The 69,162-nt window shown below is 46.3% G+C and overlaps 7 protein-coding genes across 13 annotated transcripts; 2 read left to right on the forward strand and 5 right to left on the reverse strand.

Moving 5' to 3' along the window:
* Positions 1–2,492: 2,492 nt before the first annotated feature.
* Positions 2,493–6,428, reverse strand: LOC127341499 (F-box/LRR-repeat protein At4g29420). 4 transcript variants are annotated; one of them, XM_071827997.1, is made up of 4 exons: positions 5,896–6,428; positions 4,692–5,285; positions 3,588–3,909; positions 2,493–3,370 (listed from the first exon to the last, which is right to left on the reverse strand). In XM_071827997.1, exons 1-4 carry the CDS (start codon positions 6,389–6,391, stop codon positions 2,851–2,853), a joined length of 1,932 nt encoding a protein of 643 aa, XP_071684098.1. In that variant the 5' UTR covers positions 6,392–6,428; the 3' UTR covers positions 2,493–2,850. The 4 variants fall into 4 exon arrangements, with proteins under 4 accessions (XP_071684098.1, XP_051223321.1, XP_051223320.1 ...); XM_051367360.2 differs by lacking the exon at positions 2,493–3,370 and having other exon boundaries at positions 3,771–3,909; positions 4,692–4,781; positions 5,056–5,285; XM_051367358.2 differs by lacking the exon at positions 2,493–3,370 and having other exon boundaries at positions 3,771–3,909; positions 4,692–4,781; positions 4,894–5,285.
* A 3,306-nt stretch (positions 6,429–9,734) lies between these two features.
* LOC127341498 (uncharacterized) lies at positions 9,735–13,506 on the reverse strand. The gene is made up of 9 exons (XM_051367355.1): positions 12,876–13,506; positions 12,606–12,788; positions 12,058–12,167; positions 11,444–11,552; positions 11,187–11,342; positions 10,715–10,830; positions 10,435–10,601; positions 10,055–10,185; positions 9,735–9,968 (listed from the first exon to the last, which is right to left on the reverse strand). Exons 1-9 carry the CDS (start codon positions 13,452–13,454, stop codon positions 9,861–9,863), a joined length of 1,659 nt encoding a protein of 552 aa, XP_051223315.1. The 5' UTR covers positions 13,455–13,506; the 3' UTR covers positions 9,735–9,860.
* Positions 13,507–13,835: 329 nt separating this feature from the next.
* Positions 13,836–21,186, forward strand: LOC127341497 (protein ALWAYS EARLY 3). Of its 2 annotated transcripts, none has more exons than XM_051367353.2 (16): positions 13,836–14,046; positions 15,360–15,492; positions 15,616–15,726; positions 15,822–15,884; positions 16,156–16,233; positions 16,815–16,992; positions 17,075–17,503; positions 17,949–18,032; positions 18,131–18,279; positions 18,652–18,927; positions 19,015–19,196; positions 19,297–19,579; positions 19,667–19,864; positions 20,052–20,264; positions 20,360–20,494; positions 20,586–21,186. In XM_051367353.2, exons 2-16 carry the CDS (start codon positions 15,385–15,387, stop codon positions 20,781–20,783), a joined length of 2,685 nt encoding a protein of 894 aa, XP_051223313.1. In that variant the 5' UTR covers positions 13,836–14,046; positions 15,360–15,384; the 3' UTR covers positions 20,784–21,186. The 2 variants fall into 2 exon arrangements, with proteins under 2 accessions (XP_051223313.1, XP_051223314.1); XM_051367354.2 differs by having other exon boundaries at positions 13,915–14,046; positions 15,631–15,726.
* A 6,688-nt stretch (positions 21,187–27,874) lies between these two features.
* LOC127339338 (pentatricopeptide repeat-containing protein At5g52850, chloroplastic-like) lies at positions 27,875–34,955 on the forward strand. Of its 3 annotated transcripts, XM_071827998.1 has the most exons (5): positions 27,875–30,571; positions 30,799–30,899; positions 31,841–31,952; positions 32,048–32,674; positions 32,758–34,955. In XM_071827998.1, exon 1 carries the CDS (start codon positions 27,882–27,884, stop codon positions 30,030–30,032), a length of 2,151 nt encoding a protein of 716 aa, XP_071684099.1. In that variant the 5' UTR covers positions 27,875–27,881; the 3' UTR covers positions 30,033–30,571; positions 30,799–30,899; positions 31,841–31,952; positions 32,048–32,674; positions 32,758–34,955. The 3 variants fall into 3 exon arrangements, with proteins under 3 accessions (XP_071684099.1, XP_071684100.1, XP_051221161.1); XM_071827999.1 differs by having other exon boundaries at positions 27,875–30,630; positions 32,048–34,955; XM_051365201.2 differs by having other exon boundaries at positions 32,048–34,955.
* Positions 30,585–32,513, reverse strand: LOC127341496 (uncharacterized). Its single transcript, XM_051367352.2, has 6 exons — positions 32,103–32,513; positions 31,849–31,963; positions 31,687–31,768; positions 31,409–31,460; positions 31,234–31,288; positions 30,585–31,154 (listed from the first exon to the last, which is right to left on the reverse strand). Exons 1-6 carry the CDS (start codon positions 32,511–32,513, stop codon positions 30,979–30,981), a joined length of 891 nt encoding a protein of 296 aa, XP_051223312.1. The 3' UTR covers positions 30,585–30,978.
* On the reverse strand, positions 32,666–34,641 carry LOC127341495 (uncharacterized). The gene has a single exon (XM_051367351.2). The coding sequence runs from the start codon at positions 34,639–34,641 to the stop codon at positions 32,830–32,832; it is 1,812 nt and encodes a 603-aa protein (XP_051223311.1). The 3' UTR covers positions 32,666–32,829.
* Positions 34,956–36,178: 1,223 nt separating the features above from the next.
* On the reverse strand, positions 36,179–40,415 carry LOC127341493 (uncharacterized). The gene is made up of 3 exons (XM_051367350.2): positions 39,973–40,415; positions 38,060–38,257; positions 36,179–37,669 (listed from the first exon to the last, which is right to left on the reverse strand). The coding sequence occupies exons 1-3, from the start codon at positions 40,324–40,326 to the stop codon at positions 36,458–36,460; spliced, it is 1,764 nt and encodes a 587-aa protein (XP_051223310.1). The 5' UTR covers positions 40,327–40,415; the 3' UTR covers positions 36,179–36,457.
* Positions 40,416–69,162: the final 28,747 nt, after the last annotated feature.

The raw sequence follows: 69,162 nt of genomic DNA on the forward strand, positions 1-69,162 counted from the left end.
TTTTTTTTGTTACTACCTTCCGTTCTAGGATTCATATTACTTTTTTTTTCAATAAAGGCAATATATTAATATCAAAAAGATACCAATTGAACTCAGCCTCTGCAACAACGCACCACCCTAATGGCACTACGGATGCACATAGCCAAAAAACAGAAAAAAAAACTAAGAAACAAAGTCTCGCTACAGTATCTCGGGCCTAACAACAGCAATACATCCACCGCCAAGACAACACTTGAAATACAGACTCTCCAAAAATCGATGCCTCCAAGAAGGAAACAATGTTCTAACACCGTCGTCGCCCGATCAACGATCTTAGGTTTCACCCTGAAGATAGTCTCCGCTCTCAAAACAATGCATCCAACAAGGTCATTGCCAGGCACAACCAGTTAAGGCCAGACCTTGGGTTTCACCCTGAAAGGTAGGACTCTGAACTTCACTTGTGGTGTCGCCCCACTTTCATATCGCTGTTGTGAAGCCCGAAACACCAAGCAAGTCCCTCAACAACGCGGAGACTTGAACCTCCCTTAGCTAATCCGCCCCTCCGGCCTTCATGAACTTCTCTTCTTCCAACTTTCATCATGGATCCATAGTCACTTGATGTCAACACAGAAAAAGAGCTTCGCGCCGCTCCCTCCAGAACCAATCGGTCGGAATAAAAGCATGGGTGCGCACGCCCGAATACCTCCGATCCAGCAAACTCCAGGCAAAGCACTGTCACATTCGCCGGCGGAGCCTTCCGGAACTCAAACCCCCGGCTAGATCACGAGTCCAGGCCTCTGATAGGTCCTCCTCTTCACGCAAGAGTGACCCTAGGACTGTCGCATTTATTCAGGTCGGACCCCCACATCGGCGACCATCCCGGGATGGCCACTCCAACCCTCCACCGGCGACACCGTCGCCGGCTTCCTTAATGCTAATATATGTATCTGGATACATTTTAGTTGTAGATAGCATCGAGTAATATGGATTGGAGAGAGTAAGTTATTGTCTAGAAATACATACTAACACATGTCAAATACACCCATATTTTAGCAACTATTTTAAATCAGAGGTAGTATTGCAAATTTGTCTAGATATGATTATACAAATATATACCATGATGTATTTAAATGTGTAGATACCTTTCGTATTTAAATAAATTTTTGACACTTAATTTAAACGGAGGGAATATAAAGGTGTCTTCTTCCCATGAAGCCAAGGGGCTTGCCAAAAAGGTGTCTTCTTCCCATTCCCAAGGGTAATCGTGGTCACCGCGTAGAAAATATCCATGTCATAATCGGAGCAGGGGTTCCCGGAGCACACCCAAATCTTGGAAGGATCTTTTACTTCCATATTGATAGGTGTTATAACAATCCACTGCATTTTTGTGTTACCAGGCCTCTAGTGGAACCAGAACATGTAGAGGCCAACCTTGAAGATTATCTCGAGGTGCATCGGCAAATTCATGATAGGGGTGTTCATCACCAACTCTAGGATTATCTAGTTAAGCACAAGTTGATATATCCATGAAACTTGTAGCTTCATTGATATGGGCACGGAGGTCTATGTGGAGCCCAATTTCAGGACTCCACCAACCTAGGTGGTACGCCATCGAGGATTCAGGAGTGACACGCTAGGATGACCTACGCCATGTAATAATTAAGTCCAGGGTTGTGTCATTCATTCTATGTTAGGAAATAATGTAGCCAGGTCATGTGGTGGGCCAACTAGGGTTAAATTAGTGTTGTGTTTGGCTTTGGGCCTCTCCAAGCCAAACCAGGTCAGCCCATCAAGTGGGGCGCCCCAGCCTAGCAAGGCTGGCCGGCCACCTTCCCCTCATATAAGGAGGTGGGGTGGCTAGGGTTTAGGATAGAACAAGTTAGTCTAAATTTTAGGGTTTCCCTATAGCGTGAGATCACGTGTATCATCCCTCCGGGGGTACGGCGCTGCCGTTATCTATTATATCCGCTGCGAAGGTTCTTGTGTTCATCAAGGATTGTCTAGCTCTTGGTTTGAGGCGTATCGTTCATCGATCCGTTGCTTGCTGGATTCGTTCCCTCTTCTCCAGGCTGCGTTCATCGTGTTGTTGGGAGGATTCTCTACCCCAGGTTCTCGCTGTGAAAGATCGGGCATCAACTAAGGAGGATCAAGTGGGTCCCTCCCTTATCATTCATTTCCATGTGTTCCGGTGTACAATTTTTTTTAAGGATTCTGAAATTTGAATTTGAATTATAGCTTGGATTGTGATGTTTGAAAGTTCCAGTTTTTGTTGAATTAATCTGTGTGCTAATATTATTATTGGAAATCATATGTATCATCTTGTATGCTGTAGGAGAAGAAGTGAGAGAAATGGACAAAGTCGACAAATAGGGTGGACAAAGACTAATGGACATGTGTCCTCGACAATGGATATCCCTTGGAGTTGTTCTTAGGACAAATCATGCTTGCTGATCATTCGACGCTAACATACAGGTATTATACAACATGTAAAATTGCAAGTACATACGGCCAGATGCCTGACGGATCATTTTATTTCTGTTCCAAATGCTAGCACGCAGAAAATTATAGAGTACAATAGGTAATATACAACAGACAAGTACATAATCTCGTAAGGCAGACATGTAGACTAGTTCCTTTTCTTGGAACATATGCGCACAATACTACGGCAAAACATGCTTACATGCCCTACACAAAAGCATACACCAGGCCATTAAAAATTTGCCATGGCAAAACCAACCAGCTGAAAACACTATTCAGACGCTGCTGCGTTAACAAGTGTTCCAATTCAAGTTCAAATTCACAACGGATCTCCCAAGATGCTAGTTCTGTGATTCTTGATATTGTTCAAACGAAGCATCTATGCAGGATTACTTACTGCCAAGTACCGCATTGCCATGTGATATCTGGAAACCCCAGTGGCCAAACTGATGCTGCAGCTTGACGAGCATTACAGCTGGAATCGGCATGGAAAAGAACAGTCACCTCGCACGATGGTGCACAGTTGTTAAGCAAGGGTACAAATGGACAAGCAGTAAGGATCGATGGAGGCATATGGACAAGAAGTTTCTTCAAACAGCTTCTGCAGTCATAAGCGGTCATCGAGAACACGATGTGCCTCATCAGTTCATATGAAAACCTTGGCGACAACTTGACTTCAGTGGTTCTTGAGAACAGCTCTGGATTCACCGCTTCGTATAGTGCAAAGCCGTTTTTAGAAGAAGGTAGCTCAAGTTCTAGTGTCGTGATTTCTCTATTGTTTACGAACACTTTCAAGAGTGAATTTAGATTCGGTGATTCTATCCGAAGATTTGTCAAACTAGCAAAGCCATCAACTTGGACAGTTGGACCAAGTTTATCTATGGTGAGTTTCAAAGTAGAAACAGATGGAGTACTCCCTCCTTCACAGTTTATTAGGCGCGCGCGTACCCCTAGGTCACCAATTTAACCTATATAATTTAAATTATATAATATAAAAATTATATCATTAGAAAATAGAACATCTGAACTTTCCAATGATATAATTTTTATAACATATAACTAATGCTAACTTGATCAAATTTGCGACCTAGGGGTACGCGCGTGCCTTATAAACTGTGAGAGAGGGAGTATCTAAAATGAGGATTTCTGGTCGAACACACTTTAACTCAAGGTAAACCAAGTTGGGGGCATGGATAGCTAAAGACTCTGGAACATTCGATACTTCCCAGTGGCAAGTCTTCAGTTGAGAAAGGTGAATCTTGGGGTTCTTGAGGCCCCCAACTCCAACAAGATTGAGAGTAAGAAGGCAAGGGAAACACTTGTTCAATGTACCGAGGTTCTCGTCATCTAATAAAATGAACTCAAGTGCTAGATGAGTCAGATTTGGCATTATCTTGAGCCCATCAACAGATAGCCGTGCATTTTTCAGCCTCAATTTTAAAAGATTATGACCTGCACGGACACAACTTAATCTGAGATATAGACAGTAAAATATGTACAGTATAATAAAACAGAGTACAAAGTTGATTAAGGCAGATGTGGTCCTAAAGTCCTGAACTGTGCAAGTGGCACATATATCATCATTCACTAGATGTTGAACTAAGCACATTTGCTTAGCTTGTGGGTTTCTCAGACCATTATGAAACGAACAAGTTAAACTTCTGTGTGTTCGACTGTTCGTTTGAGTTAGAAAGGTCAATTTGCACTTATTGGTTGAAACTGCGAAGAGATGTGAATAGGTTCTAATTTTGTCGATGCTATCTACTTCAGTGTCACATTAGAATCAAACAATATCCATAACTGAAAACCAACAGCTACCACGACTCAAATCCATGAGAACATGCTTAACTGGTCCCCTGCATATTGCAGAACAGGGTGTGATATCATCAAATTTCCTTATTCCTAAACCGTTTGAAAATTATTTCTAATATGTGCTTACATGCGCACTATACAAGCATAAATTATCCTGTTTCCAGTGGTCCCATTTTCTCTACCAGCAAAAATAGCTAAGAACTTCAGCCTGAAACTCAGTTTATTATTAGAGTCTCTTATTGTTACACAAATCAATTCTAACTCAACTTCTTTATTACTCTAGAAAACACTCATTGTTCAAACGCAAATTTAGCTTCAATTTCAGTTTTTAGCGCATGATTCAACATATACAATAGTCAATTTAGCTCAAAGTTCAAATGTAGCTGAAATTTACTATCAATGTGAGAAAGAGAGATACTAACAGAAGTGGGAGATGACAGGGAGAGCCTCCGCCTTCAGCCAGCGTGGCGGCGGCGAGAAGTCGGCGACATCCACCTCTTGGAGAGTAGGACCTGCAGAAACTGGTAGCTCAAGATCTAGTGTCCTGATATTTCGACTGCTTGTAAACAGCTGCAGGAGGGAATCTAGATCAAGCGACTCGATCCGAAGATTTGTCAAACTCACAAGGCCATCAGCTTGGACAGTTGGGCCAAGCTTATGAATGGTGAGTTTCAAAGTAGACACTGATGGAATGTCTAAGATGAGGATTTCCGGGTGAACACACTTTAAATCGAGATAAACCAATTTAGGCGCGTGGATAGCTAGAGACCGCGGAATATTTGATACCTCCCAGCAGCAAGTCTTCAGTTGGGGAAGGTCAATTTTCGGGTCCTTAAGCCCTCCGACTCCAATAAGGTTGAGAGTCTCAAGGCAAGGGAAACATCTATTCAGTGCGCTGAGGTCCTCGTCATCTAATCTAATGAACTCAAGTGCCAGATGAGTCAGAGTTGGCATTATCTTGAGCCGAGCAACAGATAGCCATGCATTTTTCAGCTTCAGTTTAACGAGATTATGACCTGCATGAGAAAATTTAGTGTGAGATGCAAGAAGTGTTACCAAGTTAAACGGTTAAATATGTAGAATATAATAAAGTACAAAAACGGGTACCGCGGATGTGGCTTAACTGTGCAGAAGGTATATACTGTACATCTGAACACATCATCATCTACTAAATACTGAAACAGCTGTATTTGCTTAGTTACTGAGATTCCAAACCAATACCGCTGGTGAACCAAAGCATATTCAGCTGGCTTGTGTTTGTTCATCGGGTTAATGAAATGGGCAAATATCACGTTTGCATTCAAATTGGGCTGCTACAGAGACGTGAATACATTCTCTTGTTTTTAATAGCCCTGCTGTTGCTACCCAGAAAAACTAGCTATGCACTTCAGCACGAAACAGAGTTTATTTGGTGAAACAAATTCAGTAAACAAGCCATTCTCCAACATGTTCCCCAAGCAGATTTCTTATCTTCTTTACAAACCCTCAATGGCGAAACACAAATTCAGCTCGAGGTCCAGTTTTTAGAGCAACGCGGCGTATAATTTGACAGCAAGATTAGCTCAAAGTTCAATTCTGACCCGAAATGAAATGTACTCTCAGTTTTGGAGAGAGAAAGAGACTGACATAGGCGGGAGATGACGGGAAGCGCCTCCGCCTTCCGCCAGCACGACTGCGGCCAGAAGTCGGCGATGTCCACCTCCCGGAGGGCGGGACCAGCGGCAGTTGCCGCCCACGACGCCACGGACTCCCCGGTGGTGAGGTGCAGGTCGTCGCCCTCGTCGAACTCCCCTTCCTCCACCCACATCGCGTCGTCGGGGAAACCATGCCCCTCGGACGCGTCGAGCGCGAGGGAGCGAAGGTACGGCCCGATGAGCGCGGCGAAGTTCGCGGCGGCCGAGCGGAAGGCGGCTCCCCCGTCCCCAACCACGCCCTCGCGGCGGCGGCGGCGTGCGCGGGCGGCCGCGCTGAGGCTCACCCGCGGGCAGTGGTAGGAGGCGGCGAGGAGCGCGCGCGAGGCGAGGCGGCAAGCCGCGAGGTCCCCGGTGTCGGCGACGCGGCCGAGGACGTCGGCGAGGATCGCCGCCGGGAGGGGGTCGAGGGGATCGCCGGCCTCTGACATGTCTGAACCTCTGAGGTAGCTTCCGTCGTGCTGGCTCCTACTGAATGGTAGAAGCTGGAAACGTCAAAGCAGCTTCAGCTTCGTGTGATTTTTTTTTTTTTTTTTTTTTTTTTGAGCGGGGGAAACGGCCTTTATTAATCAGAGGTAATCGATACAAGGAATCCCTCTGGCGGCCTAACTAGCCACACCCAGCGGCCTGGTGCATCATAAACTGCACTCCTAGCTAAACAGTGTGCTTCTTTATTCGAAATCCTAGCTTCGTGGCGGAACTCAAGAGCATCAAAGTCGCCCTTAGACTCCCTAATTTCTCTCACAATGTGAGCATAACTGCCGAGAGTTCCCTCGGCCAAACTAGTGACAACATTCATGCAGTCCGTTGCCACCATAATCCTCCTGACGTGTATGTCCTTTGCCAGGGCGCAAGCCTCCCTGCAAGCCACAGCCTCCAGAATCTCAGCGCTGGATTTTCCGGGGAGCACGAGCGTCGATGCCCCCATAAACACTCCATTCTCCGTCCTGGCTATTGCCGCCACCGTGCCTCGACCGCCATTCTTGCCCACCGCAGCGTCAACATTGATTTTGATCATCCCCCTTGGTGGCGGGATCCATCCCGGTGTCCGCTGCTCCGGGGCGGTAGCTGGCTTTTTCTTCCTCAGATCCTCGCACTTTTTCAGGTCCGATACAAAACTCTCCACGAACAGGTGAACCGAAAGAGGGCTCTGAAAAATCTGCTCGTGTATCGCCTTTCTTCTTGCGTGCCATATAGCCCATAGCGTCACCAGCACCTTCGTAAGATCATCATGCTTCAATGTTTGGATCAAACCTGCGACCCATGCCCTTGCATCGCCATCGTCCGACCGGCTGACATGTTCCGTTACTTCTTCATCTAACAATGCCCACACACACCGGGACATAGAGCAGTCCAGTAGCGCGTGCCGCCAAGAATCACAGGCGCCGCACAACTGGCAGCGGTCGTCGTCTGCCATACCCCGTCTATGTCTCAACTCATTCGACAGCAAAGACTGCTTGGCTAGCCTCCAAAGAAAGACCCTAATCTTTGACGGAACTTGGGTCTTCCAAAGCGAGCTCCATTCCTTCGCTATTCCTGCCTCGTTCGAGCTTGTGGCCCTGCTATCCAGCCACGCCTCGCGCCTCTCCCGCGTGTCGACCAACATGCGGTATGCCGAACGCACGGAGAAAACACCCTTCCGCTCGTAATGCCAAGCCCAGAAGTCGTCGTGTCTCCTGCTGGGCAAAGGAATCTCCTTGATCACGTCAACATCCATTGGTAAAAAAACATTCCCTGAGTTTCTCCTCGTTCCAAGTTGCAGAACTCGAGTCGATAAGATCAGCCACTGCATGAGGCGGATTCCTGGCCAGGCACGCCATGGGCCGAAGCATCCCATCCCTCGGTAACCAATTGTCATTGCACGGGTCCGTGTGCTCCCCCCCGACCAATCCTTCTCACCAACCCTTGCTTAAGGACTTGTATACCTTCATGAATTCCACGCCAAACCTGAGAAGGCGAGGAGCCTATCTCAGCTTGCATCATGTCTTCAAAATCCTTGTGCTCAATGCCGCCGGATTCTGCAGCATGCGCCACCCCTGGCGCGCAAGGAGGGCCAAGTTAAACAGCTCCATGTCCTTAAACCCTAGGCCTCCCAAGCTTTTTGGTTTGCACATCTCTCTCCAGGAAACCCAGCAAGGCTTTCTCTCACCCTCGCGACTCCCCCACCGGAATTTCCGAATGAGGCCATTTATATGATCACACAACCCTTTAGGCAGAAGGAAACATGCCATAGAGAAAATCGGCACAGCCTGGGCCACCGACTTTATTAGTATGTATTTCCCTCCCGCCGATAGGAGTCGCTCCATCCACCCCTGGATTTTATTCCAGATTCTATCTTTGATATATTTGAAAGCTCTCCCTCTTGAAAGCCCCACGTCCTGGAGTGTCTCATTCTGAACTCCCAAAACAGTTTTCACAGCTTCCTTCATCACGCTCGGACATCCTTTGCTAAAGAAGATAGCAGATTTGTCCCGATTTATCCTCTGACCTAACGCCATATAATACCGATCAAGAATGTATTGGATCTTCCCCGCACTCTCCGTATCCGCTTTGAAAAGTAACAGGCTGTCATCCGCAAAAAGGAGGTGGCTGACCGCCGGAGCGGTTGGCGCCACCTTTAGTCCGTGTAGCTCCGATGATAAACTGTGGTGTTTTAAAAGGCACGAAAGGCCCTCTGCTGCCAACATGAACAGATATGGGGAGATAGGATCCCCCTGTCGCACCCCTCGCGAGGGAGTAAACGGCTGTAACTTCCCTCCATTGAAAAGGACTTGGAAAGAGACCGTTGTTACTAGTCGCATCACCATCCGAACCCAAAGCCGATGGAAACCCATCTTGATCATGACGGCCTCCAGGTAATTCCATTCCAGCATGTCGTACGCCTTGCGCATGTCCAGTTTGAGCGCACAAAACCGATTCTTCTTCGCCTTATTCCGCTTCATAAAATGCAGACATTCGTACGCGGATATAATATTGTCCGTAATCATCCTCCCAGGCACAAACGCCGACTGTTCCTCTGCGATTATATCTGGTAACACCACTTTCAATCTGTTAGCCATCACCTTGACCGCTATCTTATATAGTGTGATTTTGTTTTGTAGACGATATTTTGCCAGCGAATTGGCATAGCCTCGGGACAACGGCCTGGCCCATTTTTCCTATTTCTGGACCAAGGCCCAAAGCCAAGATATATTTTTAAAAAGATCACCTAACTTTCCTTTCTGTATTTTCAGTTATATACTGAGACTTCTGCAAAACCCACGCCAAATTTCAGTTAAAAAAACACGAACCACTGGAGCCAAGTTAAGCAAATTTAAATTCGTAACACCAACGGGAGATTAGACACATGCATCCAATGTATATTGTTTACAGAAAATATCGACCGCAACAATACACATGAACTCAATAATGGTCAAAATTTCCCCAGAGTCTTATTTAGGATGCGAGCGTAAAGGTTCAGCCACAATTAGCAGGGGAAGTCACGTAGTGGGTCACTCTGGCCTCTGGGTCTTCTGTTTGAGATATGTTATCTGAAGAATACATTCAACACGTCTGGTAAACTTCCAAATGGCCTCAGTAACAGACCAATACTCCCTCCGATCTCGCGATCAGAGGGAGTACATGATAGGCCAGGATGAAATATCACATAGAAGGAAATATGTTCCTCAGCTATGCATGCAGGTAGACCAGATAAAACAATATGAAAATGTTAGATCAAATACCTCACTATGCTCTACATAAAAAAAAAATCCCGTTTCACAATATAACAATCTCTGAATCATGAGCAAGAAGATGGTTATAACTTAGAAGAGCAGAAGAAACCATTATCAGGGAAACACTAGGCAAGCCCAGGAAGCAAACAAAAACCATCTTGTGGCTCTAGCTGAACAAAAGTGAAAATCAGCACAGCTCCAGTAAGCACACGCACTCAATATGAGGAGTGTGGGGAAACATATCTACAGGTATTACACGCTTCAGCTCGTAGCATCCGGTCAAACCTTTCTCCTCCTGCAGGTAAATTCAATGAAAAGGCAGCTTAGCATTGCAACAGACCTGAAATACTACAAAGCTACCAACAGTAGGACAGAGAATACCACGCCATGACACAGGTAGTCCAAATCGCGTGCACACGTAGCTGGATTACACGAGACATACACTATTCGAGGGGCTTTAACTTCTAGCAACCACTTGATTAACTTCATATGCATCCCTGGTCGATTAGGATCTGAAGAATTCATTGACACCAAATTAGGTCTTAACACCAAAGAAAAGCTCTATATATAAAGGTGATGTAAGCAGCTAGTGGATACTTTTAAGACAAAATTCAGAAACAATGTTTGTTTTTTAAAATCTAGATGCATCAGGAGATGAGTGAATTTAGGTGATGAAGAGTAATGGCAAATAGCCATCTGCTCCCTCCGTTCCACAATTCTTGTCATGGTTTTCGTTCAAGGGAGTACTAAGCAAGACAAACCTGATATGATTATGTCAGGCTTCGGAAATTCCTTCCCAAATGTTTCGTTGATTTTGTTGAGGTCTCCCTGGACAAATGTAGCATTACTGATACCATTCAACTTAGCATTCTTTTGAGCATCCGCAATGGCTTCAGGGACAACTTCATATCCATAAACATGCTTTGCCCTGGGCAAAAGAAGAATGTTTAGTAACTCTAGTTTTATATTAACCAGGTATAGAAGTTCCCCTCACTGGTACAGTTGCTCTCTCACAATAGCTACCGCTACAAGAAAACCCACCTTCTAGCAAGGGTCAGGCCAATGGTTCCAGTTCCACAAAATAAGTCAAGAACAATCTCAGAGCCATCTCCTTTAAGGTGAGCAGAATCTTCAATGAGCTTATAAAGAACATCAGCCTGCAAGGAAATCACACTACTTTCATACGCAGTCGTTCAGGAATTAGTCGCAAGTACTAAACACCCAGCTATTACACCACTAGAAAAGGACTTCATTTCAAAAATCATATTTCTGCCATTATTTACACCACTAGAAAAGGACTTCATTTCAAAAATCATATTTCTGCCATTTACTAGCATTTACTATTTTGTAGAGCTTGGTAAATATGCAGACTCCTCGTAAATGTTATTTCTTAAAGCTATGTGCATGCTTCTATTGAAAAATAAACAACATAAAAACTTAAGAAGCACATCATTTATATAATGGTGACTGGAAAATAATGCATTGATTCATCATTTATATAACATGAACAAACCTGTTTTGTATTAGTCTGGAAAAAGGAGTTGGCAGATATCTGGAATGTAAGTCCTCTCAACATCTCTGTAATGGTCGGTTTCCCATACAAGGTATATTCTTGTTCACCCACAGATGTATTTCCAACAGATGTGTTGACATTATTTACAACACTAACCTACATTAGCAGGACAATATCAATATGGGATAGCCAAGATAGTTACCACATAAAAGTGCTCTACTGGATATATGATTAGCCAAATAGATCCAATTATGTACCACTTCAGGTATTTTTGTGATTCTATCAACAAGAGGCATCAGTAGCTCAGGTGTATAACATGATGTCACAAAATTGACCATCACTTCTGGAGCTCCAGTGCCGACGTTTCTGGAAAAGAAATACAAACAAAATGGAATCTTTAAAAGTGGCAATCATACAAAAAGTTTGCTCAAAAGGTAACAAAAGGTTGAATGGCTCCTTTGTTTGGTGGGAAACAACATGACTTGTACGTTGTCCCAGCTTTATCAACCATACTTATTTGTAGATAGTGCCTTTTTAGATATCGATACAATGGTTAATGAACTAATGAGGGCAAATACACAAAAAGTAAAAGCACCGTTTACCAGTTTAATATTATGTTACACTGGTTTATCTGAATCCATGGCATCAGTTCCATTCCTAAGTTATGCTGTACTAGTAATAAACTAATAATATTAACATGTCTAGAATTATATACTGTGCATATAATTCACATGCAGTAAACGGACGATATGATATCACATTATCATACTACGAATCAAAATGTGCATTCCAGTCCATGACAAGCGAGATACAGCATCAGCTGCATTACTGTTGGAACAAGGGAAGAACACAATTAGATGGACCACCATACCTTCCAGTTCTTATCATAAGATGCTTGAGAAACCCAACATGCTTGTAGACATCATAAGGCGTGAGGCCAAGAGCCGGATCCGTCCAACTTTCTTGAACAACTGCAAGAACCTATGGAAATTAGCAACTAATCAATTCAACATTCCATCGCCTGTAATAAAAAAACACTAAGAACCAATTGGCTGTGTGCTCACAAACTGAATGATAGTACAATAACATAGTCATATTAAAAGGTGAGCAGGCAAACAAAAGAAGCCTCCACCACCACCAGTCAACACGATGAACCCAGAAATGGATCAGACTTATTAACTCCACACCGACATATGGCACACACAGTTCTATACTTCTGGTAAACAATGATGATCATAATATAAGCAAAACCATCCTAGCAATGCTATCAAGCAGACAACTTGGACCCTATATATACCTCTAATACCCCATGCCAACCAACCTAGAACTTCAATACTACAAAGTTATACTGACACACTGAATCCAAAAATCTCATTTTATGAAGCGAGTCCACTACATCATCATCAACCAGTCCATTACCTTATCTGCCGGCTCACTGTGCAGCAAACACGTCTCGACATGAAGCACCTTGTCGAAGAACCCAGGTGCATGCAGCCCAAGCGAATAACCATCAGTCTCCAACTCTTCCTCCTTGGCCACCTCCGGTTTCTCCTCCTTCCACTCCCTCTTCATCCACCTCTTGGTCCCAAACGAGAATTCCATCTGCAAAACACGAAAGCAAAACGGTGTCGGTCACATTCCTGACCCCAAACCAAACCCCTCCTAAACCCCAACACCCAGTAGCGTCACCTTGTTCCTGTACCGAAAAATCTCATCGCAGGGCACGATGGGCTTCAGGACGGCACCGGGATCCGTGCCCTCCAAGGTCGTGGGGTCAAATTTCCCGAAATTGACCAGCAGGTCGCGGACCTGGACGTGCTTGTGGCGGATCTGCGCGGCGTAGGCGAGGGACTGGCTCTTGCACCCGCCGCAGTCGGCGGCGAGCGGGCAGGGGGCCACGACGGCGTCGCGGTGGGGCGCGAGCGTTTTCAGCTTGGCGGCCTCGGCGAAGGCGCCGCGGCGGAGGCGGCGCACGCGCGCGAGGAGGCGCTCCCCCGGGAGCGCGCCGTCGCATAGGAGGACGAAGGTGGAGCCGTCCACCCTGCAGACGCCCTTGCCCTTGAAGGCCAGCGCCTCGCAGGTGAGCTCCAGCACCTCGTTCTTCTTCGGGAAGTAGCCCTTGGCGCGCGGCGGGTGGGATGGGGTGGGAGCGGGGGCTTCTGGGGCGGTGGCTGTGATGGCGAGGAGGCGGCGGCGGTGGTGGTGGAGCGGGATGCGGCGGCGGAGCAGGGCGCCGGTGAGCGGGCAGAAGGCGCCGGCCGCGGCCATGGTGGCGGCGGTGAGGATTGGCGGCGGACGGTGGAGATGGTGGTAAGACTCTGGGCCCCACTGTTCAGTTAGCAAACTACTACACACCTGAAACTGCTATATCTACCTTTGACGGGGGCGTTTCCGCAAAACAGCCAGAATCCAAAGCCCACGCAGCATCTGAACTTCGAAAGCCCACGGCCCACGTCGCACCAGCGTTCTCGAAACCGAATACTTCCATCCCCGACCCTAATTTTCAAACGGGCAAACTTACATCCAGGCCCCCGGAAGTCCACCCACCTCGCAGGCGCGCCCTCCCACCCGCCCTCGCTGCTCTCCTCTCCCTACTTGTATCCAGCGCCCGCCAAGCCGCCCAAGGCAAGGCAACACAACCGACCGCCACCACCTCTCGCCGTCGGCTCCTCCGATCCGCCACCGCCGCAGGAGCCCGCGCGGCTCTCCTCCCGGCGGACGCCGCGCGGCAGAGGGAGGGAGAGAGAGAGGGCCAGGTCCGCCCGCGCCATCCCGGCGCTGGTCGGCGTCGTCGCCGCGCGAGCCGACGAGCTGCGCGCGCGGTGCTCTGGGAGCGCGATTCGGCCCAGATCCGAGCCAGGTGAGCTCCTCCTGCGAACCCGTTGGTGGAATTTCGCGTAATCTCGGATGAGATGGGTTTCGGTCGGCGGGTGCGGCCGGAGGGAGGCCGTGGGGATTTCCGCGGTGGGTTTTGGGCTTGTTCTGCGCGCGGTTTGCGGCTGCTTCTGGCGGTCGCTAGGTTGGTCGGAGCAGTTTCTCGCTTCGTCCTAGGCAGATTTCCCCAGCTCCGTTCGTTTTGGTGGGGCACCTTGCGGGGGGTTTTTGGTTCGGGTTAACACGTTGCTTCTCTCAGAGAAGATGCGATGGGGAATCTGCGTCCTGTGTGTTGAATCTTCTGCTAGATGGTTTCTTCTCTCTCGAGGTTTGCTCCGTCGCTCGGAGACCAGTTCCTAGGGAGGATGATTCGGTCGCGAATTATTCCTTGCGCGATTGGAATCCTGAGATTTATGGGCGTTCGTTTCGTTTACTGGGTGTTCCGTGGGGATTTCAGCTGTGATTCTCACTCGTTCCGATCTCCGATGAGATTGCTTCCTCGGGCGGCCGCGTCTCTGGAATCTACTGTTACGATTTGCGTTTAGATTTTGTCAGAAATCTATCCTCCCCTCTCCGATTAGTATGTTGTTTTCAGCTACTTTCGCTTCGCTCGTGGATTGCTTCTGTTACCTACTGGCGGATCTTATCCAATTTGGTGGACGACTCAACTTGATGCGGCGTACATTGCTTTGGCCAGCCAAAGAGAGGATTTTGGTTATGGGCCATCAAAATTCTGTTTTTTTATGGACAATTCGCTGGGGAAAATACTTCTATTGGATTGATATGCCTAGGCGGCTTTGGTCTTCTCTGAGTTTTGGGTCCTTTGTCGTTCCTGATGTTTCAGCATCTGGGTAGATTTCTAAGAACGTTTCGGTAAATTTGGACTGTACCATGGCGGCGAGGTGATTGGAAGTTTGTGTGAATCCCTTACTAGAGTTTCGTGGAGTCTAGATTTTAGGAATGAAACCCTCTTCATGTTTGGTCTTAGGTAGGTCTCGGTGACTTGGCTGGGCTCTTTTTCCGGTTTCTTCTCGTCCCACAAGATGATAACTTCAAATCTGACTAGTGATTACAAAATGGATTACCGAATGGGGTGGTTTTGTATCTTGGTTTGCGAACATGTATAATTTTGTTTCTTTCGTTGAGAGATTTAAAAAAAACATTTGAAGGTGGGAGGAGATTTTAGAACTAGGTAGCATTGTTGTTTTGGTTCTCTGTGTAACTCTTGTTGGTATTTAACTATTAAGCACATATGGGTTAATGACTACTGCATACTGAGCATGCTTTTCTGGCTTGCAGCGGTCTCAAGTCAAGGGCTTTTCAAATGGGTCCAGCAAAAGGTTCTCGGACAATCCCCAGGATCACAATAAAAAAACACGAGGATCGACAGTATCATGAGGATCCAACTAGTTCAAGCAAGATGAAACTTAAAGTAAGATATAGCAAGACTTGATGATAGATTGATTCTAGACAGTGACCAGTAGTTGTAGCACCAGTGCACCACATTTCCCCTTTCTTAAGATGATTTACATGCTCTTTGCTCTTGCACTAAAAGGTTTTGATTTCTCAGAAGAGGAAGATGTCAGACTTGGGTCCCCAATGGAGCAAGGATGAGCTGATGCTCTTTTATGAAGCCTACCGCCGACATGGGAAAAATTGGAAAAAGGTTCGGTTCTCATTTTTTACATTTGTCTCTGGTTGTCTTCTCTCCTAGGTACCTTTTGAAGCATGGTGATAAAGCTGTTTGTTGACTCTTTGTAGGTCAGTGCAGTAATTGGTAGCAAATCGACTGACATGGTAGAAGCTCTTTACAGTGCACATCGGGTGAGTAATTGTTTCTAATGCTATTATGTCCTAGCTGCAAAGTCTACAGTCTTGCATCTTCTACCATTTTCTCTGTTTGGTAAAGCAAAGATGGTAATTCACTCACATAGAACAGGACATTAATATTTACCTTTAGGTTCATGTTCCAACGGAAATTCATAAATTATTGCTAGTGTAGTTCAGCCTGCAGTAATGTTTCACAGTATTTGGCATGACTTAATTTTCTTAAGCGAGCCTTAAAATACTTGTAGACTGACATTTATTGTTGTAGACTTTCTTGTCTCTTCCGGAGCGTGACGGTACTGCCATGGGATTTATTGCATTGGTTACTGGTCATCACAATGTTCTGGTAAGATTTTGATGTTTTTCTTTTTGTTGAACGTTTGAGCTGCTGTTTACTTGGGTTTCTGGAATTGTTAAATCTCTGTATTTTTTCTCTTTTTGGGTCGGTTCAGTAACATGTGAATGGTTTTACCATTTCTGCTCCTTCACAGTTCAGTTATAGTGTTGCCTATCTATCAGTACCATATGATACTGTAGGAGGGCCCTAAGTATAGAAAGGTGATGAGTATAGGATTAGTGCAAGTTTTAAAGTGATGATTGTTATTACTGTCCTTAAGTACTACTACATCCGTTCCATATTAACTGTCGCAGATTTGTCTAGATTCGTGTATCTGGACAAATCTGCGACAGTTAATATGGAACTGAGGAAGTAATTTGGATAGTGACATTGCATTCATTAAATTGTTGTTTGCATTTCATAAGCTCTGAAGTATGATTTTCTACAAATGGGTGATTATCCAGCAAACATTTGTTTAGGGAAGGAAATACAGTACATGAATATACGTGTTAAAGCCATGCAATGATAAAACTTTCTAAGGAATTTAATCTAGTTCTGAATTTCACTATCATCAAATTCCCCAATGGCAGGAATCCCCAAGTCATAAAGAAACTGATCAGATAGTTAGATCATCTGGGAAGCGACGGAGACGTGGAGAAGCTGCGCAACATAAAGAAAATGCAGCACTCCACCCTCATGATGCCTTTACATATGAGGAAATGAGTGTTGCTGGGTTTACATCTTCTTTCAAGGAACTATACTATGGAGGCAAGAATTGCAACGCAAATATGCCATCTCTTTCTATTTCCCCTTAAATGTAGTTTTGATAATTTCTTGTTGTTCTTTTCAGAACTTGTCAGATGCATCAGACGTCATCCTGTTGAGAAACGTACCCCTCGTGTACCAGTTATAGCTCCTTCAGACATAAATGCTACCTACAACAGCACACCACAAATTAAAAACATTATCAGTTCTTCAAAAAATACTAAGGAAGACATAAATGATGATGGCACCGTCATTGCAATGGATGAATGCTCTCCTGATGGAAGCTCAGGAATCACTGAAGCAAATAAGGTTGCTGAGGGTCAGACTTCCTTGGAAATCAGAAGAACTGGAGACACGGAGATATCTCAGACCCAACAACATTTGAAAAAGAGAAGAATTCAGGAAAGCATGGACGAAGCCCAGACCAGTAAAGTTGAGCTTGGAACCACGATGGTGGCTGAAGAAGGGAATAATTTAGATGATTATCAGAGACTTAGTCAGTTATTTTCTCCAGGTATTTTTTGAACCAATTGGTTGCTTCCCCTTGTCATTGGCAGCAAACAGACGGCCTCTTTCTGGAATTAGAAATTACTCCCTCTGCCCATAAAAAAATATCTCAACTTTATAAAATATGCATGTATCTAGACATATTTTAGTGTGTAGATACATGCAAATTTAGACAAAGTTGAGACATCCTTTTATGGATGGAGGGAGTATGTATGTAGCTCATTAGAAAATTATTGTCCAAATAATCACAGAGCCATGAGGTGGCCAAGGAAATGCAGTCTAGATGAAAAACATGTCCATAATGTTTGATTAACTATTCATCATTGTTTGTGCTGCTACTGAATTTCTGTTCAGTGGAGCTTCCTTGGCATATGTGATTAACCCTCATCAGTAATGCTTAGTACTAATCATTATCAGTATTGTAATATTCTGTTTCCTGTTTATTTTTGCAGATGAGATGATGGTATTAGATGTATTGGAGAGTCTGGTGACTGTGCCCAGTAAAATGCCGCAGCCTGAGATTAATATTCCTTCAGGTTAGCCATATTTCTCCTAATTTGTCCTGTTACATTATATGTTATCTCAGGAATGTTATGTGTGGCTGATGCTTCCCCTTTTTCATCTAATGACCTAGGTGCACTTGGAAAGAGAACTTCTGCATCATCTCATAGACAGGAGGAAGTGCTTCCCCCAGTTGATCAATCTAAACAAAGGAAGCAAGCTAGTGAATCCAGTGCTTCCACTGCAAAGAAGAAAAGAAGAAATAAGTTATTAGATGGAGAGGTAAGATATTGTGAATAGTGAACTATGTTGTCTGAATCCAAGTTCTACAAGGTCCCTTTTGGGCTCACATAGAACACAAACTTTATTCGGGTCATTAATGTTTGTTTTCTAGTTTTCCATGGCAGCTTCTAGTAGTTGTTCATATTATGTTGGGTCACATTATGTTCATAAAATTATAGGCTTGGTTGGCATTCATGGGAAGGCATTCCTTTGTTTCTTCTCAATTAGACATCCATTGTTATCAATAGATGCCCACTAACTTATGTTTACTTCTTCAAAGTGCACCTAAAAAACTGTCAAAACTGATGTGTTTTCCAGTATTACTCCAGTTAATCTGATGACAATTCCCTTTTTGTCATATTTTTTCCACAGGTGCTGGCTGAAGAACAAAGCAATTCTGGCAATTCTTCAGTTATACCAGAGGCACGTCAGGTTGATACCACCGAGCGGCCCTCCTTGAATCCTGACTTTGAAAAAGGGGCAACAGATTTACCTGAATCAACTGCAAATATTTCTGCTGAAGTATCCTCTGATGCACCGATGGAAATTGACTCTCAAATAAATATGTCAAGGAAAAGCAAAAGAAAATCCAAAATACCATGCAGAACAAAGCATGTGTTTTGCAATGAAGGTGCAGATAATTTACAGGTACAGTCATAGTTAATCAAATACTGCAGATTCAGATACTACCATGTGATACTTATCTCCTAAGTTGTGACTCTTCCCTATTTTCAGGCAACCAAATTGCTGCATTGCTTGTCATCTGAATCACTTCGTAGATGGTGTACATACGAGTGGTTCTACAGTGCAGTTGATTATCCATGGTTTATGAATAATGAATTTGTGAACTACTTAAATTTTGCAAAATTGAGCCATCTGTCAAGGCTCACTCGATCTGAGTGGAGCACAATCCGAAGGTAGTAACTTGCAAACCCTGGAATTTGTAGCATTTGTTCTTTGTCCCTGTTTGTACATGCTTTGTCTATTTGCATACACTGAATAATCTTTTACCTGCAGTTCTCTTGGCAAGCCCCGCCGCTTTTCTGACCACTTTCTGGCAGTAGAAAAGGAAAAACTTGAGGATTATCGAGAAAATGTTAGGAAATACTATTCTGAACTAAGTGATGGTTTGCGGGATTCTCTACCAGCAGACCTAGCTCGGCCTTTTTCAGTTGGCCAGAATGTCATTGTTCGTCACCCAAGTAGCAGAGAACTTTGTGACGGTAAAGTCCTACTTATGGAGCGGGATTGTTACAAGGTGCAGTTTGATAGGCCTGATCTAGGTGTTGATATAGTGAAGGTATGCATTTGCAGCTTTGGTTTCTTTGTGACTAAATGATATATATTTATATCTAGAAGTGCACAACTGAACTGTTTTTTTTTTCAGGACACTGATTGTATGCCTATAAACTGGCTGGATAACCTGCCTGATCATCTCAAGAAGAGGAACTCCCTCTCAAATAATGCACATCGGAAAGTGGATATTGAGCACATTCCGGAGCTTACTACAAAAGAGAGCTGTGGCCATATCATAAATGGTGTTTCTCGATCTGAGCCGTCCAGTAGTCCACATGTAACGTCAGAGGTAAGGTTTTATTCCTTCCAATGTTTTTCTAAGGAGCATAAATAATAGTCAGGTTGAATATAACAGTGCTTATGCAGGTTCATGAAATACTGTGCCCGGTCATTGAGTGTTCTGCAAAATTCAATTGCTTGTGGTTGTGGTATCTTGGAGCTAATTCTAATTAATCTATTTATTTATTTATCCACAGGCTGAATCTGCTGTAGATTGTGAAATGCTACCCAACAAGAGTACCTCTGGTAGATATACAGTGTCACCACTCCAGTTCGCGGATGCCAGTTCACAACCTAGAGGTCGTGCAAACAACATGAGTGCTCGCGATACTGAGCTGGATTCTTTTGTTAATGCATTTGTCCAAAACTCACTTTCACAAGCCAAGCAGATGGTTGGTGAAGCCATGCAGGTATGCTGAAGTCCAAATGGCAACTCTCAACTTCTGTGCAATCAAAGGTATCATTGTATTTCAACTCATTATGCTGCTGATGTTTTGTTGCATAGGCTGAATCTCGGGAAGAAGGAAGATGTACATCAAATCAAGCATCGCATTGCCTGGAATCTGAAGCTGCTCTTGGTGATGGCCAACTTCCATCCAGCCTGATACTGAACTGTGTTGCTACCGTCCTTGCAATCAAGGTAAAATGTCCACAGAATCCCATCTACGGTAGTCTATGGTTAGTAGTATTGTTTTTTATCTCACTTCATCTTCCTTGTCCAAAACATGCAGGACCTTAGCGAATACCGGCATCCGCCTGCGAAAATAGCAGGTGTCTTGGAGCACGCTTTCTCGATGCTGCGCCCGAGCTGTCCAGAGAACCTCGCAATCTACAGCGAGATCGAGAGCTGTATCTCCGTCGTCAAAAACCAGATACTAGCACTTGTGCCAACAACGTCTGGCAATGGCAGCTCTGCTATGCTGATGTAAGTAGTCCCAGCTGCGGAAGACACTCACGCCCTCTGCTGTAGATTCAGGAGGCACTGGTTTTGCAGCTGTGTCCCTCTCTTACTCAGGAAAGCCGGGCATCTGGAGTAAAGATGAACTCCGCTGTGCCCACATGAGCTTTAGTTATGCAGCATTTGGAGTAGAAAACGTAGCATAGATAAGTTCCTGGATTGATTGTCCAGCCCCCTTGTATTCTGTGTATATAATAGTATTGCAAGAATAAACTCTTCAGCGCCTGCTTGGAGTGGTGCAGTTCATTTCTCACAGGGGCAATAAAAGTACACATGTTCAGAAAAGGCCTCTGTTTTGTTCTTGTCAATACAAATTCAGACGGCTGAATTTGATATGATTCTAGTAGTTATAATGGCAATGTCTGTCTACGATTTGTCTATTTTGTACAATCTCATCTCGGTGTATGTATTGAAGGATAGAAGCCAAGAATGCTGACTACTCCTATCGGCGAATCCTGACCTTACCTGCGTAGAACCATCAATCTATTGCTCCCACTGCTGTTTAGAGCATCTCCACCTGTGCCCCCAAATAGACACGGGTAGGAACGTCGGCAGAGACGTATGGGGGGCGTTGGCACTGCATCCTCTATTTGGGGTGTTGTTCCCACACCAGCGTCCCCAAATAGGCTGCGCCGATAGGATTTCTTTTAAGACAAACTAAACATTTTCTTATAGTTTCATTTTCATATCATTCATATTTTACGCAAATCCGAGTAAAACATTATTCACTCCTCAATCTAGGATGATATGCGAAACCTGCTTCATCTCTAGCCTACTACCTACTGGCCACCCGGCTCCATGGAGGTGGACGATCGTCCGCTGCTCTCTTCGATGCTCTCACCGCCACGAACGTCAAGTAGGCCGCTCTATCCGCGGCTGCCGCCTCCTGACGCAGTTGCTGCTCCACCTCCTGCCTCCGTAGCAGCTGCATCTCCGCCAAGCATCGCCGCTCGTAGATTTCATCCTGACACTGCTGCTCCTCCCGCATCTCCCGCCGCAGCGCAAGCTGCTCCCACCCCTGTTGTCGGCGTGCTGCTGCTCCGCCTCCCGGTGACGCCGCCCCGCCTCCAGCATTTGTCGCTCGTCCGTGGCAAATGCTTCTACGGTCGCCACTAGCGCCACCTCCTCCCACGCCTCGTACTCTGCGAGCTGCGGGTCCTCCTCCATGACTTCTACGGCCGCCTCTAGCGCCGCCTCCTCCACGCATTGAATATTGGGGGTTTAGATTTTTTCACTATGCGAGGCGGGAAACCTCGCGGCGTCGTGGCCGGAGAGTTTCCCGCGCGGCGTCGTGGCGGGAGATCTCCCGCGCGGCACCCTGGCGTCACTGATAGGCGGCTCCCACGCCAAAAAAAATTCGTCTCGCGAGGCGCCGGCGCGCCCGATTCGCGCCCTTCTCGAAGGGGCCGGCACAGGGTTGTCGGTGCTTCTATTGGGCTCAAAAAAATGCCGACGCTCGTTGGTGTGAGCCCATTTTCGATGCCGGCCTCCAAAATGCTATCGAGGGCGCTATCGGGGGCGCCGGTGGAGATTCTCTTACTTCCTCGGGTCGGAAAATATCGATGTGGTGGGAGGGCATATGCAGTGTATGGTAGGCATACTCCCGCAGTCCCGCGTCAATTACCGTACCCTGTAGTTCCTTTCTCTGTGTTGCCAATGACCATGTTGACAGAATTTGAGTTCTGTCCAGTCTGACCTTTCTTTCCTTTACGTTGTGGACAACGATGAGCCCAATGACCCATCTCGCCACACACCCAGCAAGGATCTTTTTTCTCCGTTTTTCCCTTCTTCTTGAAGTTGGTAGGCTGGGAGACTCTCTTGTTCTTTCCCTTGGACTTGTGGGCATTTTTCTGCCCATATTGGCAGCAGAACGTCCCTCAGTTCCTCCAGTGTGTTTGTCTTTTGCCCTCGCCTTCTCCTCAACATCCAGAGAACCAATGATATTCTCAACAGCCTCTGATGTTTCAGAGAAGTGGAAAAGTTCCTCCATGAAGGGGAAATCTTAGCGACAATGCATCATGCGACAATCTTGTCCGGTAGCACACACTTGAGGAGCTCAAGTTCCTTTGCCATGATCTGTATCTCGTGAGCCTGTTCCACTACAGATTGGTTCTCAACCATTCTGTAGTCATTGAACTGGTCCATAGTATACAGTTCACCTCCGGCATCGGCTGTACCGAACTTAGCGTCCAGTGCATCCCACAGTTCCTTCCCATTTCGAATGTGTAGATAAGCATCAACCAATTTGCCTCCAAGCATACTTAGGACTGTAAGGGTATATTGCCCCTATGTGTGGTTTTGGTAATTAAGTAACAACCCCTATGGACTAATGTTTTCATTGAGTTTATATGAAGGAATATTCCATAGGTACTACTTGTATTCCATGTGTTGGATTCAAGTATGGATGCCATGAAGATAAAGATATACCATGTGTATTGGCATCAGGATCATCGATTTGAAGATATATATGTGATATGATCAAGCAGAAGAAATGAAGATGGAGTTCTTATGTGGAACTCAATATTAGCCATGCTCTAGCTTATGTGATAAGCAATGAATGATCAAGATCTTGAGTGCTTAATTCCAAGTGAAGAATTCAAGATATGGCTCTAAGTCGGTGTCATGATAGTCTCATGAGTTGAGCTATGGTTGACTAAGATTTAGAGCATGCAACCAAATGAAGAATTCTTTATACACCTCAAGATAGTATGGTAGAGCATGAGAAGATACAAGGTTGACCAATACAAGAAGTGAAGAATAGAGTCAAGTTTGGTCAACACATGAAGCATGAAAAATGTGCCACGCGAAGTCATGTGGTATGGTAAGCCTTGTCAATTATGCTTTATGAATTAACCCATCATATATGTTCCCTTGTGTTGTCTATGTGGGTTAGGTATCTTTCCATGGGCATGCATCAAAAGTGAGATCTCATATAGCCCATGAGAGGATGACATCAAGTGGTGATCGTCATCAAGGTTGAGTTGGGCAAGTTCAAGTTGAGCATCTCAAGAGGATCATATGCTTAAAGCTTGTCGTCCCTTTGGTGATAATGGACATGTGAAGATGTGCATCAATGGAGCTTTCCCATCATGCTGTATGGGGGAGCATTTGTGAGTCTTCACGAAGCAAAAATGATCAAGTGATGCATTTCGGCTTGAGTGGAGCTTGAAGAGTTATCATCAAGATCAAGCGGGATGCGCAAGGCAAAGGTATGGCCTTGATAGGTTTTCCTTTTACCGGTCTCAAGGTGGTTGATGGGAGACCGGATTATAGGATAGATAGCCGCACTGTCAAGAGGGGCTTTCGGTTGGGTAACTTGATCACATCGTCTTAGGGAGCTCAATCCTTTGCATACTTTGCATATCCATATTGCTTCTTGGTGTTTCTCTATGAGAGGTTCTTGAGCTTGTTGCTAGCTTTACAACAAGCCCAAGTTCATCGAAAACGGAATCCGCATGCATCTTCTATTGCGTTTTCGAGTTTGGACGTCTTCACCGTTTCTTGACGGTGGGAGACACCCTCTCCAAAAACATCTAAAAATATCCTGCGAGGAGTCTCCATATTTGTTTTTGTTGGGGTTCTATTCGTCGTTATCTTTCCAACAAAATTGGTTTCATGTCAATCGGGGTCCGAACACAAAAGTTATCACAATTTTTGTATAACATGTTTTTCCTGCTGGCCCGGTTTCTCGCCCGGCGTGACCGATCGTCCCACCGGATGGCCCGGTTCAAACCGGCCCGTGGACTGGTGCCAACCGGGGCCATGTACTGTAAGACACATAAGTGTCCCGGTGATGGCCCGGTTACAGGCCCGGTTTGAACCGGCCGGGTCTGGCCTGTGCCCCGGTCTGACCGGCACCTGGACCGGACGACCCGGCCCTAGGCCCGGTTGACCGGCCTCCTTGAGTGTGCTGAGCTGAAACTCACCCAACGGTTATAGCTGAAACTCACCCAACGGTTATATTTCTCCCTAGACTATAAATAGGCCTTCTTCCACCTTGGGCTGGATAAGTTCTTCCACTCTCTCTCCTCCATTGTTGATTTTGAAGAACTTGCCCTATCTCTTGATTCCCCCCATGATTCTTGCTCATTCTTGAGGGATCTAAGAGAGGAGATCTAGATCTACAATCCCCACCAATCCATCTCTTCTCTAAGTGAGGGGAACTCTTTAGATCTAGATATTGGAGTCATTTGCTGATTTCCTCTTTGTTCTTCCTCTCTAATCTCATCCTAGCATTTGTTGCTTTGGTGGAATTTGAGTGTGAAAGAGAATACCTCTAGTGTTCTTACTTTGCATCATTGCATAGTGTTGAGCTCTTCACCACGATTAGTTCGAGTAAGAGACCGTGAGCTTGTTACTCTTGGAGGGAGACCTCCTAGTTGCCTTGGCGGTTGGTGCTCCGGTGATCTCTTCAAGGAAGATTGTGAAGAGGCCCGGGCTTCTCCTTCGTGGAGCTTGTGAAGTAGTTGTGGAGCTTACCATCTCCGGAGTGGAGGAAAAACTAACCATAAGGAAAGAGTCATTATCCTTCGTGAGTGTGGCTCGTAGAATAGGGTGAGCCTTCGTGGCATTGGGGAATCCTGCGTGGGACCTCCACTCCTCCAAACATGACGTACCTTCTTGGAAAGGAAGGGAACACGGGAATACATCCTCGTCTCCGCGTGCCTCGGTTATTTCTATACCTGACCTTACTTTCCTTGTGATAGCCATCATGCTTGAAGTACATATATCTTGCTATCACTTGTGCTTCATATATCTTGTGCCTATCTTGCTTAGCTCTAGTTGTTATTGTTGCACTTAGTTGAGCCTAGCATATTTAGGAGTTGTGCTTGTAAACTAAACGTTAGTTTAATTCCGCATTCTTACAAGCCAAATCCGCAAGAGTTTTTTAAACGCCTATTCACCCCCCTCTAGGCGACATCTCGTCCTTTCAAGGACGACACCCACAAAGAGTACGGTGGCCTCCCCGAACGCTTTATCCTCATCAGGAGTAAGCGAACCTCTGGGAGTACCATCAGCAACCCGGTGCACGACCATAACAGTGAGCCACAAAAGGGTCTTAGTCTGCCATCTCTTGAAATGAGAACCCGTAAACAATTTCCTAAGCATATAAGGTTTTTGGATTGTTAGATTATTAGGCAATTTCCAAGTGAGTTTAATTACCGAAAACAATATTACAGATGCACTAGCATACTTAACCACACACATCAGACTAAGCACATGCATCAGATCTGAACATGGAACAAGTAGCAGTGCAAGGTATGAGAGGAAAATCACGTACATCGCGGCTGGGAAGGTTGCACCAGCAGCACCACTACCATGGCCGTCGTTGATGTCGCCCATGGTGTAGTCGGATTTGTCGAAGAAGCAGTCAAACCGGTGAAGAAGAACACGAACATCAGCGAGCAGTCGCGCCGAGACGCTCCCCAAAAACCTTATCGCGCGCCTCCCGGTGCAGGATCTCGACAGACGGGGTTTCGGAGGCCCGCTCTCCCGGACGGCTGTGCACGCAGCTGCCGGGATGGGGAGGACTAGAGAGCAGCGCAGTAAAATGAACTTTTTCGTGAGAGAGACAGACTAGAGACTTCTGTGTGTGTAGGCTTCCTGAAAGGTGTCTCGAACTCGAACTCGAGTCATGAAACACGACGTGCGTGACGAGGCGGGGCAGAGAAGGAGTGCGCGAGGGCTCCTTCTATTCTCACTCACTTGGAAGGACTAGAAAAGCAACCATTATATACCACTCTAACTCTCTCTCAACTAGTAACGTGGGTCTAAACTTTATCCCAAAAGCTGTCTCCAAACTGCCAACGTGGCACTGGCGGAGCTACTCAGGGGCCGAACCGGGCCGTGGCCCGCCCAGCTTTTCTGCAAAAGTATTTACAGCTAAGCATAATCGGTAGCCCAACCCATTGGCAGTAGCAAACTAAAGTAGTTAACGAGCAAGCACGCCGGCAAACTCATTGGCGAGCATCCACCGAGAGCTCCTAGGTACTCAGAAGACGTTTCTTTCACTGCTTGTTCATTCTTCTTCAATAAAATTATTGTCGTTCCTATCTAAGCTACGTAGCTAGCTTTGTTAATCAATTCTATATAAAAAAGCTAGCGGTTAGTCAATTTAGGAGATCATTTATCTTGACTGGAATGATTTTTTTTCTTCTTTCAAATTCCTATTTAGTCATTTGATGGAGAAATTAAAATTTCTGGAAATTTACTCTGCATTTACTAAAAGAACACATTTTAAATTGTTAAAAAATTCCAAACAAATATTTGCGGGTCCAGCTCCACATTCTATGTGCTCACAGAAAGTTTCACGAAAAAAAAATATTTGAAAAAACTATATTTGTTGGTCCTGCGACGACTGTGTGCACCTATAACATAGAGATATACGCGCCAATATTTTTCATGATTTTTGAAATTTCATTTCAAAATGTGTTTAAAACAAGCATATGCATTCAAGAGCCACAACTCGCCGTGTCGGATGTTTCACTCTATTTTCTCCAAAAATTGCTTGTCAATATTTCTTTTTGCGCTATCCTTTAGTTGGCCCGTCCAACTTTTTCTTTTAAGCTCCGCCACTGACGTGATGGGTCTTAAGATTTCAGAGATTGTAAGCTACATGGGGTGCCTTACTGAACCGTAACCCACTTACATTCAACATAGTAGGCATACTCCGGCGTCAATTAAAATAGACTACTTGTAGCCTGTCTTTGATTTTTCTCTTCACCGACGACTTTACCCTATCGACAGGCTTCACAATCACCACCCAACTAATCCTACTCTGAAGTAAAGCATATCTGAGCTTCTTCAGACATGTGAATGTATCAGATTGTCTCAACATCTTCAGTCTATTCGGAAGAATGAATTAAACAAAAATTTGAACGAAATATTTGCACATTTGCCACACTTTACAATTTTTTATTGCATATTTGCCCTATGACCACCACATGTCAGTGACACATGAAGTCTTCAGCATATATCTCGAAGAATAGATTCAAAAAAAGTGAATGAATTCAGCACATATTTGACAGAAAGAACTTCCATCCAGTTGAGCGGCAGCGAAAACAAAGGAATGCCGGCATGCCGCCTGTCGCGCCACCGCCGCCTCCTCGCGCCATTACCACGCCAAGTCACCCAACGCCGTGCGGCGGCTTCGTGGGCGGCGGCCGTGGCCGACCACGCGCGCTCTGGACGCCACGCCGCCGCGCTCACCGTCTTCCGGCGAGTCCTCGCCGCTCACCCGGCCGCGGCCGCCGACGAGCTCGCCTACTCCGCGCTCCTCCGCTGCCGCGACGACCGCCTGGCCTACCAGATACACGCGCAGGCATGCCGCCGCGGCCTCGCCGCCTCCAACCCCGTCCTCGCCTGCTCCCTGCTCGCCTTCTACTCCTCGGCGCGGTCGGACCACCCGGCCGCCGCCAAGCTGTTCGGCGAAATGACCCGCAGGGACGCCGTCTCCTACACCGCCATGATGTCGGCCTTCCTCCGCGCCGGGGAGTGGGCCCAGGCCCTCGCGCTCTACCCTCGCATGCTCGCTGACGCCGCGCCGCCCACCGAGCGCACCTTTGCCATCCTGCTGGCTCTCTGTGCCTCCCGGCGGCTGTGCCGCCATGGGAGGCAGCTCCACGCGCAGCTCCTTCGTTGGGGGGCGGACCTTAACCTGGTCCTCAAGACCGCGCTTGTCCACATGTACTCCTGCTGCGGCTTCATGGGCCATGCCCACGCCGTGCTCCGCTCCACGCCCGAAACCGACGTCGTGCTCTGGACAGCCATGATTGCCGGCTACTCGCGGACGGGAGACCTTCAGGCCGCTCTGCGGATGTTTCATCACATGGAGCTCGCCGCGGTGCCGCCCAATGCATTCACCTTCGCGGGGATCATCACCGCCTGCTCTTCCTCCGGCCATCCTCAGGAGGGTTTCCAAGCTGGACGGCAGCTCCATGCCCGAGTATTCAAGTTTGCTCTGGAGCACGACGTCTCTGTCTGCAATGCGCTCGTCGACTTCTACAGCAAGTCATCCGCCCGGTTACTCGACTTGGTCCATGCGTTCAATGCTTCTGACAGGCCGAATGTGGTGTCCTGGACCGCCTTCATCTCTGGACTTGCACGCCATGGCAGAGACGAGGACGCGTTTGCAGCATTCGCCGAGATGCGGGCTAGTGGGGTGCAACCCAACTCATTCACCGTCTCCACCCTTCTCAAGGGCTGCAGCTCCTCGCAGTCTTTCCTACATGCTGCGAAAATCCATGCTTATGTGCTCAAGACCAGCTTCGAGTCTTTGGATGTGGCTGTTGGGAACTCGCTGGTTGATCTTTACTCCAGGTTTGCAAGAATGGATGAAGCATGGGCAGTGGCAACAACAATGGCATTTGTAAGGGACAGCTTCACATACACAAGTCTAGCCAAGGGGCTGAATCAGGCCGGCCTTCCAAACAGGGCCCTTGAGATGATAGTCCACATGTTTCAGGAGGAGGTCCAGATGGACGGTTTTAGTCTCGCCTGCTTTCTCTCTGCTGCTGCGGCCCTGCCATCCATAGAGCCTGGGATGCAGTTGCACTGCTGCTCGCTGAAATTGGGGTTGAGCAGTCAAGTCTCGGTTTCTAACAGCCTTATCAACATGTACAGCAAGCACAAGTGTCTGCAGGATGCTAAAAGTGTGTTCCAGTCAATTAGGGAGCCGAGTGTTGTGTCCTGGAATGCATTAATATCAGGGCTGTCATCCAATGGATCTTATTATGAAGCATTGTCGGTCTTCGAAGACATGACACTGGGTGGGGCTCAGCCTGATGACATCACTTTCTCTGTTGTTCTCTACGCCTGCACTCAGGGTGGCTTGATTGACATTGGGATCAAACATTTTAACTCTATGAGGAAACAGTTTGGTGTTTCCCCACAAAGGAGCCACTACACACTCTTTCTGGATATGTTAGGACGAGCGGGTCGTCTTACAGAGGCGGCATGCACCATTGAGACCATGCCTATACAGCCTGACTTGTCGATGTACAAGTGTCTGTTGGCATTTTGCGAGCTCCATAACGATCTGGTTGTTGGCGAAAACGTTGCAAAGAAGGCACTAGAGTTATATCCATCAGACACAGTATTGCAGAATATGCTTTCAGCCATCTGTGGTGCTCCTTGGAAACATGAGTGCCGTGTACATGCACACAAGATGAAGAGTGGTGCAGCTATTTCTTTCGACATCTCAACATCGAGCATGAGATGATGAGAAGAGTAATGCAGGATTTGCTGTTGTTCAGTGGTGATTTTTTTCCTCAAGGATTTATGGAAATTTCACTGCACGGAAACCACATATGAGGCATTGGATGAAATAGATTGTGTTCCACCCCCTTTTAAACCAAGCTCTTTTAGAGTGAGTATGGTATGATGGTATTCACTTAACCAGTTAGTGAAGGAATACACCATCCCTGTCATACGCTGTCACTGATTTGAGTTCTGGTAACCGTTGTGTGCTAAGACAGGCAAAATGCTTGGTCTAAACCCTAAGCGATAATGGTCTTGTCTTGCATTGAATTGAATTGAAGCACTCTTCAGCTGGATACTCATGCAAAAGGAAAAACAATCTGGAAAATGGAGTCAATTTCAAGCTTCAAATAGAATGTCTAATGCTACATGCCTACATACGTAAATAAATAGTTTTACACCGCTGCAGGGTTAAGCTGAATATGACATGAGGCTTGGAAGTGTTTGAACTCTCCTGCAGAGCGCTGACTGTACCACTTACTATAGTCTACAGATTGTGGGGTAACCTTCCCTCTTGAACAAAGACCTACACTACATGAATAGGCATTGAATATAATATGGTACATCAGATTATACACATTAATACTAGGCAGAATTTCTAGGGGACAGTTTTATTTAATTCTGTCAAGAAAATAGTAGAATATAGCAATATCCTGTAGTTACACATGTCCCTGAGTTAACAGCCATTTTCTTTTAACAGTGGAATGATGTTCATTTCTGTTTCACAGGACCAATTCTAGGATATGCCTCAGTCTCGGGAAACAAACCAACATCATGTGGAAGGTTCTGAGGCTGCTCTTTGCTGATCCTTCTACTCGTGATGTTACCGGTAATTTATTACCACCACACAACATATCTTTGGGAATTGCTATTCTCCTGAATATGGAATTTTCTGTGTTATTAATTCCTCACACGAACCGCTTGAGTATGTTATACAAAATGCCGAGCACCATAGTCAATCCTTGTGCCATGAATGACCAGAAGTGGATATAATATGCAAGAAGGTAGACGACAAAAGGCTCCACACAGAATTTGTAGAGCTTCACAATGGGCTGAACTAGTGCTTCTGGATTCTGTAGAAATGCTGCATGTGTACTTACATTCTTAGCTGGATTTCAAGTAATACTAGTTTATGCTAAAAGTTGAATTCATGAAGCATGTACCTTCAGCTTCTTTTGGAAGTGTGTCGAACAATTTGGCAACGAATAGAAGTATTTCCTGTAAGAATCGGAATATTTCATGGAAGTCAATTAGCTAGACTGCTAGAGGCATGGTAATCACAGTATCAGACTAACATAGTTGGATGCAGCAGAAAAACAAGCTCATTAGTATGCCTACCAATGCCAGCTTTCCTGGTTTCAGAGGTGACTCGTTGAATATATGAACTTTCCTGCAGTATGGGTAAAAGCATTTGCATTTCAGGTCAGGGGAAATTTCACCTCTAAAAGAAAATTATCTAGAGGCCAAACCCTTGTTTCCAAATAAAGACCATAAGAAATAGAACCACCATAACATTATAGTTCCAAGATCTTTCCTGACATGGATGGAAGCAACATGGTATTATAGTAGAAACTAGAGAATATATGCTGTCACGGGTGGGTATCAATCTTGGATACCTAATAAGAAGCGATTCTCCTTTTGCTGAACACATGTAGAAACTGCTGCCTTTGGTAAATGGGATGATCTTACCGTTCCACTCTGCAACAAGTTGATATCATTGTCATGTACCAGAATGCCTGCCACTTATATAATTCGAATTCCTAACTGCAGGATCTTACCAAGGTGCCACATTACTGCAACAGTGGGTTCTACTCCTTGGCAAACCTCATCAATAGCAAATTTGACATTCTTCCTCATAGCCGCCATAAGCCTTGTGAAGTAGGTATGGGTATTCTGCATGCAGCAAAGTTTTTTTTTTGTGAACTCTTAAGTATGGGAACTTGATTTTAAATTAATAGCTTGAGGTCAAATATGCAGAGGACTGAACCATGAGACATTGGAGCGGAATGAGAAAATGAGGTGCGAGTAAAACCTTGACATCCAGTGGTTTATAATATGAAGTGTGCTCGACGACACAATCAGGGGCAAGCAGCTTCTTGAGCCGTGTCATGTCCTTGTCATTGATGGAGGAGTAGAACTCCTGAATCACATCTGTCAGGGGTGAAGACGGTAATGCATTACCTCCACGGTAAGCATTGCTAAGTCCCCCGGTTGCATTTGACCCTAGTATTGCTCGTATGGGCTTTGGCGAACATTGTTGCCTCGTTCCCCAGTTGGCGCTTATCTGCTGGTGCCGGGATGGTGGGCGCTGTTTTAGGTTGAAAGAGGGAGAGTGGTAGGAGACAAGCATGAGGGCAGAATTCATGGTGTTGAGTGTTTGAATGCAGAAAGATGTGAGGTAGAGAATGATGAGGTATGTTATAGGGTTATGGGTGTTTGGCATTTTTGGTTGCTTGGTTGTTAGAGAATGAATCTGAGTACATAGGGGAGGCTTCTTGGCATTGGAAAGGAATTGCTAAAGCATAAAAATTTGTTACATTATGAAGAAAGGAATTGCTTCCTATGTAATCTGCAGAGCCAGGGAAGGCAAGAATCTGTAAAAAGGTATTGCTTTGTTCCTTGGTTATCCTTTTGCTATGCTTTACATGGAGTTCCCCAGAGAGTATACAGACATGTGTTGTCTACAGAACAGAGGAGAAGAGAAGAGACTTCTGAAGGAAGAAAGAGGGAAAGGAAGTAGCAGCAGGGTTGTATGGTCGTCACTTCCGGAAGAATCCTAAGACTGCCTTCTTGGAGGGTGGCTTGTACTTGTTCGACTTCCCTGCAGCTTTCTTCGCGGCAGCAGCAAGAGGAGGAGCAGCACCCGCAGCAGGAGCAGATTCAGGAAGAGGAGGAAGTGGGAACATGTCTTGCTCCCTGGCCTCCTTCTCCGTGGCCGTCGTCTCCTCCAGTCTGCTTGGTGGTGCCCACGGCTCATCTGCCTCATCTTCTGAGAATACTCTCCGCATGGACGCCAGCTTATTTGTCTGTGCCATAGTTGGCGGCAAAGGTGGTAATTGGTCCTGCTTCTTCTCCATTGTACCAGCTGACGGGCTGTAGTCGTACCCACGATCAGTGTCCAATTGTTTGCCTTTGCCTTCTGCTGCTGCTGCTACCTGTTTTGTGATGCTCTCGACTTCAAACGACTCCCCCTCGTCGTCATCTTGGTCTGACACCACCACCTGCTGCTGCTGATGCTGATGCTGCTGCTGCTGCTGCTGCTGCTGATGCTGCTGCTGCTGCTGCTGATGCACCTTCATTTGCTCAGGCAGCGAGATGTCATCATCGGAGGAGTCACTGATGAGCTCGACGTCCACCGCCACTACCTCACGAGGCCTAATAAGCTCATGATTATCATCTGTCTTGGCCTCCAAGAGTGCTGCTGCTTCTGCTTCTGCCAAAGCTTCCTGTTCTGCTGCTTCTTCATCTTCTTTGTTGGCGGAGACAGCGGCATAGGCATTGGCACAGGCAGAGAAGGAGGAGGAGGAAGATGACGACGAAGACGAGGATCTGCTCATCTTGCCACCGGCCTCAGGAACAGTGACAGGCTGGCCCTGCATCTTCTCGGTGACGAAGTAGGGCCTGAAGCGGGACGGGCGGAAGTCGCTGGCGTACGGCGCACCCACCGTGAAGCTCTCGTGCCGTCTCAACAGCAGGGGGTTCTTCTTCTGGGCCGATGCCCCTGGGGGCAACGAGGACAATGTCTGCTGCTGTGGTTGCGGACGAAGGAGTTCATTGTCGTCGTCATCATCAAAGAAGGGGTTGCTGCGCGAGGGGTGGACTAGCGTGGAGGGCGCGGAGCCAGGGAAGTCGTCGTCGCCGTAGGGCTCGTCGAGGTCAAAAGGGTTGCTCTTGACGACGTGGACGGTGAGCCTGGACGCGTCGTCCTCGATGTCCCCCGCGATGTTGTGGTGGCGGCGGTGATGAGGCTGCCTGCGGGCGGCGAGGCGCCTGGACATGAGCTTCTCGACGGCTGCGTTCCTCTCGAGCTCAAGAGATCCGATGTTCTCGATGCTCTTGGCGTCGTCGGCCGTCCAGGCCACCGCACGCACCACCTCCTCGGACCGGTTGTGGTGCTTTTGTTGTTCACTGTGCTCGGGCTCCGACTCTGACTCAGAGTCGTCCTCGGGGAAGGAGGCGACAGAGGTGGCGGTGGACATGATGGCGGGCTGGGTGTCGGAGTCGCTGCTGGTTGGCGGCGAGTCAGCCGCAGAGCCACGGTGGGAGCGGTTGTTGTGCCTGGCTCCGGTAGCATCGGCGGCGGTGCTTGTGATGTGGCATGGCGCTGGGTGGTTGCGGCTGATCTTCTTGTAGACGTGCTGGTCATGTTCCTGGGGCACACTGTGGAGGAGGACGACGCCGAGGAGGAAGGCGGTGAGGAGAAGGACTGGGGAGGATGCGAGGAGGAAGGCGAAGAGTGGGTAGAAGAAGGCGTAGAGGAAAGCCAGGAAGAAGAGAAAGCAGAGGAGGAGAGGGTGCCGGTGGAAGAAGGTGCAGCCGGGCAGCAGCGTCTCCATCTCGCTGTCATCCATGGCCGCAAGCTCACCTCAGCTGCAAACAATAGCGACGAATCAATGTTGAATGAAAGAAATGAGATGATCTCTATCGAGACGAGGCTACATACAACAGCATGTACTAATTGATTGATTACAGAGAGGGACGGAGGAACAAGGATCGAAGGAAGGAAGGAATTGATTGATGGATTACCTGTAGCAGCATATCATCTTCATTCTTGCATTCCTTGGTTGATTTGGAAGATGATGAGTTTGGGACAAGAGATTGTTTGTTTGGGGATGCATGCAGAATCAGCGAAGAAAGAGGGAGGATGCTCATTTTGCTTCATTCATTCTGCCTGCCTGCTATTCTTGTCTCTCTCGTAAAGGTAAGGAAAAAAATAGACGGAGAGAGAGAGAAATATTAGGCCCATCTCAACTATCGTCCAAAGCAAATGTAAAGGCCCATTCCACGACATCTCCATTCCCCTCCAGTCGTCGTCTTCCAGCCTCAGCCTCTCGACATCTGGCAATGAAATCTCTGCCATGCTGATGTAAGTCGAGTCGCAGCTGGGGAAGACACTCACGCCCTCTGCTGTTAGGTTTAAAGGGCACTGGTTTTGCAGCCGTCCCTCCCTGACTCTGGGTGGGTTTATTAAGACCTGTGACTGCAAACCAGAGCATCTGGAGTAAAGATATACTCTGCTGTGCCCACATGAGCTTAGGATATGCAGCATTTTGAGTAGAAAACGTAGCATAGATGTGTTTCTGGACTAACTGTCCAGCTCCCTTGTAATCTATCTATATAGTCGGAATGGCACGGTTCCTTTCTCACAGGGGCAATAGAAACACCCCTGTTCTAAATAGGCCTCTGTTTTTTTTCTTCTCAATACAAAATTCAGACAGCTGAATTTGATATATATTTTGTACAATTGCATAGGTGAGTGCGTCATTTTGGCACCTGGGCTCCATGGAGCCCGGTATTTTGGAAAAACGGAAAATGATATTTAGAGCTGTCAAAATATTTGGAGTCCATTTCCCCTCTTCTATAATGCAATGTGGAAGCTCCCTGCCCTCAGACGTCAAAAAAAAAAATCTGGAGTTCTGTGTGTGGATACATACATACATACTAATGTGATGTACATATCTGCCAAGTTTCGCTAGAAAATACATTGTATTTTGGGTACACAAAAATCACAAATTTGTTGATCTGAAAATAGGGGGGGGGGGGGGGGGGGGGAAACACAATTTTTATCCACGTGTCTTTTTTGTGTAGATCACAGCTTATACAATATTTTGATGAAACTTGGTTCGTACATACTAGACATGTACATATTCTGTAGTTCTCTGTGCCTCTTACATTTCCTATCCAAAAGATGCAGTAACTCGTGTAATAATGCTGCTGCAATCATGTTTCTCTTATCCTGTGTAGTGTGCCATAATTTTGAGCTCACTATCCCGAGTTAACAAGTGAATTTTTGCGATGTCCAGTCATGTACTATGAAGTAAGCGCACCTATTTTGTACAATTGCATCTCAGTGTATGTGTATAGAAGGACAGAAGCCAGAATGCCGACTACCTTGTATCAAGAGGTGTATACTATTCCTACTGAATAAAAACATAAGAAAATACAAGAACTCCTTATGTATATATTCTGTAACTCCTAGTGCCTATTACACTAGAAATTATTCTGTAATTCTCGGTGACTATTACACTTCCTATCCATCCAAAAATGCAGTAACTTGTACTATAATAATGTTCACATTCCTGTTTCTCTCACAATCCTGTATAGAAATGTACATTGATTATGTTAGTGCAGACATGAGTATCCACTGATCATCTCCCTTGAAGTGCCTTATTCCAGGACGGTGAAGTGGAACTCTATCTGCAGGCGCTGGTGCGGCGCGCCGGCGGCCAGGCAGCCCCTCTGCTCGATCTCCAGCTCCTCCCTCAGCGGGATGGCGGCCAAGAACCTCTTGATGAACTCCCCGCAGCACTCCTTCCCGGTGACGGTCACCTCCTCCGGCTCCAACGGCGACGACGGCACGGAGCGCATCTCCGAGGTGGCGTCGAACCTGAGCATGTAGGCCTTGTCGCACCCCTCGAAGAGCCTCTCGCCGAGCGTGTCCACGACGTAGTAGCAGTCGCTCTCGGCCTTGAGCACGAAGAAGTGGTCGTTCCAGCCGACGATGTACACGTCGGCGTGGCCCGGGCCGCGGCTGGCCGTGCTGATCTCCCGCCAGATGTCGTCGAAGGACATGGCGCCCGAGAGCGACGCGAAGCTCTCCGGCTGGAAGAAGCCGACGAAGGCCCTGTCGTGCCGCACGGCGATGGGCCTGGTCCTGGCGGCCAGGACCGTGTCGAGGTCGAAGTGCCGGTTGGGGAACCGCGCCATGTGCGCCTCGTCGCCGCAGAGGCTCCTCCACTCCGACGAGCCGTCCCTGATGAGCGCGTCCAGCTCCGCCCGGGTGGGCATCGCCGGGTGGTTGGCGTGCAGCGCCGCCGCGAGCACGGCCACCAGCGCCGTGCACGCGCTCTCCCCGCCGGCGCTGTCGTCGCGCTGGTCGATGGACGCGAAGAACACCGGCGTCCTGAGGCTCGCCTCCGCGTCCCTGCTCGTGAACTCGCGCGTCTCCCACCCGTCGCCGTCATCGCTCACCAAGCACTTGAGTGGGATCTCCTGGGACAGCGACTCCCTGCTCCGTCTCCTCCACGGCAGGTATCGGCGCTTGGACGTGGAGCCGGGTTCCGGGCTCGCGCCGCCGCTGGTGCTCGTGCTGCCGCTGCTCAGGCTGACGGCGCTGCTGCTGCTGCTCAGGCCGACGCTGCTCACGCTGCTGCTGCTGTCGGAGTTGCGCTTGTTCCTGTACACCGCCACCCTGCCTTGCTTGTCGGCGAGGTCCAGCAGCTGCTTGAGGTCGAGGACCTCATGGTACGTCGAGCTCTTGTAGATGTCCCTCATCGCGGGCGGCGGCAGGCTCGCTCTCGGCTTATCCCTACAACTGAAGGAAGCGCTTCTTTCGATTTCGGCCGCCGGCGTGTTTAGGTCCACGAGCTCCACGTTAACCTGTTCAATCAGTTTCAGAGCACGTTCAGAAACAAAGGAATCGGTTGATGCATCATCAATCAATGTTATATAAGCCAGAAGAGAACACCGAGTACATTTAGGATTAGGACTCCTGACCTAGTCGGACACTGGCATGATACTGAAACATAAACTAATACTGTAAAAACTCCTATCGATAGTATACTACTAAAACAAAACCTAAACTAATTTACAGACACGGAGTGCGTTTAGGAGTAATAAGTTGTCAACTAAAGGAAACACCGATTATAGTACAGTATCTAGGATCCGAAATCGAAAGTAATCCCACTTAGCAATGTGCAATTGGCCGACAGTTGGAGAGGATGTACTACGTGTAAGTAAAAAAGGAGGATGATGATAGTATTTGCTTACATAAAGTATGGCATCACTTGCCCATCCGTCCTTCCGCACCCTGATGGGGACAACCACCAGCTGCTGCTGAGGCGCTGCTCCACCTTTCTGCTGCTGCAGCTGCATCTCCCAGCAGCACTCCTCCAGGCTTATCATGGCTGTCCCGATCTCCTCCAGCCTCACAGGGCTGTCGTTGCCCCTCCCCCGATCTTGGAATCCCTGCATCACCAAGCTATTCCTGTCATTGCCACCTCCTTCAAATTCAATGGCAACAAGCCCACGCATTCACAGGGATAGTACAGAAATGGGGGCCTAAAGAAAGGAAAAAAGATGATGCCTTTGATTGGTACTCTTGATTCCTCTGTAAGTTTCATGATTGAACTCAAATGGCAATGGCTGATCGCTCAAGGAACAATAATTCCCTGCCCAAGTTACTACTACTGCTATAGTAGCTTGTACTCATCTACTTGTTCATGAATCTTTTTCTTCAAAAAGACGTTTCTAGCTTTGGAGATGAACCTAGAATATGCTTTGGTTCCTACTTTGGGGTTCTGGTCTGTTGCATTGGAGTTAATAAGGAAGGTTAACTTCAGATGCCCTTATCACATTGAGCTAAGGAAGATTTACTAATTATCACTGCTATAAAAAAAAAATCAGAAAAGGCAATACATTAAAACAAACCACCCAAGAATTCAACACATGAACAATGGAAAACACATAAAGCATCACTAACGAAATGCAGCTTTGACGTACACGATAGCGAGTGGTGTACTGTTATAACATAACCATCAACTATAAATGCCATGACTCCTCATGGCACAGATCATGCTATGCTACCTAAAACATAACCCCCAAGCATCCACACACATCAACACCGAAAGATACATAAAGCATCACTAACGAAACGCGGCTTCAACGTACACGATAGCGGGTACATTTGCCACGATTTACTTGGAAATGTGATTGTTTGCCCTACACGATAGCGTTAAAGTTGTGTTTTCTTTGACGCGATGCTATCGTGTATGCTTATCTGCAAATAACCATGCGTGCAAATAATCTATGTTTATTAGATGACAAGGCCGTTAACGCTACCGTGTGCGTGCAAATAATCGAAATTCTAGTAACATCTTTGTTTGGCGGTTCTGCGCAAATAAACGCACGCGATCGCATCGCGCCAATGAATCGCCGCTTTAACGATGTCGTGTACCGTCAGAGATAAATGCCATGACTCCTCATGAGATAGTTGATCATGCTATGCTACCTAAAAACATATGTATGGATAAATGTCATGACTCCTCATGAGATAGAGAGAGATGATGCTATGGTACCTACCTAAACGAGGCGAGGGCGAGGCTTAACCCCAAGTCAAAACATAACTTTGCCGTGCCAATAGGAAGGCCTCACGTGACGTGGCCCCGTTCCCCACCCGGTACATTACGCCTTTTGACGAAAATCGGCACCACCAAAAAGGTGAATGGTGATTATTCAACCGGGCACTAATGAATTACGGAGGCGGGCATGCTTAACGCGGGCGGCCATTGACTTGTAGTGTTCCCCAAACGCTTTCGAAAAAGAAATGGTGAATTGCTGACCGCTACTACTTGGCAAAAGCTATGCATTGACCTGAATCGTTCTAGTAGGATGGAAACGACGGTCGCAGTCGTGCAATTTACAAGAAATTCTGTCCACTCCTTACCCCGACCCGATGGAGTTAATATAGGTCATCAACGCTATCACTCGGAAAAAAGAATTGATTTGGAGCCACTGGTTAAGCATGTTTAATTACAGAGCATGATCCAGCTTAATTAATCTCCTTACAGGAAGCAGAGATGAAAACTGTGGTATTGGTATCATCGATTTGTAGCTTTTGATTGAAAGAAAAGAAGGAGAGAGGCATGTGCATCAGGCAAGCAAGAAGCAGAGCAAGCACTCACGTATAGGATGGAGAAGAAGACGCCGCGGTCGTGCCTGCCGCCACCTGCGCCGGGAGCGCCGGCGCCTGCGCGCGGGGTGGCGCCGGTGTCGACGACGTCGACCCGGAACCGGTTGGCGTCCGCTGCGGCGTCCCAGCGCACGGCGCCGTCGGCGGCGACGGGCACGACGGCGGTGACCCCGCGTCCGCCGCGCCGGCCCGTGAGCATCTGCGAGAGGGCGCCGCCGGCGCCCGGCCACTTGACCTTGACGGCGGCGACGGCGCGCGCGGACCAGGCCGCCGGCAGGCCCTCGAGCTTGGCCGGGCCCACCGTGACGCCCCGGCGCCGCGGCGCCGGCGACATCCGCACCACCATGGCGCCCTCCGTCGGGGTGTCGGTAGGTTTGGTTGTCTCTGGCTATGCGTTGCGTTGTGTGTGTGTGTCGGAGCGGTTGGAGGGAGCGGCGAGCCGTTGGGCTGGGTGGCGGGCTGGCTTTTAATAGCGCGCGCGGGCGCAGGGGATCCGGGCCAGCGCTGGGTGCGCGCACGTGGGGCCCGTGTGGCAGTGGCTGGGGAGGGTGGTGCCGGGAAGATTGGATGTGGACGGGCGTGGCGTGGGGACGGAGGATGGAGTGGGCACTGCGACCAACCGCTCCTGGGATGGGCGCGCCGAACTCTTCCCCGGCTCGCTCAGGTGGCGCGATGCATTTTAGCGTCCGCGCGCGTCTGTTTACATCGGAGTCATTGTTGAGCACGATGAGCTCCGGTATCGCCCACGGCCAGTTGCCATCCGGGGGAGCATACGCCGGGCCCGCCGGCGGTGCTGGAGGTGGAGGCGCCCAGGGCTGCGTCTGTGGCGGCGGTGGAGGCGCCCAGGACTGCGGCTGTGGAGGCGCCCAGGGATACGGTTGTGACGGCGGTGGAGGAGGCGCCCAGGGCTGCGGCTGTGGAGGAGGAGCCCAGGGGTTGTACGGTGGCGGTTGTGGTGCCGCCGAGTCCTGTAGCGCCCGTCGAAGGGCTTCATCCTCCGATAGGCCCGACGGCATGACGCCGGTGGCGTAGCGGGGCAACGGCGGCTGCACAGGCGCGTCCTTCTCGGAGACGAGGACGTCGAGCTTCGCCATATCGTCGTCTGTCATGTTCTTCGAAAAACTCGAAATTGCGGCCCTCCGCCACGGCCTGCTGCCATTCGTGGAAGAAGGCCGCGACGTAGTCGTCGCTGTCGTCCTTCACCTCCTCGTTATGGTACGCGGGCGCCTCGATGTATTCGTCCTCGTCGTCGTAGGCGGCGTAGGCGTCGCCGTCGTGGTCGTCGCGGTCTTCGTCGTCGTTGTACTGCGCGCGTGTATTTGCAGCAGGTTTGCGTCTCTGCGGACGGCCCGGTCACTTTACGTCTCGCCGTTGGAAAGGTGCCAGACGTATTTTCGGTCAAGACGAACGCAAACTATCGCTCAACGTCCATTTGCGTCGCGCCACTGAAGATGCCCTCACGCGCCGGGCCAGATCGATCGACGCGGGAGGGAGACGGACGCACATGCTCGATTATTTGTTTCCTCCTCCTCCGGCGCATTTTAAAACGTTTATTTTTCCTTGCTCATGATTGGGGGATTTCTTTCTCACCGAGCCCTTTCCGTATCATTGATGTTGTTGGTGGGAGTGTTCGCCTGGATCCGTTCCTGCCTTGCGAATCACACCAGTATCATATCATGCTCAATTATGCGTATTCATATTATGCAGGCGCTTTGGTGGTAGTTACAGTGTCTCTCCATCCATCGCTTGCAATTATGCTCCCTATTTTACAAATCATCTCTAGGTCCCCTCCGACACCCCCACCCAAAGGGTGGCATCGGTGCGAAACCCTAGCACCATCGACGACAACGCCCCAATGGACTCCCGAGGGCCACGGTAGCGGAGGTTGATCCTGGGGGCTGCATCGTGGCGGCAGCTCCTTGGTTGCCGTTCCCATAGGCTTTTGCGCTTGGGGTGGAGGCTACGAGCCATAGCTCTAGACGAGCCCCCTGCCGATCTACCTAATAAAGGCGGCGGTCCTAGGGTTCCTCTCGCGTCAAAATGAAGACCTACTTGATGCTTGCCCTCTTTGATCTTGCCGGAGTGTCCAGTACCAAAAAGGCCCTGCCGGCAAACTCCATTGGCCGGGTGCATCATGCATGTCTGGACACTGCTGAATCATATGGGATTCAGTCGTGCGCGCCCATGTTTCTTTTCCTACCGTTTGGTTTCAGGAGGAAACGGGGCGGAGCCCTGCTACCTGCTGCCATCTTGAGACATGTCTTGTACGTTCCACGGTGAAGTCAGTGACGGAGAATGTCATGGAAGGAAGCCGAGTTCCGAGGACTAGTAATGGCGGTTCGACTCTTTGCCTCGATGAGGAACTCTCTTGGCTCTTAGCAGCGGTATGTAAGTGGGGGGCAACAACACATGAGAATTTCAAAGTTTGGCCTTTTCGGGTGAAAAATACAAGGTCTGGCCTTAATTGGTTGTGCCTGGAAATGACGTTGTTGAATGCATTGTTTTGAGACCGTGGAGTTTCTCCGGGGTGAAAACCTATGATCCATGATCGGGATACGATTGTTAAGCTTCATGCACTAGCCAATTGAACCAAAAGTACGAACTAATGGAAAGAGCTAGGCAATCTACTTATACACTTCAACACCCCCTCTCACGTGTGACGGGAAGACGAGAAGACAAGTCAACACGTGTAGAGTCAGAGGCAAAGAGGCGGCGGCGGCCGGGCGCGGCGGCGGCTGCGAGGAGAGGAGATAATTTTAGAATAAATTGTGAAAGCCATGACTCGAACTCGAGACCCTGGGCTCTGATACCATGTTAAGTTTCATGCACTAGCCAATTGAATCAAAAGTCCGAACTAATGGAAAGAGCTAGGCAATCTACTTATACACTTCAACAACGGTGACACGTGTATACTATTTCCTTTTTGGACGCGACGCATTTCAAGAATTTGGATTTCATGTGTTATCTTGGTGGTGTTTGTACTGCTGCTACGAGAAATATATGATTGTAGCGGATATTTTCATTTTTAGCTCTTCTTAGCGCCAATAGATTACTGCGTTATTGCAGAAGCTGAGTGTAATTAATATCTTCATGATATTTACATATATATTCCCTTTTTCTATCGGAAATTATATCCCTTGCAATTATGCAGTGTGTGGTACACTGATTTGGTGCAGCCTATTTCTGTTCTCAAGATTGGACTTTGATTTGCGATTAGTCTAGTCCTGTGTGTCGGTCATGATATTTTACGATATAGGACAATTGTATTTGTACTCAAAAGCTAATCATATTGGTATACAATGTTTGTGCAGCTATTAATCATTTGAGGTCAATTTTCAACGATGCCCAAGTTCAGCCTATGCTGGTCGTCAGAGCGAGGGCATTGGCTCCCCAGTTAACTATGATCTCAATTAGTACGTGGCTCGTCGTATTTAACCGGACCGATTCTCGGCCGGAAGACGACACGGCCGGCTAGCACAAAAGTCAATCTGCCGAGCGAGCATCGGAACATGGCTTCTACCGAAAATGTCAAATCTCTGAACAATCGCAACGAATTTAGCACGCAGGTAAGTGAATGGACCCGGCTGGGGGCTGGGCTCGTCCACGATTTGTGAGCTGTAGGCGCATGTGTACAGCTACGCCGGGCACCACCATGGATCCTCAGAATGTGGAGCGCTGGCTAGCGACTCATCATGCATACGGTACAAGACGGTGCTGGGCCTAGCTGGGTACACTGTGTGTGTATCTGTGCGGCTGGGCGACGCCGCCGACGAGGAGTGTACCTACAGCGTCGATCGTCGGTTGGCTGGTCGGGGTCCCGGTGGTTGCTCGGCTTCATTCATCGCGCTACGCTCCGTAGCGAGGTGCTCCTCTGGCCTTCCGAGTTCCGACACCGCGTACGTATACCTGACCGCGACCTCTAGCACGTAGAGGTGAAATGGTCGTCCGTGTGATGCAGCGACGGACGTACGGCCACTAGTTAACTCGGCTCGCTCGATTACTGTATTGTTATTCAGGCCTGACCAGACCCGACCGGACCTGGCCTCCCCGACCTCATCTAGCAGCCAGCCTAGAACTGAACTGGTCAGCTAGATCAGAAACCCGTGGCAAAGTACCGCGTCGCGTACGTTGCTGGTAAGCCTAGTCAAAAAATTCCAAATGGTATTACTACCTCCGTTTCAAGGAATAAGGCGCCCTCAATTTACGAGCTTTTTATTTGACCAAGAATTATTTTAAATAGATAAAGATTATTTCTATGAAATTAGTATCATTAAAAAGTGCTTTTAAATACGAATCCAACGATACTATATACATATAATATAATCAAGATTTTGTTGTCCAATTTTTATGGTCAAAGTTCGTCTTGGAATACGTGTGCGCCTTATTCCTTGAAACGGAGCTAGTAGTGTACAACATATACTTACTCCAAGGAGTTGACTTTGTCACTGCCGCAGTGCCGTACATCCTTCTAGTTCTAGCTAGGCACACTCATGTCCGTTCCGTACGTGTTCCGTGATGTTCGTTACGAAACACGACCGCAACGACAGCGTACGTGCACCAACACGAGCTGCAACACACATGTCCCAACGTGTTTGGCCCGCCGGGCTGCACTTGTGAGGCAGATTAATTCCTGAATATCGGTATTGTTTATTAGGTTAATTATACATACGCTTCTGGAGCGAGTTTAATCAACGAAAACGACATGCGCCGGTAAAGTCAACTATATATGTAGTCCTACTTACACACCAGAGACCAGACTAAACACATCTATCGCACATATATCACGGCTAGCAACATCGCCATGGCCGTCCTTGTTGATGTTGTCGTCTAAGTCGTTGACTCGTAAGCTGGCGAGGAAGATCTCGAACAGCAGTAAGCCGGGGAGAAATCGCGCCAATACGCTTCTCCAGAAACCTTATCGCCCATCTCCCCATACAGGATCTCAACATGCGAGGTTTCGGAGACCTACGTACTCTCCAGGACGGCTGTACACACTGCCTCCTGGAATGGAGATGCCTACAGAGCACCGAAACAAAAGTAACTGGCCACGCGTGGTAGAAACAAACACAAAGAGAGATAAAAGAGAGCATATAATTCTATATTTGTTCTATCTCTTTTCTTCTGGAGGGGAGGTGTCAACCGAACCACCATGCCTGTTTTTCCACGGAACGAGTTTCTAACTCGAACTCGATTCACGAAATAGGATGCATGGTGAGACAAGCGGCGACGTACAAGGAGGGGGAGTATGCGTGAACTCCTTCACTTATCACTCAAGTAGCAGGAAACGTCAAGTGGCTAGAAATCATGGGTAAAAAATAATCCAGTAAATGAAACCGGAAATCCATGTGCCAGCAACATAAACAACTTAAATGGGGAATGTCAACCATGTTGAAATAGAGGGCATGACCGGAAAAAAAAAACTACATCAGAGACGCTGCCATCGCGCCCCCACAGTCCGTGGGTTGGCTTGGCACGCACACCCGAAAAATTGTCATTTACCACGCATCGGGCGACCATGCGCGACGTTTTCCCAAATAAGTGGCGCTATTTGATGGCCTGAAAATTGATATTTTTTATCTACCACAGAAAGAGCAAAAATCGCAAGGGGTGGATTATCATCGACCACAGTCGGCACCCAACTTTGTCACCCAAGTCATCGTGAAAGTACTATATATCGGACAAAAAAAATTGCAAGCAACTACAGCTTCCGCCGTCCAAAAAAACTCGTCGGGTAGGGGAGGGAGCTTTTTTTTAGTTAAAAATTAGGAGAACGGTAGAATATGATTGGTTTTACAATTTTCTAAACCCAAACCAGATGAATTAGAAAGTAATTACTAACCAAAATATTATAAAAGCCGTTTTTGCAAAAAATCAGCTAAAAACTCACTTAGTATCACTAGTAGAAAAAGGCCCTTTAGTCTCGGGTCATAAGGGGCTTTAGTCCCGGTTGTGCAACCAGGACTAAAGGGTCGAGACTAAAGCCCCCCCCCCCCCCCCCTTAGTCCCGGTTGCTAGGTCAATCCACGTGGTTCCGCGCGTCGGGGCGAAAATATCTCCGGATTTTCGAATTTTTATTTTTTTCACTCCATTTTTTTTCTATTTTTTCGGAATTTCTATTATTTCAGTTATTTGCATAGTTTAGTCTCTATCTCTAACTACACTTATTTCTAGTCAAATTACTTACTCGTGGTCAAACTTCCCGCTCGGTCACCCATCCTCCCACTACTCTAGCACTAGCACGCTTAACTTCCGAGTTCCATTCGATCACGCATCCAAGTGCTTAGCGCGCATGTATGTGATGGTAGTATCATATCAACCCTATTAACATGTTGGTCGATGTCACATTGTTTGAATTTCAAATAATTCTTTTAATAATCAAAACTAGTGATGTAATAATAATCTTGAATAAATAAATAAACATTAACTTTTTTAATTTGTATTATTAAAAAAAAAAATTTGCCAAACCTAAAACCTAAAAATTTGAAAATCTAAAAATTGGGTATAAGTAATAGTAATCTTTATGCAGGATGCAATTATTAATTTTAATTTTTAAAAAATTTAAAAAATATAAAATCCGTAATTTATAGCAAAAACTAAAATCTTCCTACTTTCGTATTTTCATTTGGAATTTTGAGAATCTAAAATATGGCTAACCGGGTAAACCCAGGTGAATTCGGATGTAACTTTTTCCCACGATGATTTTGATATATTATACGTTTTTCCCGATGTCATATGCAAAAGTTAATGCGGTTTTACCATTTTCAAACCTTTTATGCAAAAAAGGTGAAAATTCGAATTTCTTAATTTTCCCTAATAGTAGGTTGCGTAACATACAAGAATCTCAAAAGATTTTATTTTTAAAATTTGTTATCATTTTTTTTTCTATTTTACAGAGTTAAAAAGGCGATCCACAGGGGGTGAAGGGTGCGTGGGGTGTAAAAACCAGAAAAACCTTTAGTCCCGGTTGGAGACTAAAGAGGCATGCGCCGGCCGCAGCCCACCATAGCCCTTTAGTCTCGGTTGGTACCAACCGAGACTAAAGGGTACCCTTTAGTCTCGGGCCGGAGCATTAGTCTCGGGTCATCAGCAGAACCGGGACTAAAGACCCCATTAGTCCCGGATCAAAATATTTGGGGACTAATGGGTTGGGATGAAATGCCTTTTTTCTACTAGTGTATAATCTCATCACTAATGCTGCCTATCTGAACAACCACTTAAATAAATCCTAGAGGATGGGCAGCCGAGCATGAAGGTGTTCTTGGAGAGTTTGACATCCCATCACCCGGGGGGGCAGCTGCCCCTACCCCGCAACACAAGAAGGATGTAAGACAAATTTTATATGCATGTGTCTTCTGAGAATTGCAGTGGAAACATAGGTCCTCCCCTCCCTTGTATCCCACCATCCTTCTCGTTTGTTACTAGTACAGGCTCCAGGTATAATACCAGCTATACACCTAATTAAGTTTGTATTCATATCGCAAACAGTACATGTGGGCCAAGCATATTGATGATAATTATTAAATGTAGCAGAGTTAATTAATGAGCTATAAGTAAAAAAGTAGTTTGTAGATTTAAATGCAGCGTGGGCTACATTTTGACTTAAGGTTGAATCCAAATCAAAGCCCTCAATTTTGAAATCCAGATTTAATGTATATCACACTAAAAACTTTAACTTTTAGTTTGATTACTAAATTTTGAAAAATAGTTTTCATTCTATGGTAGGTATGAATTTCTAGAACATGAAATAAAATCAAGTTTCATTTCACCAAGAACGTGTGTGATAAGGCTGTGGGCGAACACTTTGAATTTATGTGCTTGGAAATTATAATTATTGTAAGGAACCACCAATAAAAATATTTGTCATTGTACAACTAAAATATTTTTTCTTATTCCATATTCAAGTATATGTTGTGATAAATGCCATGTGGGGCCCACTATCATTCAAAGTAGTTATCTGGTGGTAAAAGTTTGACCATAATACCTAATCATTCAAAATAGTGGGTAAGGTTTCCAAATATTATCTATTGTTATCTAATATTTTGCTTTCACAGACTAGTTTTCTCATCCGTAAAAAATGATTTACTACTAGATTTAAAAATGATTTATTAGGTTCCGCTCTCTTATATTCTCCAGGGTTTAAATGACACTTAAATGCCATGCGGTAGAAAGTCAACGATCATAATAACTTTAAATGCTATTAATTGTTCTAGAATTTTTTGCCCTCTTAAACTATAGTGTATTCCTCACGTATTCTTTCATTTTTCCCTTTACGAAATGATTTAATACTTTTAAATGCTACTTTGTATACCGATCATAAAGGGCTCGGGGCGGTTCAGATATGAGGGGCGCGCGCTCCTAATAGCCAAAAATTCACGTCATGTGTCTTCTCTGATTTTGTCTTGTGTTCAAGACTACTATTCACACGTAATAAATGAGCAGTCTCTAATGATCTATTTTCCTCAATGTAGGACCTCATACTCCCCAAATCAAACCTCTGATGGGATCCTCTAACGTAGAGGACACAAGTTAGATAAGCACAGTGCTTTGCTAGTGTAAAACGCAGAATGAAAGTTAGTGTATTGTAGTAACAACCGTGTACATTTCAAAAAAATTAGTGATAGTTTTGATTGTAAGTAATTATTGTGAATGGATACCACACACATATATTTTGTAAGTTAATTTAGATCAAATTTTGATTAATCATTTGAATATGAAGGAGGAAAGTGAGAGAATTGTAGCTAACTTGACTTGTGTCCTCTACGTTAGAGGACATAAGTCAGGTAAGCACAGTGTTTTGTTAATGTAAAATGCAGAATGAGCCCAACCCTCTGCAGAAGAACCTCACACACTTCGAGAACTAACTAAAGATAGTTTCCAAACAACTTGAGGAACTAAAGGGGACTGAGCATGCAGAAAAAATCGTAAATATAGTTGCCGGGATTCGTTATCGGAGAAGCCTCTATGGTCTTCAGAAGTAGTTTAGGTGGTGATGGTGTGCAAACAAAAAGGAGGAGACGCATGTGGTCAAAGGGCCATTGATTGTCATGAACTGTAGGTTTAATTTTCCTTTTTCTTACCTCGTATTTTATTTTACTCCATAGATCTGAGGGGGTTTGTTGAGGAAAAAGCTAAAGGACAGAGTTAGTTGCAATCATGTTTGTGCAATCGCGTTGTAGAAAAAAAATGAGTAATACTTGTTTCTCCAAAAACCCACTTTGGTGGCTTTGTGGGAATTCTGTTTCGCAATTGCTAAGAAGTGCTTGGTGGCCACCTTGTCTTTCCGAGCCATCGATTTCTGGTCGTCGGATCGTTGAGCAACGTCAACCGAATTTGCGTCGTTTTGATCGATCCCCACTTGAGGGACCCACCTGCCTCGCGCGCGTGTGAGGAAGAGACCTCAGTCTCTCTCCCTAGCTCCCCATTCATTCGGCCCAAGCCTACCGGCGACGAGACTCGCTCCGCTCGTTAGAAGTTAGTCTCCCTTTAGAATGAATTTGGATCACAATACAACAAACTTCACCTTGAGACAAATTCCATCTTGTAACATGAACTTCAACAATCTCCTGAACAAACAAAGAAAACACTTGCTGGCGCCAATAACCACTTGGGCTAAACAGTTATACCAACCAAGCTCGAGAAAAGCTCAAACTTGGAAACATGAATAGGTTTTGTCATCATACCAGCAGGATTATCATGAGTACTTATCTTGCATACCTTCAGTTTATCTTGTGCAACAACGTCGCAAACATAATGGTACTTGATATCAATGTGCTTTGTCCGATCGTGGACCATTTGATCTTTACTAAGGTATATGACACTTTGACTATCAGAAAACAACTTAATGCAAGAATCATCTCCACAAAGCTCAGCATACAAACCTTTCAACCAAACAGACTCTTTGCAAGCTTCAGCAATTGCCATATATTTTGTTTCGGTCGTAGATTGGGTAACAACAGGTTGTAACGTTGCATTCTAACTCACAGCACATCCACCAACAGTGAATACATAACGTGTGAGGGACCTTATTTTATCCAAATCGGCAGCATAATCTGAATCCACCATAGCCTGTGAGTCCCTCATCAGTCTTGTCAAACTTCAAGCAAGCTTTGGATGTGCCACGAAGGTACCTGAAAATTCACTGAACAACTTTCTATTGTTCTTTATCAGGATCAGCCATGTATCGACTGACCAAACTCATAGCATATGATAAATCAGGGCGAGAACAAACCATGGCATACATCAAAGAACCAACAGCACTAGAATATGGAACGTGTGACATGTACTCAATATCTTCATCAGTACTAGGGCATTGCAATGGTGACAATTTGAAGTGAGAAGCAATAGGTGTACTAACATACTTTGCATCATGCATATTAAAACGATGAAGAACTTTCTGAATGTAATTTTGCTGACTAAGAAATAACACACTAGATTTTGTGTCTCTTGTAATTTTCATACCTAGTATTTTCTTAGCAGCACCAAGATCCTTCATCTCAAATTCACTACTTAATTGTGCTTTCAAAGTAGCGACTCTTTCTTGCTCTTGGCAGCAATCAACATATCATCAACATATAACAACAAGTGTATAGGTGATCCATTAACAAACTTGATATAAACACAGCTATCATACTGAGATCTCTTAAACTCATGTTCAAGCATAAATGAATTAAACATTTTATACCATTGTTTTGGAGACTGTTTCAGATCATAAAGGTACCTCTTCAACTTGCAAACAAGATCCTCCTTATCGGGCACAATAAACCTTCATGCTGGTCCATGAATATCTCCTCCTCAAGCTCACCATGCAGAAAAGCAGTCTTTACATCTAGCTGCTCAAGCTCAAGATCATGCATAGCCACAATACCAAAGAATGCACGAATGGAACTTATGCTTCACAACCGGGGAGAAAACATCATTGTAATCAATACCTGGAATTTGGCTGAAACCTTTTGCTACTAACCTTTCCTTAAACTTCGGAGGCTCATTAGGAGACAAACCTTCCTTTCTTTTAAATATCCACTTACAGCGGATAGCCTTCTTTTGTTTAGGCAAGGGCACAACACCCCATGTTCCATTCTTGTCAAGTGATTGCATCTCCTCTTGCATAGCAGGAATCCACTTCACGCGGTCAATGGATGCAACGACCTCAGCATATGTAGCAGGTTCAGTATCATGCTCCACCTGTTCAGCACAACTCAAAGCATGATGAACAAGATTACATTCTTCAATTAAACGAGGACGTGGATCTTTGTTACGCCTCGATCTATCAGCAACAATGGAACTATTTGTTTGTTGCGAAACATGTGGTGAGTGCTGAACAACAGTATTATCATTTTCAGCAATTTCATTTTCTTTCTCCTCCACGTGCTCCACCTGCACGCTAATCCTCTGTGGCTCATCATCAGAAACATTAGAAAAATCAGTAGCAAAAGTTAAACTCATGTTCAAGCATAAATGAATTAAACCTTTTATACCATTGTTTTGGAGACTGTTTCAGACCATAAAGGGACCTCTTCAACTTGCAAACAAGATCCTCCTTACCGGGCACAATAAAACCTTCAGGTTGGTCCATCTATATCTCCTCCTCAAGCTCACCATGCAGAAAAGCAGTCTTTACATCTAGCTGCTCAAGCTCAAGATCATGCATAGCCACAATACCAAAGAATGCACGAATGGAACTTATGCTTCACAACCGGGGAGAAAACATCATGTAATCAATACCTGGAATTTGGTTGAAACCTTTTGCTACTAACCTTGCCTTAAACTTCGGAGGCTCATTAGGAGACAAACCTTCATTTCTTTTAAATATCCACTTACATCGGATAGCCTTCTTTTGTTTAGGCAAGGGCACAACATCCCATGTTCCATTCTTGTCAAGTGATTGCATCTCCTCTTGCATAGCAGAAATCCACTTCACGCGGTCAACGGATGCAACGGCCTCAGCATATGTAGTAGGTTTAGTATCATGCTCCACCTGTTCAGCACAACTCAAAGCATGATAAACAAGATTACATTCTTCAATTAAACGAGGACGTGGATCTTTGTTACGCCTCGATCTATCAGCAACAATGGAACTATTTGTTTGCTGCAAAACATGTGGTGAGTCCTGAACAACAGTATTATCATTTTCAGCAATTTCATTTTCTTTCTCCTCCACGTGCTCCACCTACACACTAATCCTCTGTGGCTCATCATCAGAAACATCAGAAAAATCAGTAGCATCAGAAACATTTGTAAATGAACTCTTATGAAATATGATAGCCTCATTAAACACAACATTCCTGTTATGCGAAACTTTCTTAGTTTCAGGATTCCATAGTCTGTATGCCTTAACTCCTGAACCATAATCAAGAAACACGCACTTAACAGCTCTAGGCTCTAACTTTTCATTATCAACATGAGCGTAAGCAGTGCAAACGAAAACTTTCAACTGTGAATAATCAGCCAGTGAACTAGACCATACTTCAATAGGAGTTTTCTTATCAAGCGGAACGCAAGGTGACCTGTTTATCAAGTAACATGCGGTGGAGGCTGCTTCAGCCCAAAAACGTCTATGCATACCAACAATAGATAACATGCAGCGAGCCTTGGAGATGATGGTTCTGTTCATCCTCTCCGCCACACCATTCTGTTGAGGAGTGTAGGGTATGGTGTGGTGCCCAACAATGCCTTCATCGCTGCAATAATCATTAAAGATAGTAGAACAAAATTCCATGCCATTGTCAGTACGAAGCAATTTAACTTTCTTTTCTGTTTGCTTCTCTACCATAACTTTCCACTTTCTAAAAGCATCAAATACATTAGATCTATGTTTCAGAAAGAACGGCCATACTTTTATGGAGTAATCATCTATGATAGTAAGCGTGTAATTTGCACCACCAAGAGAAGTCTTGCAGGAAGGTCCCCACACATCAGCATGCACATAATCTAAAATCCCTTTGGTGGTATGAACGGAAGCATTGAATTTAACTCTTTTATGCTTACCAAAAATGCAGTGCTCACAGAACTCAAACTTACTCAAATTGCAGCCATCTAGCAGATCTCTCCTGTGTAATTCCATGTTCACTCATATGTCCAAGACGTATATGCCACAGATTAGTTTTATCATGCTCACCAGGAATAACATCAGCAGCAATACCAGACAAAGTGCTACCTCTAAGAACATATAACTTTGAAGAATTTATATCACCTATCATGTGAACGAGAGAACCTTTTGATACCTTCAGAACTCCGCGAGAACCAGAGTGTTTGTACCCATCAACATCAAGGGTACTGAGAGAGATCGGATTTCTGGCCATGCCAGGTATGTGTCTCACATCTGTCAGAGTGCGTGTCATGCCATCATGCATCTTGATCTGAACAGAGCCAATGCCCACTCCCATAAGCACAAAATTGCCACTCTGCACAAACTCATAAGAACTGAACCAGTCTTTGTTACAACAAATATGAAATGAACATGCAGAATCAAGGATCCACTCATCAGTACCAGAAACACAACCAGCAAACACAACTAGGCAATCTCCATCACAATTATCAATGGAAACAACAACAGCCTTACCATCACCATCAGATTTGTTTTTCGGTTGGTAAGTACCCTTTTTTCTCTTTGTTCTGCAACTTCCATCAATCATCAATATTATGGTTAGTTTTCTTACAATACTTGCAGAACTTACCATCTCGTCCGTTGGACTTTGAGCGACCTCTATCGGTCTTGATATTATGTATGTTGTAGTTGTTTCTGTTCTCGGTCTTGCCTCGGACCTGCCGTGCTTCTGCCTTAGAAGACGAACCCTCTGTCTGCACCATAGATTTCATCTTTTCCCTCTGCTGGAGGGCCTCATAAACTTCGGCAAGGGTTAGTTCATCACGACTGTATAACAAGGTGTCTCGGAAATTCGCAAAAGAATTAGGCAATGAGACTAACAGTATAAGAGCGAGATCCTCATCCTCATAACTTACCTCCATGGATAGCAAAACAGAAACGATCTCTCTAAAGATCGATAGGTGGTTCATCACTGACGCACCTTCTTGCAGCTTGTGCAAGAACAACTTCATCTTCACATGCATCTTACTGGTTAGATCTTTGGACATGTAGATCGATTCCAGTTTCAACCACAGCGCCGCTACGGATTTCTCAGCTAGCACTTCCTGCAAGATATTGTTGAATAGATGAAGCTGAATTAAAGAAAAAGCCTTACGGTCTTTCCTCTTTTCATCTTCGGTCCAGGTCTTGGCATCTTTCTTGCCAAAACCATCAAGAGCTTCAAACAGATCAGAATATTGGGTAAGGATCGCTCTCATCTTCACTTGCCAAAGAGAAAATATCGCGGTGTAATCCAGCTGCGGTAGATCGAACTTCAAGGAAGACATGTCGCAAACCCTAGGTTGAAACCTGGGCTCTGATACCACTTGTTACAAACGCGACAAGCAAATAACGAAGAACGATAAAGGAACACACGTAGGGGACACAAGATTTTAACGTGGAAAACCCCTTCCAACACAGAAGGGGGAAAAACCACGGGCGCCCGCCAGCGAAACTTCACTATATCGGGGAGTGTTTACAAACGTCGTGGGATATCTTATAATCTGATCAACCCTAGCCGGTAGCTTACAAGAGGTATATATAGACGGTGGCATCGATCCGTACCGCGGGGGGCCTCGCTCCGCTCGTCAGAAGTTAGCCTCCCTTTAGAATGAATTTCGATCACAAATTCACAATACAACAACCAAGACGAACTGTGCACACATGTTCCAACATGTTTGGCCGGGCTACATTTGCAAGGCAGATTAATTCCTCATTGTTGAACGAGGAACATGTGTGTTGTTTGTTAGGTTAGCATGCGATTTTGGAGTGAGTTTAATCGACGAAAACGACAAGCGCCGGTAAAGCTTACGCACCAGATTAAGCACATCTATCCCCCCACCCCCAACCTTATCGTCCGTCTCCCGATACAGGATCTCAACATGAAGGGGTTGGGCCTACATACGCTCTAGGAAGAATGTGCACGCAGTCCCGAAATGGAGATGACTGCAGAGCACCGAAACAAAAATAACTGGCCATGTGTGATACAAACAAACAGAGAGAGAAAAGAGCATAGGGCGCGTTTGGTAGCCTCCGGGAGCCTTTTTTGCATGGGGCTAAGACGTGGAACGGGCCGTTTGGTTGCCTGTGGGCCGCCGCATTGTTGCATCGCAAGGTTTTTAAAGCAGCGTTTTGCCTGCATCAAGAGGAATGCCCGAATCGGTAGTTTCTCCATGGCCAGGCCCGTTCTTTTTCCTCCTGCGCTCGATCGATGCAACTTGTGCACCTGGACTCGGTTACGCTCACTCTCCCTTACAGTACTCCACATACCCTCTTCTCAAATCAACACAACCACACTCCGAATTGAAATAAGCTGTACATGAAAAAGATGTGTGTCGATGATATGAATCAATTCCCACAATCGGTTTCATGTTTCGTGAGTCGTAAATCATCAATTTCATGTATGAAGTTTTAAGTGATTTTTTTCAAATTCGTCGCACACGCTCAACCGTTTGAGATTTCCTTTCAGGAGTAGGTTCACCTCACCATTTCGCATGACTTTCATGTTGACAGGTTTTGTTTAGCTGTATATACACTTATAGATAAATGATTCACAAGTATAATGTAATCTATACATATGTGTGAGTAAGGTTTGGAGTACTTTTGCTCAACTTCTCGCTTGCCGTTTTCATGGACGACGACGCGGTGATGATATGTGAGAGGTGATAATCCATGGTGGTGGCGACATGGTGATGTTCGTCTTCATGGTCGGCGACATGGTGATGCTTATGACCGGCGCGGCCGGCGTTGTTATGGTGGTATTCAACTTCGTTCTCAGCGAGATGGTGATGCTTGTGACGGGCATGAACTGCGGTGCCATGGTGGTGTTTGTCTTCGTGTTCGGTGACGTGGTGATGCCAATGAACGGCGTGACCGACGTGACCGGCGGTGTCATGGTGGTGTTCGACGACGTCGTCGGCAACATTGTAATGCTTCTGACGAGCGTGAACGGCGGTGTCATGATGTTTTTCGTCGATGTGGTGATGCCTGTGACGGGCGTGACCGGCGGTGTCATGGTGGTGATGGTTATGGTATGTGATAGGCAGTAATCCATGGCGGTAGCCGTGTGTAAGAAGTGGCGGTGTCATGGTGGCGACGTTCTTGTTGTGCTACACCGAAAGCTTCGCCCCATCATATTCATCCCCGTCTTTCGCACGCCGCCTTAGCCATCGTCGGCGAGAGTGGCATGGTGGTATTCTCGCGCACCGGCGTGGTGCCAGGCTTCGTGACAGCAGCGTCAAGCTTTGTGATAGGTGAGGAGGTGAGAGGTAAGGTCATCATGGAGATAAGTGGTGAGGCTTAAGCCGGGCTTGTATAAAACCAAACAGACTTAGCCCTTCGTTTCTGCAGGGCCAAAAAATTCTGCACAGGCTGCCAAACGAGTGGCGCTTTCTGGCCCATGGCCATTCTGAATACGCAGGGCTCCCATCTCACTGGCGCAGTCATGCAGAAAATTGACCCAGGCTACCAAACGCGCTCTAGAAGTCTATATCTATTTTGTCTCCCATCTTTTGGGAGGGGAGGCGCCAACCGAACCGCCGTGCATATTCTTTCACAAAACAAGTTTCTAACTCGAACTCTATTCACGAAATAGGATGCATGGTGAGGCGAGTGGTGGCGTAGAAGCAGGGGAAGTATGCGTGAACTCATTCACTTCTCACTCAATTAGTAGGAAACGGTCAAGTGGCCAAAAATTATGGGTAAAAAATAATCTAAGAAAAAAACATTTGAGAGGCTAACATCGGAGAACCATCAACCACCAACATAGACTGCTTGATTGGAGAACGTCAACCTGGATGAAACAGATGGCGCGACAAAAAAAAAACTACACCAAAGACGCTGCTATCGCACCCCCACAGTCCGTGGGGGTATCGATTTGGGTTGGTTTGGCACGCACACCTGATTTTTTTTTTCATTTACCATGCACCGGGCGACCATGCGCGATGTTTTTCCCAAATAAATGGTGCCATTTGATGGCCTAAAAATGAGTTTTTTTTGATCTACTATGGAAAGAGCAAAAATCGTCAGGGATGGATCATCATCGACCACAGTCGGCACCCAACTTTGTCACCAAGTCGTCGCGAAAGTAGTATATGTCGGATAAAATTTTATTTGCAAGGAACTACATTGCCGTCCAAAAAAGCCACCGGTTAGGGGTGGAGGCTTTTTTGTAGTGAAAAATTAGAAAAACGGTAGAATATGATTGGTTTTGCAATTTGCTAAACCCAAACCTGATTTATTAGAAGCTAAATACTAACCGAAAAATTATAAAACCCAATTTTGCTAAAAAATATGCAAAAAAACTCACTTATAATCTCATCACTAATGTTGGCTATATGAACAACCACTTAAATAAAAAAAAACCTAAAGAAGGGGCAGCCGAGTAGGAAGGGGATGTAGGAGTTCTTGGAGAGTTTGCTTTGCCATCCCAACAAGGTTTTGGTTACCGGTCGGGAAATCAGGTTACCGACCGGTAACCGGGTTTCCCGAGCACCCCGGTAAACACTCTAACCGTTCAAAAAATCCCGATTTTTTTTTTATTTTTTGAATTTAAACGTGCAAAAATAGATAAATACCATGTAGTCGACATAGTTGCACAAGCCTAATGCATGGCTTGGTTGTTCCATCCAATTGTGCGCGACGCTAGGTTCAGGGTTCGATTTCCACCTGCTTTTCTTTTTTTTAAGGGATTTCTATTTTCGTGCTCTCGGTTCCTTAGTTGTGCTCAGTTTTCCCCAGCTCCTTAGTTTTTCTCAGTTTTCCCCAAGTCCTTATTTGAAACCCGCAGAAGCAGCTCAGACGGCAGGATTCCCGTTTAGTTGACCGTTCCATGCTGACGTGTGGGACCGCGTCGTGTGGGCCTGCGTCGCGTGGGGCTGGTAGAAAGGGACCGCGTGGGACAGGACGAGATAGCGTTTGGTTGCACGTGAGCAGGAGCTGGGTTTTGTCTCTCTCGGCCCAAATTGGCATTTTTAAGAGCATATTTTCCCCTCTTTCTCTCTCTGTCTTTTTCACCAAATTAGTATCAAATCTAGAGAAGCTTCTATTTCTGTTTTTCTTCAATTATTTATGCCATTTGGCCCTTTTTTTGCCCAATATGGCAGCAAATCTAGAAGCTAGTATATGATAAATTCACAGCAGCATAATCAGAAAACTAAGTATAATACATAAACTGCATACAGCAGCTAAAAGCAGCCAATAACGTTGTTAATGTTCACGACAAACTAAGCTGAAAAAATACAAGACGCACGCAATGTATGGCCAACAAGAAGATTCCTCATTGCTCATATATTTCTTCGTCGCCCCATTCGTGCATTATCCCAAGGAAATATTCATTGAACTCCTTTCGTCTACAGTGTGCGGCCAATACATTCTCCAAACGGTATGGCCTGTGTTCATTTTTCAGACCGTAGTTTCCCATTCTATCCACATATCGTGGTCACTCATCCCAGGCCTTTGCATCATGAATGTACTCTCTGATATAACCCAAATCGGCGTAGTAGATGCAGCCAGGTCGAAGTGTCGGGTGCACTCTGGTGTCGACGGAGATACACCGGATATAATGCAAGAAGAAGGCATGACTGCCAATGTTACTGACCGGATGGAGAGAGCGGCTCTGAGTGTCCACACGGTACACCAATGGTTGGTCCTCCAAAAGCATGTTGTCCAACAACAAAGCAGCAGATCACCATCCGACTTCACAAGATAGAACTTGTCATTTCCAAGTTGTGCAAATGAAATTAGTGTCTCCATCTTGACAGTGCTCGCGCGCTGATGCAACTGTACATTGGTGCACACAATTCTTCCGGACTCGAAATTGTCCACAGCTATTGCATACAGTTCACCATTGAACGGGGTAATGCAACGCAAACCATGGTTCTCGATCGAAAATCTTCCATCTCCCCAATCTTCATATATATCCTTAGTTGAAGTGCTCTCATCGACCCAACTAATTTCGTTCGGGTAATGTGAGCAAACGAAGACCATAGTCGGGGATTTGATTACAAAGAATCGAATCCGTAAAAACAGATGGCATCTGCGCCTCAAACATAGTGTTCGATGCCTTTGTGAGTGGGTTTAGAAGCCGTATCTTGTGCGGTGGGTTCTTCTGGGCAAGCACGATGACGCCACGGCAAAATCCAACGAAGTAGTATCTAAAATATATTGATGAATATAACATTCAGCACTAAGATTGAAAATAAGAATTGCCCGCGAAAAAAAGATTGAAAATAAGAATAGATTAACCCTATAGATATGGAGGAATTTGGAGGAATTTGAACCTTGCACGAACTTCCGATAGATCTATGGTGACGTAGCGGGATGTGCCGAGTTGGAGGAAGGTGAACTCAGCGGCGCGTGGAAGGGCGTGGTCTACCATGATCCATTCGTGCAGGTGCACGTCGGGCTCAGGTAAACTTGAGCGCCAATTTCTACAGACTTGCCTCATAGCAGAGTAGGCGTCCACGTACTCCTCATTCGCCAGTAAGCATTCGCCGATCTTGTGAAGTGGTCCGTCAGCCATGAGAGAGGCCCAGCTCACGGAGGCGCCGCGCTTGGATGCGCCGCCCTCGGAGGCGACGGGCTCGGAGGCGACGGGCTCGGTGGCGACGGGCTCGGATGCGACGGGCTCGGAGGCGAAGGGATCGGAGGCGACGGGCTCGGGGGCGATGGCCGCCGGCGCATTCTTCTGCTCCATCGTCGGCAGGGCTCGTACGGCGGTTGGGGTTTTTCCTTCAATTTGGAGAAGTTGATGGGACGTGAGGGGCGTGGTTTCGTGCGTGAGAGATAATGAGACGTACTGTGTGCAGAGGGAGGTAGAGAGGAGCTTACGCGTCCTAAATGCGACTCGCGTCCTACGCGTCCACTAGTGCACGTTTGCACCGCGACACGCGTCAACAATGGCACGTCTTCCACTTCTGCACCGCAACACGCGTCCTCGAGTCTAACCCTGGAAATTTAGATATACTCAGATATACCCTCGAGTCATATACGAGCATTTTTTGTGTGCTCAGTTTTCCCCTTGAGTGCTAATACTGGCTAGTGCAATATACTTAGTTTTACCCTCAAGTGGCTGGTCAACAGAGACTCAACAAATGGGATTAACTAGTTAAATGAGTTATTTAATGTGCAAAAAATTCCGAAAAAGAGTGGCACTTACTCATGAAGTCTTCACCACAAATTGCCACTTCTCAAATCATAGATAAATCAAGTTTTACCACAAATTGCCACTTCTCAAATCACCTAGTAGCTATGAAGGTGCATGGTTTTCCACAATAAGCCCTACCCAAAACAGCTTTCCCCAAAACATACTTTGTCTGAATGAGGCCATAATTTTCACACTCATGTATATTTGTATTGCAAATAGTTTGAGGTAGGCCAAGATGGGTTTCATTGTACAAAACACGCATTTTTCATTTTTTAAATCTCATATTTGAATCCCTTAGTCTGTTTACTACTCACTTGCCCTTGGTTTCTTGACACTACTCAGTTTTGCCCTCTTCCTTCACAAATTCTCACAGACGCCCAACATTGCCCTGATTGGTCAAGCCCATGTCACGCGGATCATGCCCGCCGACCGTTGATCGTATGATTTAACGAGCAGGATCGGATAACCCCTATCTCTCTCTGGTCGAGGCGACCACCCTCTCTCTCTCTCTGTCGGCGGTTAGCTTCCACCCTCTATGTATGCTAAAGGGCGGTTACCCAGTACGCTAAAGTTTGATTTTCTGCATTATTTTTCACGAGCTAAATTATAAACTTTTTTAGGCATTATTTTTGACGCAAAAAATGATAAACCATCACCGATTTGTACTTTTCATACAAAAAATGATACACCATCACCTATTTGTTGTAGCCATTACTTTTCACGCAAAAAATGATACACCATCACCCATTTGTTGTAGCCATTACTTTTCACGCAAAAAATGATACACCATCACCAATTTGTTGTAGCCATTACTTTCCACGCAAAAAATGATACACCATCACCCATTTCTTGTAGCCATTACTTTCCACGCAAAAAATGATGAAAAATCACCGATTTCTTGTAGCCATTACGGTAAAATGATAAACTATCACGAATTACCATTTCTTTTAGGCATTACTTTTCACGGTAAAATGATAAACTATATCACGAAGTTCCATTTCCGTCAAGATAGTCCGCATTACTTTTTTGTTGAGATATACTCCCTCCGTCCACAAATAAGTGTACTTCTAACTTTTGTACTAAGTCAAATATTTTAAGTTTTGACCAACCGTAAATAAAAAAGTAGCAACATATATGATGAGATTTTGGTATAATTTGAAACTACATTTCAAAACGAACCTCGGGATACTAAATTAGTGTCATAAATGCTACTACTTTTTCCTATATATGTGGTCAAAGTTTAAAAAGTTTGACTAAACACAAAACCTAGATGACTACCCCCACAACGGCCATGTCCTCCTTAATTTATTGTGTAAACCGCCACAACGGTCACCTCCTCCTTAATTTATTGTGTAAACCCCTACAACGGTCATCTCTCCCTTATAAACACCCACAACGGCCATCCCTTGTGTCAATAGGTTCTGTCTCTCTCTTCTTCGTTCACATACACTTTATCCATTGCCATGGCTTCCACGTCTCGGACGCGGACCGAAAGGGGAAGGGGAAGGGGCGGCCGGGGTGGTGGATCATCATCATTGCCACCACCACCGTCAACACCGCCATTGATCATAGAGGAGTTCTTCATCGTCGTCTATGAAGACCCTTTGGTCAAGAAGCCCACATATATGATGCATGTGATTAATTATGGGCATGTTCTAAACAAACCTTTAATTTCAAACGATCGGCGCTCGATCTCTTTGCAGGAACTCCCAAAAAAGTTTGCGGACTATCTTGATGGCCAGGACCCAGCTAAGGTGTATCTGTGAGCAGCTGACGGTGGTCCTCGTCTCTGGACCGTGGAGGTCCTATTTGACGGCCAAGGCCGGATGTACCTCGACAAGGGCTGGGAGAATTTCGCCATCGCGCACAGTGTGGATTTCGGCTACTTCGTACACTTCAAATATGAAGGCGATGATGTCCTCACAGTGAAGGTGTTCGACGGAACAATGTGCAGGAAGTACTACTACTCGGATGACGAAGATACTGACGATGAAAGCGACGACGGCGTGAAGCCATGCATCCATCCCCTTTAGATAAGGGGATTATGACCAAGAATATATATGTAGCTTCATATGCATCGATTTAGAGATCTAGCTATTTTCCTATATATTATGCATTTAAAAAATTATATCGCAATTTCCACCATGATTCGAGCACCACAGCCTCCAAGCGATGCCGATATCGGCATGGTCAGAACGGCTATGCTCGCCGCCACTGCTAGGTCACCGTCGGGAAGCACCATGTTTAGCATAAGATTCACTTTAGATTAAGCTGCGAAAATAGTCAGCTGCCATTGGCTAAGACGGCCCCACAGAGCGGCTCTATATGATATTCTCTAAATAAATAGATGACCCCAGCGGTCATTGGCTGCGGAGGCCCCACAGAGCGGCTCTATATGATATTCTCTAAATAAATAGACGACCCCAATGGTCATTGGCTGCGGAGGCCCCGTTGAGCCGGAATATATGATTTTCTCTAAATAATTAGACGACCCCAATGGTCATTGGCTGCGGCAGCCCCACAGAGCGGCAATATATGTCTTTTCCTGAAAAATAGACGACCCCACTGGTCATTGGCTGCGGCAGCCCACAGAGCGGTTATATATGTCTTTTCCTGAAAAATAGAAGACTCCATTGGTCATTGGCTGCAGCAGCCCTATAGAGCCCCCATTTGTCATTGGCAGCACCACGTATACAATCAGGAAATAAAACGGCCCATGCGTCAGCGACAGATGGATGGCTACCCGTCAGCCCGAGACGGTCAGAGAGGAACTGCCCTCTGTGCAGCCCCACCCGTCAGATTAACGGTAACGGTAAGGCCTCTGACCTGACAGCAACCCTCTCGTCCGAGCGTCTATGAGGGGTTTCAAACTAGAGGGAGGGGAAAACTGAGGAAAAGTTAAGCGGCTGGGGAAATCTAAGCACAACTAACGAACCAGGGGCACGAAAATAGAAATCCCTATTTTTAACGATTATTATCTCTGTCTGTGTCAAATTTATTGTAAATTTCAAGTAATTATGCAAAAGTTGTGGGGGACAAAGTTCAAACCGTCGACCTAGCGTATGTATATAAAGCAATGGACAAAGAATGACCAGTTAGCTAGCAGCCATGTTCTGTAAACATGCAGTTCTGACTCAAAATAACCGTTTATTTGAAAATTTGAATTCAAATTTTGGTTTTTGAATTTGCTTGGGAACCGGCCGGGATTTCTCGGTTACAGCGGGAACCGGGAATCCCGAGCACCAACGGGAAAAAAATATGTCGGGAGCCAAAACCTTGATCCCAACACCTGTGGCGGATAATGGCTAAAAAAATTGATGTGCACAAATCAAATACATAAAATGTTGTTTAATTAGGGCCGTTAGGTAGGTGGGTGGGTGTCGGGGGGGGGGGGGGGGTGAATGGATCATAGCGAACAAGAGGGGGGGGTGAATGAACGCTACGTCAAGTTTTAGCCTTTTTCAATTTTTAGTGCAACGGAAGTAAAGGTGATAGCTTTGATGCTCAAGGTGATCCTAGTATGATCCTAGACAAGTGCAACAAGTAAAGGAACCAAACAAGGTAGTAAGAGTAAGGAGCGGGACAACCGGAGGGCGCGGAGACGAGGCGAGGTTTGTTTCCCGCAGTTCCTCCCACAAAAGGGAGTACGTCTGCGTTGAGGAGGTGCTAGCCTCACACAAGAGGCTAGGTGGCCACACTACGAAGGAAGGCCTCACCTTCTTCCTCGAGAGAGCTCCACGAAGGTGCTCCCCCTTCTCCACTATGGCACCGGTCGAGGCGGTGATTCCTTCACAAGGTTGGGGCGAGCTCCACTACACAAGAAGGCTCCCAACAACCTATGGGGCTAGCACAACACCAAGCTAGCCTCCATAGGTGCACTTCTTCCAAGATTCCACCATAGGAACCCTACCACCAAGATCCACTAAGGACTACCACGAATTTGTGAAATTTCTCTCGGTAGAACGATAGATCGGGGTCTCCTCCACCACTCCTCAAAGTATGAGCAAGATTGATTGGGTAGGTAGGGAGATCCACTCAGTTTGAGCTCAGCAACAATGGAGGAGAGAGAGAAGAGCTAAAAATGAGTTGAGGAAGAAGGGGCCTTTATATAGGTCTCCTCAAATCCAACCGTTATGTGCAGTTTCTGCCTAAGCAGTACTACCGCTTTGGTAAGCGGTACTACCGCTCTGGATTCGAAATCCCCACAGAACTTGTCCACGTGGACACAAAGCGGTACTACCGCTCGCGGTACCGCTCGAGGTACCGCAATGGGCTCCAAACCTTACTGGATCCCAAGCGGTACCGCAGCGGTACCGAAGCGGTACTGCCGTAACTCTAGTTACGGTACTTAAGCGGTACATTAGGCGGTACTACCGCTCAAGGTACCGCAGAGGTACCATAACTTGTTCTGTGAGACATTCGCGTGAGAATCCTCCAGAACGGTGCCTCAGAGCGGTACCAGTAGGGTAGCGGTACTACCGCTCCTGGTACCGGTAGTACTGCTATGGCTGAAACTGCTTTTTCCTCTTTTCCTCTCCTACATGTTACCTCGCGACACACACACAAAACCAGAAAACCTAAGAACTACGCTTCAGTCTTCCGATCATAATGTGTTCAGCGAGGGCACCGTACACTTCGCAAATCTATCAAAGACAATCTTTGCGCACGGTTAAATTCATTCGAGTGTTGTTATCAAACACACAAAACACGGGATATGGATCTTGCTCTTACAATCTCTCACTTTTTGGTGTTTGATGACAACATAAGAATTTGCACTAAAGCATAAGATATTATGATAAGGTTCTTGATTTGCAAAAGTAGACGGAGCTCCCCCGATGTGTGCATATCTAGAATATGCATTTGTATACAAATGCACACATCCTAGAGAGAAAAACTCCCCCTAGATTCTACAAACCATGCACAAGTGCTAAGAAGAATATATGACAAGAACATATAGCACAAGCACACTATGGAGGCAACATAATATCATATAAGAGGCTTTGGGTGAATTTTTCATACCTTTGCCTTGAGAAAAACCCAAACTCACAATAAGTGCCTCCATAGAATTGATGTAGCCAATTAAGAGATAAATAGCGAGGACCAATAGGCTACGAATATTTAATTCTTAGTACAAACCGGGGGATCGGGAGATCCACAAATAGAGTAGCAAGCACACATACGAATAGAGTTCCAAATAACTAGGGATAAGATTTGATGCCAAGGCCGAAAAACCAAAATGAAGCACCAAGCCCTTGGCATCCCCATGCAAATACCCGTACTAATAGATCAACTTATCCCCCTTTGGCATCGAAACACCAAAAAGGGAGAAGAAGCATGCTAACGTCCCAAGGGGATCACTCGTCATCATCATCATCATCATCCTCGTCAATCTCCTCCTCGTCATCCTCCTCCTCTTCATATTCGTCTTCATCTTGAACATGGCCCTTGCCATGAGGGGGTGGTGAGGGACGAACAATGTGCTCGGGGATGGATTACTCGGAACTTGACCAAGTAAGCTTGGACTTCCACTCACCGGGGGGAGTGATGTTGTCCTCGGAGCCCTCGGAGACGGGAAGCTGCATGTGCCTCATCATCGCCTATTGGCATTGGCTGATCTTCTTGTTGTCATGGTGAGCTTGATAGATCCTATCTTCAAGGTCCCTCTTGAAGCAAAAGGAATTCTTGAGGCGAGCGGTGAGCTTTGCGAAGAGGCCCTTGGTCTTGACGGAGTTGGGCACGAAGTCGGAGTCATCACTATCGGCTTCCTCTTCCTCCTTGTCCTTGGGAGCCCCCTTGCCGAACCTTGGAAGATCATGATTCTTGACAAGAGGACTCTTCTCCTTATGGATAGTGATGTTGGGACGGCATTGCTCAAGAAGATCTCCACGGCCCTCTTGCTCCCACTTGAGACAAATGAGCCTCATGATGTAAGGCGCATATTGGGGAAGCTTGCGAAGAAAGGCACAATCACGCATCTCATGCCAAACGTAGTCCATGACGTCCAGTTGCTTGCCGCGGCCCCTCATCTCATCAGTGTGCACAAGAAGGTTCACAAGGAACCCATGCACTTCATCATGGTTGGTCTGCTTGGGATTGATGGTGCTGCGGTAGATGCGGTTCATGATGTCGTAAACGGGAAGGAGGTTGTAAGCACTTCCACACAACATCCTTCCGGGGATGTAGAGGTTGGCCATCTTCTCCTTGGCCATTGGCTTGGGCTGGAGGTGAATCTGGAAGATGTTGGTGTCATAGTCGGGAAGCTCATATCCAATGCCTCTAGCAAATTCCTCCCACGTGGCCTCCATCACATGCTCCCTAGTCATCCACTTCAAGGTGTGGAAGCCTCCTTCATCCTCAAGAAACACAATTGTGGCGTAGAATTGGCATATCACTTGCTTGGAGTAGTTGTGAGAGAAGGTCATCAGAGGAGAAAGCCCTTGTTCTTCAAATATCTCAAGAGCTTCCCCAAAGTACTCGAGGTTGGAGTTGAGCTTGTCCATGCTGATGGAGTATTGGGGACAACAGTTGAATTCCTTAGCCCCATAGACTTCATTGTAGATCCTCTCCTGGTTGGCATGATAGAAGAAGGGATTGGGGCATTGACGAGCATTCCTTGGCAACAAATATGGATTGGCCCCTCGTACTTGCAAGAATTGGGCTTTCTTGAGATCGGTCATCTACTTTTGAGGACCCTGGGCGGTCCTTTTGCAAGCTGCCGCTGCTGCCTTCCTTTGACGTTTGGTAGTTCTTGCTGGCACAATTTCTTCTTGCTCATCTTCCTCTCGATGACGACGAGAAGAAGGCTTGACCTTGCCGCCACCCTGGGGACTAGATGATCCTGTGAACAACAAAGGTTTGGGAGGGAATAGGGGATAAGTGCACAAGCCATGGAATTTACGATCAAGAAGGACACTAACAAGCAATGTTGGTGAAACTAGTCAAAGCGGTAGTACCGCAATCTGACCCGGTAGTACCGCTTGCACCGGTAGTACCGCTCGTGAACAAGCGGTACTACCGCTCAAGCTCAGCACATCTAGATCGAGATTGAGGACATAGCAAAGAAGATCATAGTGTCACACATTGTTGCTAGCTAGTATCCCCATACATGTAGAGCTTCCAAGAGGGTTTCTCCACCACACATCTCCATCAAACCCTAGCCTATGCATCTAGGGAGTTCAACACACCCTAGAGAGAGAGATTAGGGTTCATACCGGAGGACATGGCAGAGAAGAGGATGGAGAAGTTTCTCCACGGAGGAGATTTGGCCGGGGGCGGCTGGAAAAGGAGATCGGGGCCGATCTCCTCGAGGTCTTGACCTTGGGGGCACGTCTGACTTGAGGTGGGTGGAGGTATGAGGTGATTTGGGGAAGAAACGTTCCACCCGGTACCTTAAGTCAAAAATGCAAGCGGTAGTACCGCTCGTAGGAGCGGTAGTACCGCTTACCGGTACTAGCCCGGTATCTTGGGCGGTAGTACCGCTCTGGGGCCAACTTCTGAATTTCGTCAGATTAATGCCCCTGAGCGGTAGTACCGTCCTGAGATCCGGTAGTACCGGCCTCCAAAGTTCAAAGATACTCAGATTTTGGTGTAGACTTGTGCTTTTAGACTGAAATGGCTCAAGAGGTAGATATTGGCTTAGGATTAGATGACGGAACTCTTAAAGTACTACCCAACCAAGCTTGCAAGAATCAAAGCATGAAAATCCAAGCTTGGGTGAATCTCCCACGAAGAACACGGAGAAAAAAAGAACAAGAAACAAGGAAAACAAAAACAAAAGAAAGATCAAGGAAAACAAGAAGAAACAAAAAGAAAAAATCCTCAAAGAGGAGGTTGATGGCCGAAGCCACCGTGTAAGAGTAAGGTGGTGTGAGGTCGCGCAGATATATCTAGAACTCACGGCCACAACTCAACATGAAGCTCATAAGTCACTTAGATGACGAATAGAGAATGTTTTGGGTTTCTTTTTGCATTATGGGGGGAGGGATAGCTCAATAAGTTTAAACCGCACTCCCCCTATGTTCACGCGTGCTTTCCATCTAGACATGTAGCACGAAAGTGGTATGATGTCCACTCTCAGTGCAATGTCCGGATGAAACGCACAAAGAGAGAGAAGTAAACCTTATCGTTGACCGGTAGAGCATTAGATCATATCCTTGTCGGTCTCATCAAAGGAGTGTTGATACTTGAGGTACTTCGGGGTTTTCATACTGTTGACCCCTTACATAGCTTCCCTTGAGTATGTCTTGATGTACTTTGCTTGAGATATGAAAGAGTCTTGAACTTTTGCACACTGATAACCCACAAGTATAGGGGATCGCGGCAGTCTTCGAGGGAAGTAAAACCCAAATTTATTGATTCGACACAAGGGGAGGTAAAGAATACTTATAAGCCTTAACAACTGAGTTGTCAATTCAGCTGCACCTGGAAAAGCACTAGTAACAGGGGTGATGTGAAAGCAGCAGTAATATGAGAGCAATAGTAATAGTAACACAACAGCGGTAACAGTAACACAGAGGCAATGGCACCAGAGAATAGTTGATACTACTTCCAATGACATGTAGAACGAGTATATGATGATGAGATATGGACTGGAGTTCCCAGCGATATACACTAGTGGTAACTCTCCAATAAGTGACAAGTGTTGGGTGAACAAATTACAGTTGGGCAATTGATAGGATTGATAAAGCATTAAGAAAGAACATCAATTCACTAATCATGTAGGCATGTTTTCCATATATAGTCGTACGTGCTCGCAATGAGAAACTTGCACAACATCTTTTGTCCTACCAGCCGGTGGCAGCCGGGCCTCAAGGGAATCTACTGGATATTAAGGTACTCCTTTTAATAGAGCACCGGAGCAAAGCATTAACACTCCGTGAAAACATGTGATCCTCACATCACCGCCATCCCCTCCGGTTGTCCCGATTTCTGTCACTTCGGGGCCTTTGGTTCCT

This window comes from Lolium perenne, chromosome 3 (assembly GCF_019359855.2).
Source record: "Lolium perenne isolate Kyuss_39 chromosome 3, Kyuss_2.0, whole genome shotgun sequence".
NCBI lineage: Eukaryota > Viridiplantae > Streptophyta > Magnoliopsida > Poales > Poaceae > Lolium > Lolium perenne.

Coding starts and splice junctions, on each gene's coding strand:
- LOC127341499 (XM_071827997.1), bottom strand. CDS start 6,391: ATGTCAGAGGCCGGCGATCCCCTCGACCCCCTCCCGGCGGCGATCCTC. Junction 3,910..4,691: donor CCCTGTCATCTCCCACTTCT/GTTAGTATCTCT, acceptor GTGTCCGTGCAG/GTCATAATCTTTTAAAATTG. Junction 3,371..3,587: donor CCAGAAATCCTCATTTTAGA/TACTCCCTCTCT, acceptor TGAAGGAGGGAG/TACTCCATCTGTTTCTACTT.
- LOC127341498 (XM_051367355.1), bottom strand. CDS start 13,454: ATGGCCGCGGCCGGCGCCTTCTGCCCGCTCACCGGCGCCCTGCTCCGC. Junction 12,168..12,605: donor ACAGTGAGCCGGCAGATAAG/GTAATGGACTGG, acceptor TAATTTCCATAG/GTTCTTGCAGTTGTTCAAGA. Junction 11,553..12,057: donor CTTATGATAAGAACTGGAAG/GTATGGTGGTCC, acceptor TTTCTTTTCCAG/AAACGTCGGCACTGGAGCTC.
- LOC127341497 (XM_051367353.2), top strand. CDS start 15,385: ATGGGTCCAGCAAAAGGTTCTCGGACAATCCCCAGGATCACAATAAAA. Junction 18,033..18,130: donor TGAGATTAATATTCCTTCAG/GTTAGCCATATT, acceptor CTAATGACCTAG/GTGCACTTGGAAAGAGAACT. Junction 19,865..20,051: donor GTCCACATGTAACGTCAGAG/GTAAGGTTTTAT, acceptor ATTTATCCACAG/GCTGAATCTGCTGTAGATTG.
- LOC127339338 (XM_071827999.1), top strand. CDS start 27,882: ATGCCGGCATGCCGCCTGTCGCGCCACCGCCGCCTCCTCGCGCCATTA.
- LOC127341496 (XM_051367352.2), bottom strand. CDS start 32,513: ATGCCAAACACCCATAACCCTATAACATACCTCATCATTCTCTACCTC. Junction 31,769..31,848: donor TGCAGTAATGTGGCACCTTG/GTAAGATCCTGC, acceptor AACTTGTTGCAG/AGTGGAACGGTAAGATCATC. Junction 31,289..31,408: donor AACCAGGAAAGCTGGCATTG/GTAGGCATACTA, acceptor CGATTCTTACAG/GAAATACTTCTATTCGTTGC.
- LOC127341495 (XM_051367351.2), bottom strand. CDS start 34,641: ATGGATGACAGCGAGATGGAGACGCTGCTGCCCGGCTGCACCTTCTTC.
- LOC127341493 (XM_051367350.2), bottom strand. CDS start 40,326: ATGGTGGTGCGGATGTCGCCGGCGCCGCGGCGCCGGGGCGTCACGGTG. Junction 38,258..39,972: donor TCTTCTTCTCCATCCTATAC/GTGAGTGCTTGC, acceptor TTGGTGATGCAG/GGATTCCAAGATCGGGGGAG. Junction 37,670..38,059: donor CAAGTGATGCCATACTTTAT/GTAAGCAAATAC, acceptor CTGATTGAACAG/GTTAACGTGGAGCTCGTGGA.